We start from the raw sequence: 72,089 nt of genomic DNA, 5'->3' as shown, positions 1-72,089 counted from the left end.
CCATACTCTGCCTACAAGCAATTGGGACTTAGTGAATTGAAGCCAACATCAATCACTCTATCTTTAGCTGATAGATCAGTGAAAGTTCCAAGGGGGATAATTGAAGATGTCTTAGTTCTAGTTGATGATTTCTACTATCCAGTAGATTTTGTTGTTCTTGATACTGATCCCTTTGTTAAAGAAGCTAATTATGTTCCTATCATCCTTGGAAGGCCATTTCTTGCTACCTCAAATGCAATCATCAAATGTAGGAATGGACTTATGCAACTCACTTTTGGCAACATGACACTTGAGCTTAATATCTTTTATATGTCTAAGAAGCTAATCACTCCAGAAGAAGAAGAAGGTCCAGAAGAGGTATGCATTATTGACACTCCAGTGGAGGAGCATTGTAATTAGAATATGTAAGACAAGTTGAATGAAAGTCTTGAGGATCTTGAAGAAGGGTTGTCTGAACCCGCTGATGTGCTTACTACTCTACAAGGTTGGAGGAGGAAAGAAGAGATTCTACTTTTATTCAATAAAGAGGAGGCACAAGAAGCTGTTAAGGAAGAGATCCCAAAGCTCAATTTGAAACCTCTGCCCATGGAGTTGAAATACATGTACATTGGTCATTTTCTTCCAGGTACGTATATTTTAACTCCATGGGCAGAGGTCTCAAATTGAGCTTCGGGAAATCTTCTTTTACATCATCTTGTCCCTCCTCTTTATCGAATAAAGTTAGGATCTCTTCTTTCCTCCTCCAACCTTGTAGAGTAGTAAGGATATCAGGGGGTTCAGACAACCCTTCTTTAAGATCCTCAAGACTTTCATTCAACTTGTCTTGCATATTCTGATCACAATGCTCCTCCACTAGAGTGTCAATAATGCATACCTCTTCTGGACCTTCTTCTTCTTCTTCCGGAGTAATTAGCTTCTTTGACATATGAAAGATATTAAGCTCAAGTGTCATGTTGCCAAAAGTGAGTTGCATAAGTCCATTCATACAAATGCATTTGAAGTAGCAAGAAATGGCCTTCCAAGGATGATAGGAACATAATTAGCTTTCTGAACTAAAGGATCAGTATCAAGAACAACAAAATCTACTGGATAGTAGAAATTATCAACTTGAACTAAAACATCCTCAATTATCCCCCTTGGAATTTTCACTGACCTATCAGCTAAAGATAGAGTGATTGATGTTGGCTTTAATTCACCAAGTCCCAATTGCTTATAAATAGAGTATGGTAACAAATTCACACTTGCTCCCAAATCTAACAAAACTTTTTCCACTACCTTTCCTCCAATCATAACTGAAATGGTAGGACATCCCGGATCTTTGTACTTCAAAGGAGATTTACATTGTATGATGGCACTCACTTGCTCAATCAAGAAGGCTTTCTTATTCACATTCAACCCTCTTTTGATAGTGCACAGGTCCTTTAGGAACTTTGCATATGTTGGAACTTGCTTAATCATGTCCAGCAATGGAATGTTGACCTTCACTTGCCTCAATACTTCAAGGATTTCTAATGTATTTCTGATCCCCTTTTTCCCATGCAAAGCTTGAGGAAAAGGTGGAGATGTGCGTTTCTTCGTCAATTATTCCTTAATAAGCTCTTTCTCCAGATTTGCATTCACTGTTGAATCACGGTCCTCATTCCCTTCACTGATATCTTTCTTCTTTCCTTTCATTTCCTCCCTCTTCTTTGTCTCTTCTTCTTCCTTCTCTTCAACATATAGCTTGGGTGTTGGTGACTCAACCTTTTTATCACTCCTTAGAGTGATCAAGGCTTTAACATCTCTCACCTGTGAAGATTCTCCCTCATGAGTTCCACTTCGTGGATACCCTTGGGGTTTTGGTGAGGTTGAGAAGGAAATCTACCCTTCTCTTGCACTGTGTTCAAATTAGTGAGCCTTGAGATTGAGTATTGGAGATTATCTATCTTCTGAGATAAGTCTTTTTGCATCCCATCCATCATTTTATTCAAAGTATTCTCTACACTGTCAATTCTTTGACTAAGTTGAGAGTTGATGGATTTTTGGTTTCCAACAAAATCTCCCATAACCTTGCTGAGATTCACTATTGCTTGTTCAAGACTTGAAGCTTGTTGGGATGGTTGAGATGTTGAGCCGGTTGTTGGTACTGAGGTGCTCTTGGCTTCCATGAAAAATTTGGATGATTCCTCCAACTTGAGTTGTAAGTATTGCCATACGAAGCATTGCTATTGGGCTTGAATTGTCCAATAACATTTTCTTGTTCTCCAAACATTTCTCTAGCAACTGGAATTGTAGGGCACTCCTCCACCAAGTGTTCATAAGATTGACAAATAGAACATGGCTTTACTTGCACTGGTGTTTCAACAACAGCTTGCACTTCATGCATCTTTTTCAGTTCTAGCTCCTCCACTCTTCTTGTCATAGCTACAAATTTTGCTTTCATATCAACATCTTCATTCAAGGTGTACATCCTAGCCTTAGCATGAAGAGCATTTGGTTGAGACTTCATCTTTCCCACTTCTCCTCTATGCGGTTCATCCCATCCCCTTGAGACTTCAGCTACATAACTTAAGAAATCCATAGCTTCCCCAGGATTCTTACTCATGAAATCCCCTCCACACATTGTTTCGAGGAGTTGCTTCATTAAGGAAGACATCCCATCATAGAAATAACTCACCAACAGCCTTGTATCAAAGCCATGGTGAGGACAAGCATTAATGGCTTCCATGTATCTTTCCCAACACTCATAGAATTTCTCATTCTCTTTAGCTGAGAAGTTTGAAATTTGCCTTTTCAAGCCATTTTTTCTATGAGTAGGAAAGAACTTCTTGAGGAATTCAGCTTGTAAATTAGTCTAAGTACGGATACTCCTTGGCCTTAAAGAATTAAGCCAAATCTTGGCCTTATCCTTTAAAGTAAAAGGAAATAGTTTAAGCCTCATCAGATTGATAGAAGCTCCTCCCTCTCGGAAAGTATTACAAACATCTTCAAATTCCTTGATATAGGCATAGGGATTCTCACTTTCCATTCCACGGAAAGTTGGTAGAAGTGGCACAATATGGGGTCTGATCACTAGCTGCTCTGTAGGAGGCACTATACATGATGGTGCACTCATACGAGGTGGATGCATGCGATCCCTCATTGATCTGAATTCATTGGGATTGTCCTGATGACCATGGTGACTATGCTGATCCTCAGGTGTAGTTTCCATGATGTTCAAGCCCAATTCCAACTCCTTGTTATGAGGTGTTTCAAGTTTAACAAGCCTTCCTCCACTATCTCATATCCACTTCGGCATACACAACTAGTATCAACTGTAACAAAAAAACAAAAATAGAGGAAAACAAAAACAAAGCTACCAAGAAGAGTTTGATTAACTAAAACTAAATTAATAGCTATGCTAGAATATAAACGAGTAAAAGAAGCAACTAAAAGAGTTAGTATAATAACGGAAAACTCACCAAACTTGTGATGAAAACCACAAGTATACTGAAATAATATCACTATGAAGTTGGCACCTTCCCCGGGAGCGGCGCCATTTGATTCGTTCCCAATTGGTGTCTCAGTTGATTCATGTCCAACTGGTGCTCTTTGATTGAGAGAGTAATCAACAAAATTTATAACCTATATCACCATGCATTAGGATAGCTTTAGCTAATATAGCATAGTGGCTCTAGGATCGTTCTCTGCGAAGGGTTTTCAACTCACAACTGATACCAATTCAAAGTTAAATTGGTGCTTTTTCATTTCAAGGTTAGCTTAAGAAATAAAACACAAACTTTAGTTATATGAGGTTTTGTTTCAAGCTAACTAAAAACAAAGTAATGGAAATTACTTATGAAGAAAAACATTCCTTGGAGGTTTGGGTTCACAGGGGAGGTTCCTTATGCAAAAATAGAGCTCCAGTCATTTGGTTCATTTCCTCGCATTAGAGAATTAACATATAGTCATTTCTCTAACCGGTGTTGTACAGATGTATCCTTTAAATGGATTTCAGCTCTAATTCCCTCTCACTGATGCAACTTGCAATGGCTCGTGCCTCTCACCTAGCATTTGCCATTCAAGGTGATCTTTAACTTTGGACTTCCCTTCTCAAGCTCGCAAGAGATAACTAATGGATGTCTCCTTGGAGTCCAAAAGCTTAATAAGTGTTGGCAATTCTAGAAAATCCTACCTTCACGTCACTTCCCAAAAGCTCGCAAGAGGTAAACTAGTGCATCTCCATGGACGGAGATCACTTGCCTTACCAAGTGTTGGCTCAAGTGAATTGAAGGTGTTTTAAGTTCACTAAAAACATAGAAATCATTAAAGGATCACACTTTATCTTCATTAATGGCTGAAACCACAAAGCTACCAATTCTTGTACTTGGAACCTTTCCCGGCAACCTTAGCTCCAAGGAACTAAAAGTCTAGCCACTCATTCTCTGAGGAAACTTCCTTAGAGCTTGTTTGGCTAGTAAGAAAAATTAAATGAATATAAACAATCAAAACAAGTAGGTAAGGTAGAGCAAAGGCTCTGTATTTTACTTCCTTGCAAAACTGTACAAAGCGTCTGAAAACAAGCTTCCCCGTGCCACCTCCTTTTTTAAAGAAAATTACAACTATCTATATGGGGTTATTCACCCTTTGTTCTTACTTAAAGACCAAGGAATCCTATGATAGGTGGGTTACAAGGAGATTTTGGGGATTTAGACATCAAATATCTAAAGAAAAATATCTCAAACTGTCGGTCGCACATATCGGGAAGCTTCAGGAGAACACCGCGGCACTGTACAAAATGGCTATGAAATGGATCCGGCGAATCACGAGTGTCTAAAGAGCCAAGCTATCCGAGGAATCTGAATTGCCGGTTGCGGATGCTCTCTGGGTAAGCACTATCAAAGGATCCGAACATGTCTGATCGGGGAAGTTGAAACGCCCTCCTCTCCCATCCGGCGTCAAGCGTCGGATGTGAAATATCCGAAGAAGGTGGAACATTGGCTGGACAGAATTCTTCCCCGGGTGGAATGAGCTATGTCACACGTCGCAAGGGGGACTGTATGCGTGTCCAAGGTGTAGGGACCCCTTCCCCTGATGACGTGGAGCGCACATCGCTATCCGAAGCAACTCCATCCGGATTCCCCAAGAGGACACATGGCGCGCTCCCCTATCCGGACTCCCTCAGGGAGAAAGGATCCCACTCTCCTTGCATTCCGGATTTGCTTATGGCAAAGGACTTCAAAGCTTCGATTCTTCATGTTTCTGAGCTTTCCAAAGAACTTTTCTCAATTTTGGATTGCTTTGGTGATCAAAAAGCTATCAAAACACCAAAACTTAACACAATTTGATTATAATTGATTGCAAGGGTCCTTAATATGTTAATTAGGTTAAAAGGTGATAACTACTACTCAAAAGTGTTTAAAAGAGTTAATTACAAGCTATGAAATAGCACTTTTTGAGTAGTAATCACAGGTATTGGCCATTCAAGGTGATCCTAACCTTGGATTACCCTTCAAAGGCTTGTAAGAGATAACTAATGGATCTCCATGGAGTCCGAAAAGCTTACCAAGTATTGGCTATTCTAGGTAATCCTACCTTTAAAACACCTCCCAGAGGCTCATAAGAGATAACTAATGGATCTCTAGGGAGTCCGAAAAACTTACCAAGTATTGGCCCAGGTGATTTTAAGGGATTTTAAGTTAAACCTTAAAATAAAAATCATTAACAGTTAACAACTCTCGTCATTTAAAGCAAGGAAAACTCCCACCTTTGTATCCAAATCCCTTACCTAGCTTCCTTCAGTTCAAGAAACGAAAAACCTAGCCACTCATCCTCTGAGAAAACATCCTCAGAGGTTATTTGGCTAGAAAGAAAAATAAAAACTAAATTAGTATGTAAGGCAAAGCAAAAGCTCTGTGTATTTCTTACTAGAAAAAATTACAAGTGTTCTCTGGAATTTCTTTCGAGATATTACAAAAGAGATATTTTAAGACATATATAGAGAGATATTTGTAACCCCTCATTTTGATATCCTAAATATCTAAAAATATCTTTAGCTTATTATAAGTAGAAAATAGGTAATTACACAAAATGTCTCGAGATAAAAATCTAACGGAGTCGGTGCAAAAATATCTGAAAATTACACAGGAGGATTTTCGCAAGGCTTGCGAAATTTCGCACAAGGTGCGAACTTCATTTTCCTTAGCTTTGGTTTCACAAGGCTTGTGAAATTTTGCAAGGTGAGTAATTCATTTTTTCACAGTCTTGCTCTCTGTTTTGCAGCTTGTGTCCATTTTTCGAGAGTGAATTGATTCATCCCCAATTGGTGTCTTAGTTGATTCATGTCCTCTCAATGGTCCCTAACAATGGTGCCATTTGATTCGTGTCCAGTTGGTGTTCCTTGATTGTGGTCCTCATAAGGGAGTAATCAATAAAATTTATAACTTATATCACCATGCATTAGGATAGCTTTAGCTAATATAGCATAGTTGCTCTAGGATCGTTCACTGGGAAGAGTTTTCAACTTACAACTGATACCAATTCAAAGTTGAATTGGTGCTTTTTCATTTCAAGGTTAGCTTAAGAAGAAAACATAAACTTTGGTTGAAAAAGGATTTGTTTTAAGCTAACTAAAAAGAAAGTAATGGAAATTACTTATGAAGAAAAGCATTCCTTGGAGTTTTAGGTTCACAGGGGAGGCTCCTCATGCAAAAACAGGGCTCCGGTCAGTTGAATCTTTTCCTCGCATTAGAGAATTAACATATAGTTAATTCTCTAACCGGTGTTGTACGGATGCTTCCCTTTAATGGATTTCAACACTAATTTCCTCTCACTGATGTAACTTGCAATGGATCGTGCCTCTCACCTAGCATTTGCCATTCAAGTTGATCATTAACCTCGGACTTCCCGTCTGAAGCTCGTAAGAGATAACTAATGGATGTCTCCTTAGAGTCCAAAAGCTTACCAAGTGTTGGCAATTCTAGAAAATCCTATTCAAGTCACCTCCCAAAAGCTCACAAGAGATAAACTAGTGCATCTCCATGGTCGGAGATCACTTGCCTTACCAAGTGTTTGCTTAGGTGAATTGAAGGTGTTTTAAGTTAACTAAAAACATATAAATCATTAATGGGTCACACTTTCTCTTCATTAATGGCTGAAACAACAAAACTACCAATTCTTGCATTTGGGGCCTTACCCGACAACCTTAGCTCCAAGGAACTAAAAGCCTAGCCACTCATTCTCTGAGGAAACATCCTCAAAGTTTGTTTGGCTAGTGAGAAAAAAATATAAATACAGTACAATCAAATTGAGTAGGTAAAGTAGAGCAAAAGCTCTGTATTTTACTTCCTTCAAAAACTATACAAAGGATGTCTATGAGAACAAGCTCCTCGACTCCTATCTATAATAGAAATTACAAACATTCAATAAGAGGCTATTTACCCTTTGTTCTTGCTTAAAGACTAAGGAATCCTATGATAGATGGATTACAAGGAGAGTTTGGGGATTTAGACATCAAATATCTAAAGCAAAAAAATCTTAAAATGTCGATCACAAATATCAGGAAGCTTCAGGAGAATTTCGCAGCCGTGCAAGAAGGCTGCAAAATTTCGCAGCATGAAGGACACCATTTCGCAGCCATCCTCTTGTGATTTCGCAGCCCGCGAAATTGGCCTTCAACTTAGTGTGATCAACTTCCAATGGCTGTAACTCCTTCATTTCAACTCTGAATCATGCACCATTTGAAGCTTTGGATTTCTGACTTCCCGAGCTTCGAAACGACATATAGTATACATAAATTGAGCTCCAGGAAGTGCTCCGAAAGTGGTTGACAATGGCTGTCCTCTAGAATGCTTCATGGTAGGTTTCTCTTTGCTTCCCCTCCTTGCATTCCAGATTTGCTTATGACAAAGGGCTATAAAGCTTCAAAGCTTTGGTTCTTCATGTTTTTGAGCTTTTCATTGCTTTGACATGGATTCCAAAGAACTCTCCTCAATCTTGGATTGCTTTGGTGATCAAATTACTAACAAAAACACCAAAACTTACACAATTTGATTAGAAATGATTGCAAAGGTTCTTAATATGTTAATTGAGTTAAAAGGTAATAACTACTACTCAAAAGTGTTTAAAAGAGTTGATTACAAGTTATCAAATAGTACTTTTTGAGTAGTAATCATGAATTGCTCTCGACAATGGTGGCGGCACTCAGGGTGGGGCTTTGTAGGATAACCCATATGCTCCAATATGTAACAGAGCAGCCATAAACAGTAGGGAAATAGTATCGGCTCTCTCTAGCTTCTTCCTGTGAACCTTCTCCTCAAAGTGGAAGAGAGAGGTCATAATCAAGTGATATAGCTTGAAATAAAAGCCCTTAGATATCATGAATAAAGCGTCCAGGATAGCTCATCGCCTCTGTCATAGATGCTGAAGAGGAAAAAGGTTGGACCACAGCAACACATCTACTAGGAGTATCCTAGGTGGAAGCTCCTTATGTAGAAGGACCGAATCTCCAGAGGTCCCACTTGATAGGATGTGGACCATGTCTCGCTGAGATACAGGGGACCACTCTCGAAAATGTGCTGGATACACTAGCTCGTATGGAATATGTAGAGCATCTGCCACGTGTCTAGCCTCAAGGATACCCTGGCGCCCATCAATACTGAAATGAATGGCAATAGGACTCCGGGCACCCTAAGTAGTCATAGACTGATAGAAGTCCATTGCCACTATAGGGTAAGAGAACTCCCTAGGCGTCATAAGATGCTCGAGATGGTAGCTCTAGAGCAGTTCAAATGAATCTCGAGGTCAAAATATAGCTCGGAATGAAATGGTCTAGCTCTACAATCTAAATTGCCCTCAACGGGTGGCATAGTGACCACAGGCCTCTTGATAATGGCTTCCGGTGATATGCCGGAAGGACACTGAGAATCGGCAGAGGCTTGAGGATCAGGCTGTGAATGTCTAGGGAACTCTCTAAGGCCTGAAGTCCTGGCCCTCTTAGCTGGAGCACGGTGTACTGATGGTTCAGGGGGTGGAGAAGTCGATGGTCTTCGCGTCTCATATCAGCACTTAGGAGGATTAGAGGGCACTCCACCCTTAGAAGTTGGAATGGTCGGGGCCTTGAGGGCTTGAGAGGTTGAATCCAGTGGAGAAGAAGCTCTCGAACTCAGCTCGTGAGATAATGAAGGGTCGGTATGGCCTCCTTTAAAGCGCACCATGTTAGAAATGGAGTAAGCGGTGTAGGTCGCCTCTTCAAATGGTTGGTCGCAGGCCATCCAATGGAGAGAAAACTGATGGAAGCTTGGGCGTCGTAAGGTGATGGAAGGTTTTGTAATGTGGAATGGGGTGTGTGAAATGAAAACAGGGCTTGGAGGCCTTTAAATAGGGTTTTAAGTGACTATTGGAATTCGCAAAGGCTTTTGGACTTCGCATGGGCTTGTGAAATGGATTTTAGGGTTGCAAAATGGGTTCGCACACTCTTTTTAATCTTGCACAAGTTTTCGTAAAGCAAAATTGGGTTTGCGAATTTTTCACATGCCCTGCGAAAGTTTCACAGGGTGTGTGAATTTTTCGCATCCCTTGCGAAATGAGATTTTGGGTTTTCACAAGGTGTGTGAAATTTTCGCAGGGTGTGTGAAATACTCAACTTACCTAGAAGTTTAAGGGTGGTAAGGTGTAGCTACCTTATGCTTCACCTCGTACTTGGCTAAGAGAGTTTCGAACAACTTGTTACAAAAATGAGTACCCGCATCACTGATTATGGCCTTAGGTACTCCAAATCTAGAGAAAATGTTCTCTTTGAGAAATTTGAGAACAACTCTTTGATCATTTCGTTTGAATGAGGTTGCTTCAACCTATTTAGAAACATAATCTACTCCCACCAAGATGTAGGAGTAACCATAGGACATAGAAAAGGGTCCCATGAAGTCAATGCCCCAGACATAAAAAAAATCAACTATTCAAATGGGGTTCAAAGGCATCATGTTCCTATGTTTAACTTACCAAGCCTCTGGCATCTATCACAGCTTCTACACATGGTGTGGGCATCTTTGAAAAGTGATGGCAAGTAGAAACCCGATTGCAATACCTTCATAGTTGTCTTCTGAGAAACAAAGTGGCCTCCATATGCGCTTTCATGGCAATGACTGAGGATCCCCTGTTTCTCTTATTCAGGGACGCACTTCCGTATTATTTGATCCACACAATATTTGAATAGAAATAGTTCTTCCCAATAGTAGGCATGAATTTTTGCAAAGAAGTTCTTCTTATCTTATGCTTTCCACTCACTTGGAACTTATCCGGTAACTAGATAGTTAGCAATATGAGCATACCAAGGAGTGGTCTTTATCAACATGAGTGACTCCTCTGGAAAATCCTTATTAATGGGCAAACTATGGGAATTATATGCAATGGCTAGCCATGACAGATGGTCGGCTACCACATTCTCCACTCCTTTTTTTGTCTTTGATTTGAATATTGAACTCTTGAAGAAAGAGAATCCATCTAATCATCCTCGCTTTTGCATCTTACTTAGTTAGCAGATATTTCAAGGTCGAGTGATCAATGAAAACCACGATGAAAGACCCCACCAAGTAAGCGCGAAATTTGTCTAAGGCAAAAACTACAGCCAACAATTCTTTCTCTGTGGTTGTGTAGTTTCTTTGTGCTTCATTCAACGTTTCGCTCACATAGTAGATCACATAGGGCTTTCCATCTTCTCTTTGCCCAAGAACAGCTCCTATAGCAAAGTCATTGGCATTGCACATCACTTCAAAGGGTAATTGCCAGTTGAGAGCTCTCACTATTGGAGCAGTCGTCAGAAATAGCTTCAGTTCTTCAAAGCTCCATTGACATCGATCATCCCATACGAATTTAGCATCCTTTACCAATAGTTCACAAAGAGGTCTTGCAAGTTTAGAGAAGTCTTTGGTAAACCTCCTATAGAACCCAACATGGCCAATGAATTGCCTTACTCCTTTGACAGTTGTTGGCGATGACAACTTGACAATAAGTTCAACCTTTGCTTTGTCCACTTCAATGCCTTGCTTTCAGAAAATATGCCCAAGGAAAATCCCTTGGTGTACCATGAAATGGCATTTCTCCAAGTTAAGCACCAAGTCTTTCTCAATGCATCGGTTCAGAACAGCTTCTAAGTTGACTAAGAATTCATCAAACGTACTTCCATATATGGTGATATCGTTCATAAAGACTTCCATAATACGCTCCACCATATCACTGAGAATGCTTAACATGCATCTTTGGAATGTTGCGGGTGCATTGCATAAGCCGAAAGGCATTCTTTTGTATGCATAGGTTTCGAATGGACATGTGAAAGTGGTCTTCTCTTCGTCTTCAACATCAATTTCTATTTGAAAATACCTGGAGTAGCCATCCAAGAAATAGTATAATGGATGGCTAGAGACCCTCTAAAGCACTTGATCAATAAACGACAACAGGAAGTAGTCCTTCCTTATTACAACATTTAACTTTCTATAATCAATACACACCCTCCAACCTGAAGTGGGGCATCTAGAAACTTCTTCTCCCTTATGATTTTGCACCACCGTGATCCCTGATTTCTTTGGCATGACTTGCGTAGGACTCACCCATGGGCTATCTGATATAACGTAGATAATACCAGCCTGAAGTAGCTTAAGCACTTCAGCTTACACCACCTCTTGCACATGAGGGTTCAACCTTCTCTGAGGTTGACGAACTGACTTAGCTTCTTCTTCCATGTATATATGATGGGTATAGACTAAAGGGTTGATCCCTTTCAGATTAGAAATTTACCACCCTATCACCTTTCTACATCTCCTGAGGACTTTAAGTAGACAATCCTCCTGAGTAGTGGTAAGAGATGAAGAAATAACAATAGGGCTCTGCTTGTTTTCTTCCAAGTATGCATACTTCAATTCCGTGGGTAATGGCTTCAGAATAAGCTTTGGGGGCTCCTTCTTAACAACTTTTTCTGTCTCTTCCCTATTGAATAAAGGTAGAATTTTCTCCCTCCTCTTCCAAGGGGGCATAGTAGTAAGCAAATTTGAGGGTTCAGGTAACCCTTCATCCAGATCCCCAAAACTCTTGTTCAAATCTTCGAGCATTTTTTTATCACAATGCTCCTCCACTAAGTTGTCAATCATGCACGCCTCTTCTGGTCCTTTTTCTTCTTCCGAATGGAATTGTTTCTTGCACAAATAGAAGATGTTAAGCTCTAACGTCATGTTGCTAAACATTAGTTGCATGACTCCATTTCTACAATTGATGATAGCATTTGATGTAGTTAGGAATGGTCTTCCAAGTATGATAGGAACATAGTTAGTTCCTTTGGAAATTGGGTCCGTATCAAGAACAACAAAATCCACTGGGTAGTAGAATTTGTCAACTTAAACTAGGACATCTTCAATCATGCCTCTTGGAATTTTCACAGATCTATTTGCTAGAGATAGAGTGATTGATGTTGGCTTCAACTCTCTTGGTCCCAATTGCTTGTAGACAAAGTAGGGTAGCAAATTCACACTTGCTCCTAAGTCTAACAAAGCTTTCTCCACACACGTCTCTCCAATCATCATTGAGATGGTAGGACAACCGGGATCTTTGTATTTCACTGGAGACTTACATTGTATAATGGCAGTTACTTGCTCAATCAAGAAGGCTTTCTTATTCACATTCAACCTTTTTTATAGTGCGTAAGTCCTTTAGGAATTTTGCATAAGTCGGAACTTGTTTGATCATGTCTAGCAAAGGGATGTTAACTTTCACTTGCCTTAACACTTCAAGAATTTTTGATGCATTATTGATTCCCTTTTTGCCACGAAAATCTTGGGGGAAAGGTGGAGGCATGTGTTTCTTCATCATATCTTCCTGGTTGATGGTCCTCTCTAGTTCTTCATTCGTAGTAGATTCAAGGTCCTCATTCTTTACACTATTCCCTTTTCTCTTTCCTTTGATTTTCTACCCTTCTCTTTCTCTATTTCATTCTCTGGCTTGGATGTAGGTAGATCAACGTCTTTACCACTCCTTAGAGTGATCACTGCTTTGACTTCCCTCACCAGTGAAGATTCTCCCTCCTTAGCCTCCACTTCATGGATACCTTTGGGATTCTGATGAGGTTGAGAAGGAAACTTTCCTTTCTCTTGCACTGTGTTGAGGTTGGTGAGCCTTGAGATTAAGTATTGGAGACTATCTATCTATTGAGATAGATCATTTTGCATTCCATCCATCCTTTTGTCTACACTGTCAATTCATTGACTGAGCTAAGCATTGATGGATTTCTGGTCTCCAACAAAGTATCCCACGACCTTGCTAAAATTCACAATGGCTTGTTCAAGATTCGAGGCTTGCGGAGGTGCTTGGCTGGGTTGCGTGTACAAAGGTGCCCTTGGTTTCCATGAGAAATTCGGGTGGTTCATCCAATTTGAATTGTAAGTGTTGCCATATGAAGCATTGTTATTGGGCTTAAATTGTCTAATAACATTTGCTTGATCCCCAAACATTTCTCTCACACCTGGAATTGTAGGACACTCCTCCACCAAGTGCTCAAAAGATTGACCAATGGAACACGACATAGCTTGCACTGGTGTTTCAAAAATGGCCTACACTTCTCGTATCTTCTTCATTTCTAGCTTCTCCAATATTCTTGCCATAGTTGCAACTTTTGCTTTCATATCGATGTCTTCGTTCAAAGTATACATCCCAGCCTTAGCATTAAGAGCATTAGGTTGAGACTTCATTCTTCCCACTTCTCTGGCATTCGGCTCATCTCATCCTCTTGAAACTTTAGCTACATAACTCAAGAAATCCATGGCTTCCTCTGGATTCTTACTCATAAAGTCTCCTCCGCACATAGTTTCTAAGAGTTGCTTCATTGAGAAAGATATACCATCGTAAAAATAGCTCACCAATAGCCATGTATCAAAGCCATGGTGAGGACAAGCATTGATAGCTTCCATGTATCTCTCCCAACACTCATAAAATTTCTCATTCTCTCTAGTTGAGAAGTTTGAAATTTGTCTTTTCAAGCCATTGGTCCTATCAGTTGGGAAAATTTTCTTAAGAAATTCAGCTTGCAAATCTGTCCAAGTTTAGATACTCCTTGGCCTTAAAGAATTAAGTCAGGCCTTGGCCTTATCCTTCAAAGTGAAGGGAAATAGCTTGAGCCTCATCAAGTTGATTGAAGCTCCTCCTTCTTGGAAAGTGTTACAAACCTCCTCAAATTCCTTGATATACATGTAGGGATTATCACTTTCCATCCCATGGAAAGTAGGTAGAAGTGGCACAATACGTGGTCGGATCACTAGTTGCTCTATAGGTGGCATTATACATGACGGTGCACTCATACGAGGTGGATGCATGTGGTCCCTCATGGATCGGTAGGCATTGAAATTCTCCTCCTGAGCATGTTAACTATGATGGTCTTTAGGTGTAGCTCCCATGATGTTCACGCCCAATTCCAACTTTGTTTCATGAGGAGTTTCGATTTTCACAAGTCTTCCCTCATTGTCTCGTATCCAATAAGGCATGCACAACTAGCAATAACTGAAACAAAAACAACGAAAACAAAAACAAAAGAAAAACAATTCTAGAAAAGAGAAAAAAAATTAAGGTTAACTAAAAACTAAATAAAAGATGAACTAAAAACAGAAACAAATAAAAAGAAACAAATAAAAATAGTTAGTAAAAGATAAGAAAAATCACCAAACTTGTGATGAATATCACAAGTGTTATGAAAATATCATATCACTATAAGGTGGCATCATCCCTAGCAGCAACACCATTTGCTTTAGTCCTCAATTGGTCTACTATAATCCTTAAATGGGAGTTGTCAACCAAATTTTTTAAACCTAATTCACCATACACTAGGGTGGTATAGCTAGCATGGTATAGTGGTTCTAGGATCGTCCACAGGGATAGGTTTTCATATCACACGTGATATTAGTTAAAGTATTAAAATGGTGCTTTTTCTTTTATGAGTTAGCTTTAAAAGAAAACATAATTTTGGTTGAAAGAAGTTGGTTTTAAGTTAACCAAAAATATTAACTTAGATTAATTACAAAGAAAAGGTTTCTTGGAGTTTCAGGTCACTAAGTTTAGGTTCCTTAGACAAAAGGGGAAGATTCTAGATCTTTTCCTTGCATTAGGGATAATAACATAAAGAATGGTTATCTCCCAAACTGGTGTGTATTTAGAAATCAAGATTTGATCCCACTAGTCCATGAAAGACTATAGTTGCTTCCCATTAATGGTTTCAAACACTAAAGACCTCTCATTGTGAATCATCTTTCAATGGCTCGTAATAGATAACTAATAGACATCCATGGATTCCATGGAGGCCGAAATGCTTACCAAGTATTGGCCATTCAAGGTGATCCTAACCTTGGATTACCCTTCAAAGGCTCGTAAGAGATAACTAATGGATCTCCAGGGAGTCTGAAAAGTTTACCAAGTATTGGCCTAGGTGATTTTAAGGGATTTTAAGTTAAACATTAAAAATAAAAACCATTAATGGGTAACAACTTTTCTCATTTAAATCAAGGAAAACTCCCACTTTTGTATCTGGATCCCTTACCTAGCTTTCTTTAGTCCAAGAAATGAAAAACCTAGCCACTCATCCTATGAGAAAACATCCTCAGAGGTTGTTTGGATAGAAAGAAAATAAAAATAAAATGAATAGGTAAGGTAGAGCAACGCTCTGTGAATTTCTTAATACAATAATTTACAAGTGTTCTCTGGAATTTCTTTCGAGATTCCGAGATATTACAAAAGAGATATTTTAAGACATATATAGAGAGATATTTTTAACCCCTCATTTAGATATCCTAAATATCTAAAAATATCTTTAGTTGATTACAAGGAGAAAATAGATAATTACACAAAATATCTCAAGATAAAAATCTAATGGAGTTGGTGCAAAAATATCTGAAAATTACACAAGAGAAAATTTGCAAGGCTTGCAAAATTTTACTCATGGTGCAAAATTTCATTTTCCTCAGTTTTGTAAAGTTTACGAAATTTAGCACAAGGTGCAAAATTAATTTTTCACAGTCTTGCTCTCTATCCTACAACTTGTACTCCTTTTGGGCATTTTGTATGCTATGCGAAAATTTCGCATAGCCATGCGAAATTTCTGGATGTTAGATTTCTTCTCTGGTTCTCTTCCTTGCATACTTGATTGATTTGGCAAAGGCTAAGAAGCTCTGCAAAACTTGGATTCTTCATGTGTTTTAGCTTCAACTTGCTTTGCCATGGACTATACACAATTCTCCCTCATTCTTGGCTCGTTTCTGATGATAAAAAAGCTATCAAAAACACCAAAACTTGCCAAAAACTTATTAGAAACATTAACAAGGGTCTTTTAATGTGCAAATTGAGTTAAAAGGTAATAAATACTACTTAAAAGTGCTTAAAAGAGTTTATAACAAACTATAAAAGAGCACTTTTTGAGTAGTAATCACTCTATCTTTTGAGTAGTAACCAAGGCTTGGTGAATTGAAGCCAACATCAATCACTCTATCTTTAGCTGATAGATCAATGAAAATTCCAAGGGGGATAATTGAAGATGTCTTAGTTCAAGTTGATAATTTCTACTATCCAATAGATTTTGTTGTTCTTGATACTGATCCCTTTGTTAAGGAAGCTAATTATGTTCCTATCATCCTTGGAAGGTCATTTCTTGCTACCTCAAATGCAATCATCAATTGTAGGAATGGACTTATGCAACTCACTTTTGGCAACATGACACTTGAGTTTAATATCTTTTATATGTCTAAGAAGCTAATCACTCCGAAAGAAGAAGAAGGTCCAGAAGAGGTATGCATTATTGACACTTTTGTGGAGGAGCATTGTAATCAAAATATGCAAGACAAGTTGAATGAAAGTCTTGAGGATCTTGAAGAAGGGTTGTCTGAACCAACTGATGTGCTTGCTACTCTACAAGGTTGGAGGAGGAAAGAAGAGATTCTACCTTTATTCAATAAAGAGGAGACACAAGAAGCTAATAAGGAAGAGATCCCAAAGCTTAATTTGAAATATACGTACCTGGAAGAAAATAAGCAATGCCCTGTTGTTATATCTTCATCTCTTACTACTCATAAGGAGATTTCTCTACTTGAAGTTCTCAAGAGGTGTAAGAAAGCAATAGATGGAAAATATCTGACTTAAAAGGAATCAGTCATTTGGTTTGTACACATCACATGTATATGGAGGAAGAAGCTAAACCAATTCATCAACCTCAAAGAAGATTGAATCCTCATTTACAAGAAGTGGTGTGAGTTGAGGTGCTGAAGCTACTTCAAGTGGGTATTATTTATCCCATATCTGACAACCCTTGGGTGAGTCCTACTCAAGTGGTACCAAAGAATTCATGGATTACTGTGGTTCAAAATGAAAAAGGAGAAAAAATTGCTACACGCCTCACTTCAGGTTGGAGGGTGTGTATTGACTATAGGAAATTGAATGTTGTGACAAGGAAAGATCATTTTCCACTCCCATTTATTGATCAAGTGCTGGAGAGAGTCTCAAGCCATCCTTTCTATTTTTTCTTGGACGGGTACTTAGGGTATTTCCAAATTGAAATTGATATTGAAGATTAGGAGAAGACACTTTCACATGTCCATTTGGAACATAAGCCTACAGAAGAATGCCTTTTGGTTTATGCAATGCACCTACAACATTCCAAAGATGTATGCTTAGTATCTTCAGTGATATGGTGGAGCGAATTATGGAGGTTTTCATGGATGATATCACCATATATGGAAGTACATTTGAAGAATGCTTAGTCAATTTGGAAGCGGTTCTTAACAAATGCATTGAAAAAGACTTGGTGCTCAACTGGGAGAAATGCCACTTTATGGTACATCAAGGAATTGTCCTTGGCCATATCATCTTCGAGAAAAGCATTGAAGTTGATAAAGCAAAGGTGGAACTTATTTTCAAATTGCCATCCCCAACCACTGTAAAAGGAGTAAGGCAATTCCTTGGCCATGTAGGGTTCTACAAGAGATTTATAAAAGACTTCTCTAAGCTTTCAAAGCCTCTTTGTGAACTTTTAGCTAAGGATGCTAAGTTTATATGGGATGAAAGATGTTAAAAGAGTTTTGATCAATTGAAGCAATTTTTGACAACCGCTCCAATAGTGAGGGCCCCTAACTGGCAACTACCCTTTAAAGTAATGTGTGATGCCAGTGACTTTGCTATAGGAGCTGTACTTGGCCAAATAGAAGATGGGAAGCCCTATGTGATCTACTATGCAAACAAAACATTGAACAAAGCTTAAAGGAACTACACAACTATAGAGAAAGAATTGTTAGCTGTGGTGTTTGCCTTAGACAAGTTTCGTGCTTATTTGGTAGGGTCTTTCATCATTGTTTTCACTGACCAATCAGCCTTGAAGTATTTATTGACAAAGCAAGATGCAAAAGCAAGGTTGATTAGATGGATTCTTTTATTACAAGAGTTTGATCTCCAAATCAGAGAGAAGAAAGGAGTGGAGAATGTGGTAGCTGACCACCTTTCAAGGTTAGCTATAACACATAATTCCCATGTCTTACCTATTAATGATGACTTTCCTGAGGAATCACTCATGTTGTTGGAGAAAACTCCTTGGTATGCTCATATTGCTAACTATTTGGTTACTGGTGAAGTTCCAAGTGAGTGGAAATCACAAGACAGGAAGCAATTCTTTGCAAAGATTCATGCTTATTATTGGGAAGAGCCTTTTCTTTTCAAGTGTTGTGCAGATCAGATTATAAGGAAGTGTGTCCCTGAAGAAGAGCAACAAGGAATCCTCAGCCATTGCTATGAGAATGCATGTGAAGGCCACTTTGCCTCATACAAAACAACCATGAAGGTGTTGCAATCAGGGTTTACTTGGCCATCACTTTTCAAAGATGCCCACATCATGTGTAAGAGTTGTGATAGATGCCAAAGGCTCGGGAAGCTTACAAAAAGAAATCAAATGCCCATGAACCCCATCCTAATAATTGATCTCTTTGATGTTTGGGGTATTGACTTCATGGGACCTTTCCCAATATCTTTTGGTAACTCTTATATCTTGGTGGGGGTGGACTATGTTTCTAAATGGGTTGAGGTGCAATAGCTGTAAATCTACATTCTCATTTACTATAGGTGAAGCAAGGATACAAAAATAAATCACTCAGTTAGCCCTCAATGAATCACTTAGGAAAGCTAGCCCATCTAATTAGATTTCTAGGTCTTCTTCGAGCCAAGCCCAGTTATCCCCTGTAAATACAATGATCATAGGGTGGTTCTCAAATTTCTTAAGGAGAACATCTTCTCAAGATTTGGGGTGCCTAAGGCTATAATCAGTGATGGAAGTACTCATTTTTGTAACAAACCTTTTGAAACCCTATTAGCCAAGTATGGAGTGAAGCATAAGGTAGCTACACCTTATCACCCTCAAACTTTCGGGCAAGTGGAGCTGGCAAACAGGGAAATGAAGAACATATTGATGAAGGTGGTGATCACGAGCATAAAAGATTGGTCTATTAAGCTTCATGATTCATTATGGGCATATAGAACAGCTTATAAGACTATTCTTGGCATGTCTCCCTATCGCTTAGTCTATGGAAAAGCATGTCATCTCCTTGTGGAAGTTGAATATAAGGCTTGGTGGGCAATCAAGAGGTTAAACATGGACTTGATAAGAGCCGGGGCAAAGAGGTGCTTAGACCTTAATGAGATGGAGGAATTAAGAAATGATGCTTACATCAATTCCAAAGTTACAAAACAGAGGATGAAGAGGTGGCATGATCAATTAATCTCCAACAAAGAATTCCGGAAAGGACAAAGAGTCTTACTCCATATCTTTCCAAGGAAACTCAAGTCAAGGTGGATAGGTCCTTTCATTATTCACCAAGTGCATCTCAATGGAGTGGTGGAATTACTGAATTCCAATGGCACAAACATCTTTAAATCAATGGTCATCGTCTCAAGCCATTCATTGACCCATTCAAGCAAGAAAAGGAGGAAATCAACCTCCTTGAACCACAAAAACTTGATCAAAGAAGGGTTAGATGGACTTGGTTTTACCAAAGTTCATGTTTTTGTTTAATTATGGTATTTTATAAGCTTTGTAAATTGTTTTGATTTTAATTTTGGTCTTAAATTGTATTATTTATATGTAACTTAATCTTTTTGAATGATCAAAATCAGGAGGAATTGCAAGGAAATTGAAAGAAGGAAGCTAGGAATCAAGAGGAGCTCAAAAACAAGGAGGAAGCATGGTTTGCAAAATTTCGTAGCCTAAAAAGGGCCGCTGCGAAAATCACCTCCTGCTGCGAAATAATTTCGCAGCCCCCAAGAGCCACTGCGAAAATCACCTCCCTCATTGTGAAAATCGCCTTCTACTGCAAAATGGTTTCGCAACCTCCTAGTGCCCCCTACAAAAAATTTTGCAGCTGCGAAGTGACCCTTTGGCACACGAGTGCCATTTCGCAGCCCCATACACCCATTTCGTAGCTACGAAATGGTTGCGAAACCTCCATGCCTTGAAGTCCTCCATTTCGCAGCCGAGACGCCATTTTGAAGGGTGTTTTGCAGTTGCGAAACCACCCTTTTGCACACGAGTACCACTTCACAGCACCGTACGCCCGTTTTGCAGCTGCGAAAATGTTGCCAAACTGTCTCCTTCTGCGAAAACGGCCTCCCGCTAAGAAATCCACATCCCCCCACTGCGAAAAGTCATGTCTGCTGCGAAAAGGAATAGTTACCCTTGGCATCCTTTTAAACGGTATAAATTCCATTTTTCCTATTCTAAACGGTCATTTGAACTTCAAAAAGGTACCAAAAGGAGCCAAGCCAAAGCACCCTCCCGTCTACCTCCTCCGCCTGAGCAAGTCGCGCGCATCTCCGGGTGTTTTCACTAACACCACCATGGATAGAACTCGAGGAGCTAAGTCTTCATCCCCATCGACTCGCCTGAGAATCCCAAGAGACACACCTGTCCAAGATTCCACCTTCGAGCCACCGCGGCCTCTAGTCGTCCCACCTCCGATCGAGGACACACCTATCAGTCCTCCGCCCAGGCGTTATAACACAAGGAGATCACTTACCATCGCCGGTGCGAGCTCTTTCAGAGGCTAGAAATCAGGTACCGGTCCTCCAAAGAAGAAAGCCAAAGTCTCTGAGCCAATTGATCTAACAGATTCGTCTTTAGAGCTTGAATCAGAGCCTACGCCATCTCCATCGCATGCCAAAAAGTCTCCACCACCTGCCAAGAAGCCTCAGCCATCTCAGACACTAGCAAAAGAATCTCAAATTCCCTTAGGCATGACTCCTGAGGTAGCTATCAAACGCCTCATGGTCACACAGCCACCAATCGAAGGAAATTTGGATTGCAAAGCAAGGTCATTCCACTCCAAGCTTTGTTTCGACATAGCCACCTTTAGACTTTAGCCTGAGCTTAGGGAGTCCTTTCATCTGCTACAGAGATATCATATGGAGCACTTGCTGACTCCCAGGGGTTTTTTCTATCCCCGTGTGGCATTGGACTTCTATCAGTCCATGACCACAAACCAGATCCGAGATCCTACAGTCATCCATTTTACCATAAACGGACGCCATGGTATTTTGGGATCTCAACATATAGCAGAGGCACTCCATATCCCCTATGAGCCAGCACGTCTAGAGGATTTTCGAGCTTGGACTCATCCTTCACAGAGTGACATCATTCATACTCTGTCCAGAGGGCCATCCTCATGCCATTATATCCTGAGGAAGCAGCCAGAGGAGCCAGTTAACATACCTGCTGACACTCAGCCACCTGCCCCTATAGTGGCCCCTACAGAGCATATACCAGAGATTCCACCCCTTGCTCCTTAGGCCACACCACAACCTCCCCATGTTATTCCACCCATATCAGAGCCATCTCCTTCAGTTGAGCCAAGGATAGCTATACCCATTATTGAGTATAGAGGCCTATGCCACACTTTCCAGGCATTGGCCACTTCTCAGAGCATCCTCACTCAGCAGATGACAACCCTTTATGCTAATCAGGAGCAGATTATTGCCACTCAGGCCCAGCACACTGCCATCCTGAGGCAGATTCATCATCATCTGGATCTTATATCAGCTCCTGAGCATGCCACTCCTAGCCCATTAGAGCCAGGACAGACCCCTCATTTCATACATGAGACTATGCCTCCTGAGGAGCCTACTACAGGAGAAGTAGAGGCAGTTGAGCCATCATCTCCACAGCATCCTTCACCCACCAACTGATCATTTTGATAGTTTCTTTTATATATATTTTGTTTATGTTTGTCATTTCTGAAATCCCATGCTTTTGATATTATATATTGGGATTACTTGTATTGCTTGTTTTTCATTTTGTACTTACATGAATTAAAGTAATACAAATCTATCACTTTTTGATCACTCTTAGCATTATTTTATTCTTATTTCCTCGACTCATATCTTTTATTGTTTTTGAAACATATGGTTTCTCCAATCAATATTCGAAATTGATATCACTCAGGAGGTACCACTTCCTCCCTATAATCTCAATCGCTCATGCCACATTGAGGACAATGTTCAGCTTGGTTAGGGGGAGAGTTGAGGAAGGAAGTTTTTTTGTTATTTATGCTAAGTTATTTTGGTAATTTAGTTGATTTTTGTTTAATTTAATTTTTTTTATTTAAGTTTTTATTCTACTCTCTATGGTTACTAAGGAAAAATTTTCAAATTGAAATGGGAGAAATTGAATTTTTGTTTTTCACTTGACTTAGAGTTTGTTTTATGCTTACTAAAGTTGATGAATTGTTGAAACTTCTATTGAATTCAAGCTTAGTTCTTCCATTTTAAGCTATTCACACACTGTGCACAGTAGATTTCGATTATAAGATGAAAAACTATTTCCCTATTGACTTAGGAAAATTTTAGACTTGGTACCTTTGACCTTATTTTAATAGTGTTAGGACACCTTATAAAAGGCCAATGAGCCTTTGAAAAAGAAAAGAAAAGAAAGAAAAAAATGTTTGCTTGCCTTGAAACCCGAGCAAGGTCTGAGGGGTATATGGTGAAAATCTTTAAAGCCTAGTGCCCTAAGCCTTCATTGGTTGGGAGTCACCGACCTCAATGCTCATTACAAGGGTGAATAGGTGGAGTTTAACATACTGTAGGTGCTTGGGATTAAAATTCATTCTCAAAAGCCCAGGGTAAAATCCGAGGAGTTAGTGGTTGAAAGATCCTTAAAGCTTGATACCCTAAACCTTAATTGGTTGGGAGTCATTGATGGACCCCCGTTACATGGACAAGTTAGAAAAGAATACCCTTAAGCCTTGTACTCCTACAATGAAAAAAAATGGTGAAACAAAAGCGTGCGTTCTTAGCCTATTGAATTTGGTCAGCTTGCTAAGTGTTGAAAAAGAACTAGGTTGGGGGGAGAGCTTAGTTTAGCATACTATATTCAGAAACTATCAACTAACACTTAGATTTTTGTGGAAGAGTAAGGTTTGGTCCTTTGGAAGTGGAAATGATTTTAAAGCTTCAATTTGCATAATGCCTTCTCTTTATGAATTGTGTTTAGCAAAGTACTTGATAACTCTTGTTGAAATTTGAGTTTGTATTTCTTTAATGTTCCATGTGAGAGTTTGATCATCATGCCACTTAAAATTTTTTGAAAGTGATAAGCATGATCTTGTAAAGTAAATTACTTTTTAGTACTTTTTCTCTCCTTTATTGCTAAGGGACTAGCAATATGTCGGTTGAGGGGAGTGATTACTACTCAAAAAGTGCTACTTGATAGCTTGTAATTAACTCTTTTAAACACTTTTGAGTAGTAGTTATTACCTTTTAACTCAATTAACATATTAAGGACCTTTGCAATCATTTCTAATCAAATTGTGTAAGTTTTGGTGTTTTTGTTAGTAAGTTGATCACCAAAGCAATCCGAGATTGAGGAGAGTTCTTTGGAATCCATGGAAAAGCAGTGGAAAGCTTAGAAACATGAAGAACCAAATATTTGAAGCTTTAAAGTCCTTTGCCATAAGCAAATCCGGAATACAGGGAAGGGAAGCAAAGAGAAATCTACCATGAAGCATTCTAGAGGACAGTCACTGTCAGCCACTTTTGGAGCACTTCCTAGAGTTCAATTCATACATACTATATGTCGTTTTGAAGCTCGGGAAGTTATCAATCCAATGCTTTAAACGGTGTATGATTCGGAGTTGAAATAAAGGAGTTACAGCTATTAGAAGCCGATCACTCCAAGCTAAAGGCAAATTTCACAGGGCTGCGAAATCAGCCTTTGGCTGCGAAATGGTGTCCTTCATGCTGCGAAATTTCGCAGCCTAAAGCTTCCCGATATTTGCGACCGACATTTGAGATTTTTTTGCTTTAGATATTTGATGTCTAAATCCCCAAACTCTCCTTGTAACCCACCTATCATAGGATTCCTTAATCTTTAAGTAAGAACAAAGGGTAAATAACCTTATATATAATGCTTGTAAATTTCCATTATAGATGACGGGAAGCTTGTTTTCAGAACTTTGTATAGTTTTGCAAGGAAGTAAAATACAGGGCCTTTGCTCTACCTTACCTTCTAGTTTTGATTGTTCATATTTATTTAATTTTTCTTACTAGCCAAACAAGCTCTGAGGATGATTCCTTAGAGAATGAGTGGCTAGGCTTTTAGTTCCTTGGAGCTAAGGTTGCCGGGAAAGACCCCAAATGCAAGAATTGGTAGTTATGTTGTTTCAGCCATTAATGAAAAGAAAGTGTGACCCATTAATGATTTCTATGTTTTTAGTTAACTTAAAACACCTTCAATTCACTTGAGCCAACACTTGGTAAGGCAAGTGATCTCCGTCCATGGAGATGCACTAGTTTACCTCTTGTGAGCTTTTGGGAGGTGACTTGAAGGTAGGATTTTCTAGAATTGCTAACACTTGGTAAGCTTTTGGACTCGAAGGAGACATCCATTAGTTATCTCTTACGAGCTTGAGAAGGGAAGTCCAAGGTTAATGATCACCTTCAATGGCGAATGCTAGGTGAGAGGCATGAGCCATTGCAAGTTGCATCAGTGAGAGGGAATTAGTGTTGAAATCCATTAAAGGGAAGCATCTGTACAACACCGATTAGAGAATTAACTATATGTTAATTCTCTAATGCAAAGAAAAGAACCAAGTGACCAGAGCTCTGTTTTTGCATGAGGAGCCTCCTCTGTGAACCTAAACCTCCAAGGAATGCTTTTCTTCATAAGTAATTTTCATTACTTTCTTTTTAGTTAGCTTGAAAAAAAACCTTTTTCAACCAAAGTTTATGTTTTTTCTTAAGCTAACCTTGAAATGAAAAAACACCAATTTAACTTTGAATTGGTATCAATTATGAGTTGAAAACCCTTCCCAGTGAACGATCCTAGAGCCACTATGTTATATTAGCTAAAGCTATCATAATGCATGATCATATAGGTTATAAATTTTGTTGATTACTCCATCAATCAAGGAACACCAGCTGGACATGAATCAGCTGAGACACCAATTGGGATCCACGAATCAGAAAGTGTGACCCGTTAATGATTTCTATGTTTTTAGTTAACTTAAACCTCCTTCAATTCACCTAAGCCAACACTTGGTAAGGCAAGTGATCTCCGTCCATGGAAATGCACTAGTTTATCTCTTGCGAGCTTTTAGGAGGTGACTTGAAGGTAGGATTTTCTAGAATTGCCAACACTTGGTAAGCTTTTGGACTCGAATGAGACATCCATTAGTCATCTCTTGTGAGCTTGAGAAGGGAAGTCTAAGGTTAATGATCACCTTGAATGGCGAATGCTAGGTGAGAGGCACGAGTCGTTGCAAGTTGCATCAGTGAGAGGGAATTAGTGTTGAAATCCATTAAAGGGAAGCATTTGTACAACACCGGTTATAGAATTAACTATATGTGAATTCTCTAATGCGAGGAAAATATTTAAGTCACCTAAAACTCTAAGGAATGCTTTTCTTCATAAGTAATTTCCATTACTTTCTTTGTAGTTAGCTTAAAACAAATCCTTTTTCAACCAAAGTTTATGTTTTCTTCTTAAGCTAACCTTGAAATGAAAAAGCACCAATTTAACTTTGTATTGGTATCAGTTGTAAGTTGAAAACCCTTCCCAATGAACGATCCTAGAGCCATTATGCTATATTAGCTAAGGCTATCCTAGTGCATGGTGATATAGATTATAAATTTTGTGGATTACTCTTGTTTGAGGACCAAACTCAAGGTACACCAGCTAGGCAAGCGATCAAACTACTAAGGGTTGTGGATGATATGCATGATTCTATGTCGTGAGCTAAAAACTCTAGATGTTTTGAACAACTTAGGGTTGTGGATGATATGAATTATTCTTGGTTGTGAACTCAAGGCTTTAGATGTTATGAGTAGCTCATAGTTGTGGATGACATAAACGGTTTTAGGTGGTGAGCTCAAACCTCTAGATGCTATAAATAGCTCAAGGCATTCGATGATATGAACAATCCTACGTCATGAGCTCGGGTCGCTAGATACTATGAATAGTTTAGGGTTGTGGATAACATGAATGACTTTGGGTGGTGAGTATAGGGCTCTAGGTGCTTTGAAGAGCTTAGGTCTGTGGTTGACATGAATGATTATGGGTCGTGAGCTTAGGGCTTTAGATCCTATGAACAACTCAGGCCATTGGATGGCATGAGCTACTCCGGGTCATTAGCTCATGGCTTTAGATGTTATGAATAGGTCAAGGTTATGGATGATATGAACGAATCAAGATCCTACGAGTTTAGACCTCTAGATCATACGAACAGCTCAAGGCTATGAATCATATGAACGATTCTTGGTCCTGAGGCCAAAGCTCAAAATGTTATGAATAGCTCAGGGTTGTCGCTGACATGAATGACTCAATTTCATGAGCTTAGGGCTCTAGAAGCAATGAACAACTTAGTGTTGTGGTTGATATTAACGACTATGGGTAGTGGGTTCAGGGCTCTAGATGTCATGAACAACTGAGAGTTGTGGATGATATGAACAAATTCGGGTCATGATCATATAGCTCTAAATACTATGAATAGCTTAGGGTTGAGGTTCACATAAACATCTCTGGGTTGTGAGCTTGGGACTGTAGATGTTATGAACAACTTAAGGCTATCGATGACATGAACTTCGCTAGGTCATGAACTCAGATCTCTAGATATTATGTATAGCTCAGGACAGTGGATAATATGCACTATTCTAGGTCGTGAGCTCAAGGATATAGATAATATGAAGAACTTAGGCTTGTGGATGATATGGACAATTTTAGGTCGTGAACTCAAGGCTCTAGATTTTATGAATAGTTCAGGGTTGTTCTTTACATCAACGACTTTGGGTCATGAGCTCAAGGCTCTAGATGCTAGGAACAACTCAAGGTTGCGGATGACATGAACGACTCTAGGTTATGAACTAAGAACTCTAAAAGCTATGAATAGATCATGGTTATGGTTGACATGAACGATACCGGGTTATGAGATTAGGGTTTGAGATGCTATGAATAGCTCAAGGCTGTGTATGATATTATCAACTTGGGGTATTTAGCTCAAGGCTCTAAATGCTATGAACAACTCAAGGTTATGGTTGACATGAAAGACTTGGGGTCATGATCTTAGGGCTCTAAGATCTATGAACAGATCAAGGCTGTGGCTAAGAGGAACTTCTCCGGTTCATGAGCTTAAGGCTCTATATGCTATGAATAGCCCATGAGTCTAGGTGACATGAGCTACTCTCATTGTTAACATAAGGCTCTAGGTGTTATGAAAAGCTAAGTCTTTTGGATGATTAGAACGACTCGAGATCCTATCAACTTAGGCCTTTAGATGCTATGAACAACTAGTGGTAGTGGATGATAAGAATGATTCGTGGTCATGAGCCCGTGGCTCTAACTTCTATGAACATTTGAGGGATGTGGATGACATGAACGACTCTAGGTCATGAATGACATGAACAACTCTAGTCGTGAGCTTAGGGCTTCAGATGCTATGAACAACTCAGGGTAGTGGTTGACATGATCGACTCTGGGTTATGAGCTCAAGGGTCTAAATGCTATGAACAACATAGGGCTATGGATAACATGAATGACTTCGACTTATGACCTTAGAGCTTTAGATTCTATGAATAGTTGAGGGTCATGGATGACATGAATGACTCTAAGTCATGTGTTGAGGGATCTAAATCCTATGAACAACTCAAGGCTATGGTGGACATAAATGACTCCATGTTGTGAGCTTAGGACACTAGATGCTATGAAAAGCTCATGGCAATGGATGACATGAAGGACTCCGGGATGTGAGCTCAGGGTTATGGCTACCATGAATAACTTTGGGTCTTGAGCTTAAGGCTCTATATGCTATGAACAACTCACAATTATTGATGATATGAATGACTCAGTGTCCCATGATCTCAGGCCTCTAGATGCTATGAATAGTTTAGGGCTGAGGATCATATCAGTGATTCTTGGTCGTGAGCCTATGAGTCAAAATTTTATGAACAACTCAAGGTTATAGATGAAATTAAAGACTCCGAGTCATGAGGTCAAGGCTCTAGAAGCTATTAAAAGCTCAGAGTTGTGAATAACATGAACGACTCTAGGTCGCGGGCTTAGGGTTTTAGATATTATGAATAGCTCAGAGTTGTGGTTTACATGAATTACTCCTAGTCATGAACTCAAGGCTCTCGATACTATGAATAGCATAGGGTTATCGCAGATATGTGCTACTCCAGCTCGTGAGTTTAGGGCTATGGATTTTATCAACAACTCAACATTATAGATGATACAAACAACTTGAGATCCCTTAAGCTCAATCCTCTAGATGTTATGTATAGCTCAAGGTTGTGGACGAGATGAACGATTTTGCATCATAAGTTAAGTGCTATGGATGTCATGAACGACTCTGGGTCATGGACTCAAGGCTTTAAATGCTATGAACAACACAGGGTTATGGTTTACATGAATGACTCTAGGTCGTGAGCTCAAGGCTTTAAATGCAATGAAAAGCTCCAGGCTATGAAAGACATAAATGACTCCAAGTCGTGAGCTCAAGGCTCTACATACTATGAATAACTTAAGGTTATGATTAACATGAATGACTCCTGTTCATAAGTTTAGGGCTCAAGATACTATGCACAACTCAGAGTTATGGATCAAATGAATGACTAGGGATCTCATGAGCTTAGGCCTCTAGATGCCATGAACAGCTCAAGGCTGAGGATGATACGAATGATTCATGGTCATGAGCATATGAGTCTAAATGATATGAATAGCTTAGGGCTATGGATGACATGAATAACTCCAACTTGTTAGCTTAGGCCACTATATGCTATGCATAGCTCAGGGTTGTCATTGACATGAATGATTCCGAGTCGTGAGCTTAAGACTCTAGATGCAATGAAAAGCTCTTGGGTGTGAAAGACATGAACGACTCAAGGTCATCAGCTCAAGGCTTTAGATGGTATGAACAACTCATGGTTGTGGTAAACATGAAGAACTTTGGGTCATGATCTTAGGGCTCCAGATACTATGAAAAGGTCATGGTGGTGGTTGACATGAATGACTCCTAGTCAAAAGCTTAGGGTGTTGTGGATGATATTAATGACTCAAAATCTTATAAGCTTAGGCCTTTACATGCTATGAACAATTAAGGGCTGAGATTGATATGAATGATTCTTGGTCATGAGCCAATGAGTCTAAATGCTATGAACAACTCAGAGCTCTAGCTGACATGAATTAATCCAGATCGCTAGCTTAGGGAACTAGATGCCATGAAAAGGTCAGAGTTGTGGATGGCATGAATGACTGTAGGTAATGAGCTCAAGGCTCTAAGTTTTATGAGCAACTCATGGTTTTGGTTAACATCAATGACTTCGGGTTATGAGCACATGGCTCTAGATACTATAAAAAGCTCCAAGTTGTCAGGCATATGAATGACTCCCGGTCATGAGCTTAAGGATCCAGATGTTATGAACAGCTCAGGCTAGTGATTGGCATGAATGACTCTAGGTCCTGAGTTTAAGCTCTAGATGCTATGACCAACTCAGGGTTATGGCTTAGTTGAAAGAATCTGGGTTATGAGCTTAGTGCTCTAAATGCTATGAATTGCTCAACATTGTGGATGATATGAACGACTTGAGATCCTATTAGCTAGGGCCTCTAGATGCTATGAACAACTTAGGGTTAAGGATGATACGAACAATTCTTGGTCGTGAGCCTATGTGTCTAAATGTTATGAATAACTTAGGGTTGTGGATGACATGAACAACTTTGGGTCCTAAGCACAAGGCTCTAGATGTTATGAATAGCTTAGGGTTGTGGTTGACATGAATGACTTCGAGTTCTGAGCTCAGAACTCTAGAATTAATGAATAGCTCAAGGTTGTGGATGACATGAATGATTCAAGGTCATGAGCTTAGCGTTCTAGATGCTATAAATGCTCAGGGTTGTGGTTTACATGAACGACTCTTAGTTGTGAGTTGAGGGCTCTAAATGCTATGAATAGCTCAAGGCTATGGACGACATGAACAACTTCGGGTCAGGAACTCAAAGCTTTAGATACTATGAGTAGCTCAAAGCTATGGTTGACCTAAATGACTATGGGTCATAAGCTCAAATCTCTAGATGCTACCTATAGCTTAACATTGTGGATGATGTGAATGACTCAGGATCCCATGAGCTCAGGCCTCTAGATACTATGAATAACTCAAGGTTATGGATAATATGAACGATTCTATGTGATAGGCTCAGGGTTGTGGATGACATGAATGACTCCGAGTCATGAGCTTCGTGCTTTAAATATTCTGAACTACTCGAGTTTGTGGTTGACATGAACAACTTCGAGTTGTGAGCTAAGTACTTTGGATGCTATGAAAAGCTACAGGTCATGGTGGACATAACTGACTTCAAGTCATGAGCTCAGGACTATAGATGCTATGAACACCTAAGGGTATGGGTTGACATGAACAACTCTAGGTCGTGAGATCAAGTTTTTAGATACTATCAACAACTTAGGTTATGGTTGACATGAATGACTCCGGGTCGTGAGCTTAGGGCTCTAGATTTTATGAACAACTCTGAGTTGTGGATGATATGAACAACACTGAGTTGTGGATGATATGAACAACTCGAGATCCTGTGAGCTAAGGCCTCTAGATGTTATGGAGATTTTAGTGATAAGAATGATATGAACGATTCTTGGTCATGAGCCTATGAGTTTAATAGATATGAACAACTCATAGTTATGGATGATATGAATGACTCTAGGTCATGAGCTGAGGGCACTAGATGCTATGAACAACTTAGGGTTATAGTTAACATGAAGGACTTTGAGTTATGTGCTTAGGTCATGAGCTTAGGTCTTAGCTTGCATTGGTGTGTCTAAAATGACCTGCACTCCAAGTTCCTCCATTCTTCTTCTTGCCAAAGTTGCATAATTTGCTTTTGTATCAATTCCTTCATTCAAAGTATACATCCTAGCCTTAGCATTTGAAGCATTTAGTTGAGAATTCATTCTTCCCACTTCTCTGGTATTGGGCTCATCCCATCCTCTTGCAACTTCAGCTACGTAACTCAAGAAATCCATGGCTTCCTCCGGATTCTTACTCATGAAGTCTCCTCCGCACATTGTTTCTAAGAGTTGCTTCATTGAGGAAGACATACCGTCATAAAAGTAACTCACCAATAGCCATGTATCAAAGCCATGGTGAGGACAAGCATTGATAGCTTCCATGTATCTTTCCCAACATTCATATAATTTCTCATTCTCCTTAGCTGAGAAGTTTGAGATTTGTCTTTTCAAGCCGTTGGTCCTGTGAGTCGGGAAAAATTTCTTGAGAAATTCAGCTTGCAAATCAGTCCAATATCGGATACTCCTTGGCCTTAAAGAATTAAGCTAAACTTTGGCCTTGTCCTTTAAAGTGAAAGGAAATAGCTTAAGCCTCATTAAGTCGATTGAAGCTCCTCTCTCTTGGAAAGTGTTGCAAACTTCCTCAAATTCCTTGATATGCTGGCAGGGATTCTCATGGCCCATCCCATGAAAAATGGGTAGAAGTGGCACAATATGTGGTCGGATCACTAGCTGCTCTATAGGTGGCACTATGCATGATGGTGCACTCATACGAGGCAGATGCATGCAGTCCCTCATGGATTGGTATGCGTTGAGATTTTCAGCTGGAGCATGTTGACTATGCTGATCTTTAGGTATAGCTTCCATGACTTCCACTTCCAATTCCAACTCTATTTCATGAGCATTTTTTATTTTCACAAGTCTTCCCTCACTGTCTCGTATCCAATATGGCATACACAACTTGTAATATTGATTACTACCCAAAAGTGCCATTTTACACCTTTAAGTCATTATGTTTTAAGCACTTTTGTGTAGTAATTCTTCACCTTTATTCCAATTGGCATGTTAAGGACCTAGCAATGACTTCTAATCATATTTGTGGCTAGTTTTAGTGTTTTGACATCTTTTTGGATCATTAAGACAAGCCAACCAAAGAAGAAAAGCAAAGAGAAGCAAAGAAAATCAAAAGAGAAGCAAGGAGGAAATCAGAGGACAGCATCTGCAGTCTTCTTAGGCCCTTTTGGAGCACTTTCCGAAGTCCATTTTTTACATACTATATACCGTTTCAAAGCTCAAGAAGTCAAGAATCCAACGCTTCAAACCGTGCACGATTTGGAGCTGAAACGAGGAAGTTATGACCTTCGGAAGAAAACTGCTTCAGGTGTGCGACAATTTCGCACACCTCCTGAATGGTGTGCGAATTTCGCACCCCTGTGCGAAATCTCCTCTGTTTTTTGCCGACTCCACTTTAGATATTTTCTTAAGTTTATTTTGATGTAATTTCCTTTCTTCTCCTTGTATCAAGCCAATGAAAAGCTTTGCTTTTGTAAAAACTATATAAGGGGTGGAAATCACCTCTTGAAGACATGTAACCCGAGTGTTAAGCTTAACACTTAGCAATATACAGAGCACTCTTTTTTTCTATTTTCTCGTTACTATTTTCTCTTTCTTGGAAGCCAAACAACCTCTGAGGATGTTTTCTCAGAGGATGAGAGGCTAAACTCTTGGTTTCTTGGAGTGAAGGAAGCTAGGTGAAAAGTCCAGATGAAAAGTTGGAAAATGCTCGTGCATTAAATTCAGGTAGTTGAAGTTCATAAATGGCTTTTTAATCCAAAGTTTTGCTTTAAATCCCTTAGAATCACTTTGAATGGCCAATACATGGTAAGCTTCAGGTCTTTATGGATGCTTATTGCTAGATCCATATTAGTCCATTAGTTATCATGTACGAGCCATTGGAAAGTGGTTCAAGGTGAAGACCTATATAGTGTCTAAAGCCATTAATGGACCTTGACTACCATTTCTATTGCTTTTTATGGATTAAATCTNAGTCAAGAATCCAACGCTTTAAACCGTGCACGATTTGGAGCTGAAACGAGGAAGTTATGACCTTCGGAAGAAAACTGCTTCAGGTGTGCGAAAATTTCGCACACCTCCTGAATGGTGTGCAAATTTCGCACACCTGTGCGAATTTCGCACCCCTATGCGAAATCTCCTCTGTTTTTTGCCGACTCCACTTTAGATATTTTCTTAAGTTTCTTTTGATGTAATTTCCTTTCTTCTCCTTGTATCAAGCCAATGAAAAGCTTTGCTTTTGTAAAAACTATATAAGGGGTGGAAATCACCTCTTGAAGACATGTAACCCGAGTGTTAAGCTTAACACTTAGCAATATACAGAGCACTCTTTTTTTCTATTTTCTCATTACTATTTTCTCTTTCTTGGAAGCCAAACAACCTCTGAGGATGTTTTCTCAGAGGATGAGAGGCTAAACTCTTGGTTTCTTGGAATGAAGGAAGCTAGGTGAAAAGTCTAGATGAAAAGTTGGAAAATGCTCGTGCATTAAATTCAGGTAGTTGAAGTTCATAAATGGCTTTTTAATCCAAAGTTTTGCTTTAAATCCCTTAGAATCACTTTGAATGGCCAATACATGGTAAGCTTTAGGTCTTTATGGATGCTTATTGCTAGATCCATATTAGTCCATTAGTTATCATGTACGAGCCATTGGAAAGTGGTTCAAGGTGAAGACCTATATAGTGTCTAAAGCCATTAATGGACCTTGACTACCATTTCTATTGATTTTTATGGATTAAATCTTCATTGTTAAACCTACACCGGTTCGGGAAATAACTATAGGTTAAATCCCCAATGCGAGGAGAAAAATCCGGAATTTTCCACTTTGCATTCTAAACTTGATCCTAGCAATCCTTAGCTCCGAGAAACTTTCTTTCTTCCATTTTTAATTAGTTTATGTTAATTTAGGTTCAAATACTTTCAAAACAAATTTTATTTTCTTTTTAAGCTTTAAGTTTTTTATAAAGGAAATCATTAAATTTAATTTCTAATCATGAGTATATCACTGGTAGAATGAAAACCCATCCCAGAGTTCGACCCTAGAGCCACTATACTATAGTAGCTTTGCTACACTAGTATGAGGTCATAGGTTTTATAAATGTGTTTGATTAAATGACCCGACTAGGTTTTCCGCGAATCAAATATCTTAAACAAAAATAAAAACACAAGAAAAACAATTCTAAAAAGAAAGAAAATTACGTTTAAACAAAAACTAAAAAAAACAGAGATAAATAGAAGGAATTAAAATGAAAAGTTAGTAAAGGAAAAGAAAATTCACCAAACTTGTGATGAAGATCACAACTATTCTAAAAAGATAACATCACTGTGAAGCGGCACCATCCCCGGCAACGGCGCCATTTGATTCCGTGCCCAGCTGGTGTCTTCTAATTCAGTCCGCAGACGGGAGTAATCATTAAAATTTATAACCTATTTCACCATGTGCTAGGATAGCCTTAGCTAGCATAGCATAGTGGCTCTAGTATCGTTCACTGGGATGGGTTTTCATTTCACACATGATATTACTTTAAAGAATTGATTTGGTGTTTTTTCTTTTCCAAGTTAGCTTTAAAAGGAAACATAAAATTGATTTGGAAAGGGTTGTTTTAAACTAACCAAAAATAGTAACTGAGTTTAATTACAAAGAAAATGGTCTCTTAGATTTTCAAGTTACTAAGTTCAGGCCCCTTATACAAAAATGGAGATTTTCGGATCTTTTCTCACATTGGGGATTTAACCTATAGTTATCCTCCCAATCAGTGTATTACAGTTGCTTCCCATTAATGGTTTCAATGCTAATTCCCTCTCACTGATGCATCTTGCAATGGCTCGTGCCTCTCACCTAGCATTTGTCATTCAAGGTGATCCTTAACCTTGGATTACCCTTCACAAGCTCGCAAGAGATATGATTCATGTCCAATTGGTGTCTCAGCTGATTCATGTCCAGCTGGTGCTCCTTGATTGAGGGAGTAATCAACAAAATTTATAACCTATATCACCATGCATTAGGATAGCTTTAGCTAGTATAGCATAGTGGCTTTAGGATCGTTCACTAGGAAGGGTTTTCAACTCACAATTGATATCAATTCAAAGTTAAATTAGTGCTTTTTCATTTCAAGGTTGGCTTAAGAAATAAAACACAAACTTTGGTTGAAAATGGTTTTGTTTCAAGCTAACTAAAAAGAAAGTAATGGAAATTACTTATGAAGAAAAACACTCCTTGGAGGTTTAGGTTCACAGGGGAGGCTCCTCATGCAAAAATAGAGCTTCGGTCACTTGGTTCATTTCCTCGCATTAGAGAATTAACATATAGTCAATTCTCTAACCGGTGTTGTACAGATGCATCCCTTAAATGGATTTCAGCTCTAATTCTCTCTCACTGATGCAACTTGCAATGGCTTGTGCCTCTCACCTAGCATTTGCCATTCAAGGTGATCATTAACTTTGGACTTCCCTTCTCAAGCTCGCAAGAGATAACTAATGGATGTCTCCTTGGAGTCCAAAAGCTTACCAAGTGTTGGCAATTCTAGAAAATCCTACATTCAAGTCACTTCCTAAAAGCTTGCAAGAGGTAAACTAGTGCATCTCCATGGACGGAGATCACTTGCCTTACCAAGCGTTGGCTCAAGTGAATTGAAGGTGTTTTAAGTTAACTAAAAACATAGAAATCATTAATGGGTCACACTTTCTCTTCATTCATGGCTGAAACAACAAAGCTACTAATTCTTGCATTTGGAACCTTTCCCAGCAACCTTAGCTGCAAGTAACTAAAAGCTTAGCCACCCATTCTTTGAGGAAACTTCCTCAGAGCTTGTTTGGCTAGTAAGAAAAATTAAATGAATATATACAATCAAAACAAGTAGGTAAGGTAGAGCAAAAACTCTCAATTTTACCTCCTTCCAAAAACTATACAAAGCATCTATGTACCAGCCTTTTTTCCGTCGTCTGGTTCTCTAAGGAAACTTACAACCATTAAATATGGGTTTATTTACCCTTTGTTCTTGCTTAAAGACTAAGGAATCTTATGATAGGTGGGTTACAAAGAGAGTTTGGGGATTTAGACTTCAAATATCTAAAGCAAAAAATCTCAAAATGTCGGTCACAAATATCGGGAAGCTTCAGGAGCAATTCCGTTGCACTGTGCAAAATGGCTGCGAAATTTTCGCAGTAAAAGGACAACATTTTCGCAGCCCAAGGCTGATTTCACAACCGTGCAAAATTTTCCTTCAGCTTGGAGTGATCTAATTGCAATGGCTGTAACTCTTTCATTTCAACTCTGAATCATGCACTATTTGAAGCATTGGGTTGTTGACTTCCTGAGCTTCGAAACGACATATAGCATGCAGAAATTGAACTCCAGGAAGTGCTCCAAAAGTGGCTGACATGACTGTCATCAAGAATGCTTCATGTTAGATTTCTCTTTGCTTCCCCTCCTTGCATTCCGGATTTGCCTATGGCAAAGGACTTCAAAGCTTGGGTTCTTCATGTTTCTGAGCTTTCCATTGCTTTGCAATGGATTCCAAAGAACTCTCCTCAATCTTGGATTGCTTTGGTGATCAAATTACTAACAAAAACACCAAAACTTACACAATTTGATTAGAAATGATTGCAAAGGTCCTTAATATGTTAATTGGGTTAAAAGGTGATAACTACTACTCAAAAGTGTTTAAAAGAGTTAATTACAGGCTATAAAATAGCACTTTTTGAGTAGTAATCAAGATAACTAATGGACATCTCCTTAGAGTCCAAAAGCTTACCAAGTGTTGGCTATTCTAGAAAATCCTACCTTTAAACCACCTACCAGAGGCTTGCAAGAGATAAACTAGTGTAACTCAACAGATGGAGTCCACTTGCCTTACCAAGTGTTGACCCAGGTGATTTTAAGGCATTTTAAGTTAACTAAAAATATAAAAACCATTACCGGGTCACAACTTCCTCTTCATTAAAAATTGAAACGAGGAAAACTCTCACCTTTGTAGTCGGGTCCCTTACCAAGCTCCCCTCCGTCCAAGAGACAAAAAGTCTAGCCACTCATCCTCTAAGAAAACATCTTCAGAGGTTGTTTGGCTACAATGAAAAATACAATCAAAATGAGAAGGTAAGGCATAGCTACACTCTGTATATTTCTTACTAAAACATGTACAAGTGATCCCCTCTTCACAGAGACGAAAGATATCAGAGATGGTTTTGAGATATGGAAAAATTGTATCGGGGATTGTCTCAGGGGATTTTTTTTACAAGGAGATATCTTAGGATATATAAAGAGAGATATTTTTAATCTCTTAATTAGATATCCTAAATATCCTAGAAGACGTTCAACTGATTACAAGGAGAGAACTAATAATTTACACCAAATATCTTAAAGTAAAAAGATCTAAAAGAGGCGGTCTAAAATATCTAGCTATTACATTCTCGCATTGGAGACAGGTGGTGCGGAGAATTTCGCATCGGAGAAAGTCAGTGCGGAAATTTTGGCATTGGGAAAGTGTGCTACGAAAATTTTCGCATTGAGAAATGTCAGTGCGAAGTCAATGCAGAAATTTTCGCATCACGAAATGTCAATGCGAAATTCCTCCTCAACTTTGCATAGTTGCCTTCAAATGGCCATAACTTCCTCATTTCAGCTCCAAATTGCACACTGTTTAAAGCGTTGGACTCCTGACTTCTTGAGCTTCGAAATGATAAATATCATGTAAGAATTGAACTCCAGGAAGTGCTCGAAATTTGCTTTGTAACTTCTGTCCTTTGAATTTTGCATAGCATGTGAAGATTTCGCATCAGCATGCAAAATTGCTTCATGATGGATTTCTCTCTCTGATCCTCTTCCTTACATCTCTTGATTGGCTTGGAAACTCATTCCCAAGGTTTGCACAAATTTGTCCCTCATTCTTGGATTTCTTCAATGATAAAAGCTATCAAAAACACCAAAACTAGCCAAAAATTGATTAACAACAAATGCAAAGGTCCTTAACGTGCCAATTGAGTTAAAAGGTATTAATTACTACTCAAAAGTGTTTAAAAGAGTTTATAACAAGCTATAAAAGAGAACTTTTTGAGTAGTAATCGGTTGTGGATGATATGAACGATTCTTAGTCATAAGCCCAAGGCTCTAAATCTTATGAACAACTCAAGATTGTAGATGACATGAACAACTAAAGGTCATGAGCTTAGGGTGCTAAATTCTATGAGCAGATCATGTTTATGGTCGATATGAATGACTCTGAATCTTAAGCTCAGGGCTCTAGATGCTATCAACACCTTAGGCCTGTGGATAATATGAGTTGCTCTACGTCTTGAGCTCATGGCTTTAAAATCTATGAATAGCTTAAGGTTGTGGACAATATGAATGACTCAAAATCATGTGAGCTTAAGCCTTTAGGAGCTATGAATAGCTTAGGATTTTGGATGATATGAATGATTTTTGGTCATAAGCCCAAGGCTCTAAATTTTATGAGCTAGTGAGGGTTATGAATGACATGAATGACTCAAGGTCGTCACCTCAGGGCTCTTCATGCTATGAACAACTTAGGGTTGTGATTGACATGAATGACTCTATGTTGTCATCTTAGGGCTCTAGATGCTATGAACAACTTAAAGTTATGGATGATATGAATAACTTGGGATCCTGTGAGCTACGGTCTCTAAAAGCTTTGAGAAGCTCAAGGCTGAGGATGATATGAACTATGTTTGGTCATCAGCCTACGACATTAAATGTTATGATCAACTCGGGGTTGTGGATGACATGAATGACTCAAGGATGTGAGATTAGGGCTCTAGATGTTATGAACAACTCATGATTATGGATGATAGGAACGACTCTAGGTCATGAGCTTAGGGCTAAAGATGCTATGAATAACTCAGAGTTATGGTTAATATGCATGTCGTGATCTCATGGTTTTGGATGCTATGAACTGCTCAAGGTTGTGTATGATATGAGTGACTTGAGATTTGTTAAACTCAAGCCTCTAGGTTCTATGAATAACAGATGGTTGTTGATGATATGAATGATTCTTGGTCATGAGCCCAAGGCTCTAAATGTTATGAACAAGTAAGGGTTGTAGATGACATGAATGACTGAAGGTCATGAGCTTAGGGTTCTGGTTGCTATGAACAACTCAAGGCTCTCAATGCTATGAATAGCTCAGAGTTGTGGATGATATGAATGACTCCAGTTCCCATGAGCTTATGCCTCTAGATGCTATGAATAGCTTAGGGCTATGTAAACATGAAGGACTCCAAGTCATGAGCTCTATCAAAAAATTAAGATCGTGGATAAGATGAATGACTCGAGATTATGAGCTCTAGGATCTAGATGTTAAGAACAAATCAGGGCTCTAGATGACATGAACAACTTTGGGTCATGAGGTTAACACTCTAGATATTATGAATAGTTGAGGGCTATAGTTGACATGAACGACTCTAGCTCGTGACTTAAGGCCTCTAGATGCTATGATATTAGTTTTTATTTCCATTGGACAACTTCCAATGGCCAATACTTGATAAGCTTTTGGATTTCTATCCATTAGTTATCTCCTACGAGCTATTGAAAGGTGAGGTTTTCAATTCCAAGTTTTGCATTAATCCATTAGAACCAATTTCAATGGCCATTGAAAGGTGAGTTTATCACATGGAATGACTTTGAGTTGCCAATATTTGTTAAACTTTTAGCTTTAGACTATTAGTTATCTCTTACGAGCCATTCAAAGGAAGTATAAGGTGAATAACCATTGATGAAATTCACTACCATCTGTTTTGCCATTTTAAAGGATTAAAACTTGATTTGCTAAATCCATACCGGTTCGGGAAGCAAGCATCACCATAGTTGCAACCCCAACGCGAGGAGCCTATCCTGAGATTTCCAATTTGCATAAGAGCCAGAGCATAGCTATCCTATCTTTGAGAAACTTGTTTTTACACCCTTTCATTTTAGTCTTTAATGTTAGCTTAAATTAGTTTAAATCTTTTTAAAACATTTACATCTTCTTTTAAAGCTAACATCCATAAGAAAATCACCTATTTTCCTAATTTGAATATCACTTGTGTTTGCGAAAACCCTTCCCAGTGAACGATCCTAGAACCACTATGCTATAGTAGCTTGACTACTTTAGTAATAGTATCTAAGGTATAAATTTTGTTCATACGCCTTTAAAGCTAAGCTACCATGAGTCGAATCAAATGGCGCCGTTGCCGGGGAAGGTGCCACAAGCACAGTGAAGCAACCATTAAGGGTAACTTGTGATCTTCATCACAAGTTTGGTGAGTTTTCTTATAATTTTTTTTTTAGTTTAGTTTTTGTTTAGTTAAATTTTTTTTATTCTCTTTTCTTTTATTTTTGTTTTAATTTCAATTTGTTTCATTCCTTGTTGGATTCGAGACCAAGAGGGAACCCTGGTACAAGTTGAAGAAAAGAGCCTTAGTTGAATATCATTTTTTTTTTAGAAATGGAAATTCCACATGAAGATCAAAGCTCTCAACATCAACCGAAGGACAAATTCGCATACCTGTCCATGAGGGATCGGATTGAATTAGGGAAAAGGCAAGTTCAATAAAGCCAATAGGGTAGTGATCAAAGCTCTCAACATCAACCGAAGGACAAATTCGCATACCTATCCATGAGGGATCGGATTGAATTAGGGAAAAGGCAAGTTCAACAAAGTCAATGGGGTAGTAAGTATGCTTTGAATAGAGATGATTCATATGAGCATACGGTATGGGAGTGCCCTACCATTCCAACTGTGAGAGACATGTGCGGTTACCAAAGCTCCTACACCTCAAGTTGGAATAACCATCCCAACCTTACAACCCAACCTCAACCTCAACCATCAATGAGTACATCTTCATTGGAGCAAGCCATTTTGAAGATAAGCAAAGTCATGGAGGACGTTGTAGGTGAGCAACAAAAGATCAACTCTCATCTTAATGAAAAGATTGATAATTTGGAGAGTTCAATAAATGTAAGAATGGGGGAGGTTTATAATGATCTATCACTAAGGATAGAAAAAGTTCAAGACTCCATTGAGAAGCTCACCAATCTCGACATAGCAAGGGAGAAAAGGACGCTTCCTCCTCAACCCCACCATAACCTTCAAGGAACCAATACAAAAAGATCAAGGAAAGTTTTGAAGATCGACACTTTGGTGGGGGATTGCTATGACAACTCTATGGACCAACCTTCCATTGAAAATCATAAGGTTCAAGATGATAAAGGGTTACTTGAACCCTTTAAAGCATCCACTTCTCTAGGGAAGAGAAGAGAAACGAATTCCCTTGGACCAAATGGGAAGGATGCCAATTTTGTTTGGGATCCAGGGGGATTTCACCATGAAGTGGGTGTGTGAGTGAGGATGAGCTAAATAGTTCATCTTCTTTTTGGGGTACATGCTATCAGCTTCATTTAAATTCTATGCTTTCTTTAAATTTATGCATGTTTTAGTTTGAATTCTTAGCTTTAATTTAGTTTTAATATGTTTTTAAGATGAGTTTTGAAGTTTTCATGTAGGTATGATGCTTGCAAAAATCGAAATGGAGGTGAAACAGAGGAAACAAGGGAAGCCAAAAACAGAGGAAAACAGAGCAATTCGCACCACTCCATTTTAGAAACTGTTGGGCACATTTCGATCACTTCCCGAAGTTTATTTCATGCGTACTATATCTTGTTTCAAAGCTTGGGAATTCAGGAGTCCATAGCTTCAAACGGTGCTCGATTTGGAGTTGAAACGAAGAAGTTATGGCCGTTTGAAGATGACTGTGCAAAGCTTAAACGGAAATGTTGTAGCCGCACCCATTTTTGCTACTGTTGGACACGTTTTTGGAGCACTTTATGGAGCTCAAATTATGCATGACATATGTTGTTTTGAAGCTTAGGAAGTCAGGAGTCCAGTGCTTCAAACGGTGATCAATTTGGATTTGAAATGAAGAAGTTATGGCCATTTGAAAGAATCTAATTTCGCATTTGCACGAGTGAATAGTGCCCTGTGCGAAATTTCCGCACACCCCCTTCAGGTGTGCGAAAATTTCGCACACCACCCCCCTTGTGCGAATTTTTCAGCTTCTTCATCCCTACCCTCCCTAATCCCAAGCCTCTGAGCCTCATTTCATCACTTCATCATGCCTAAGACCCGAGGAGGATATACCTCAGCTCCCCAGAGCAGTCAGAGAGCCGCCCCTATACGGGCCCCACTAGATGCACCCTCACATTTACCTGATTCTGCCCCTCAGAGCAGATACCATACGAGGAGATCCCAAGCCTCTATGCCTCATTTCTTTGCTCCACTATGCCTAAGACCCGAGGAGGCTATGCCACAGCTCCCCAGAGTAGTCAAAGAACCCCACGCACCCTGGGATCACACACATGAAGCCTCTCACTCCATTTCTGACCTCCTTAAACCATCAAAGTCCATAGCTCCAACTGAGAGCTCCAGTTGAGGAGACTATGCCATCCAAGGAGAAAGTCCTGATCCAACCTAATCAGGAGGCTACCACAGATGCATCAACTCCACAGGACCCTTCCATTACTTGATCATCTCTTTAATTTTTGTATTTACATATTAGTATAGATAATTCCATATTTTGATGTCTTATATTTTGGAATTGGATGTATTACTGATGATACATCATATATAGACATCATCTCTTGTTTAAAACTTGGCATTTTTCTATTTCCTCTACTCACTAACTCTTATGTTTTCTTTGAAACATGTGGTTTCTCCTACATGACTCATACTTCATATTACTCAAGAGGTACCACTTCCTCCCTATTTTTTAATCGCTTTGTTACATTGAGGACAATGTTCAGCTTGGTTGGGGGGAGAGTTAAGGAAGGAAGTATTGTTATTAATGCTAAGTTATTTTGGTAATTTAGTTGCTTTTTGCTTAATTTTAAAAAATTTTTAAGTTTTTATTCTACTCTCCATGGTTATTAAGGAAAAATTCTCAAAAGTAAATGAGAGAAATTAAATTCTTATCTTATTGCCATAGTCTTAGAGTTTTTATTATGCTTACTAAAGTTGATGAATTGTTGAAACTTCTATTGAAATCAAGCTTAGTTCTTCCACTTTAAGCTATCCACACACCGTGCACAATAGGTTCCGATTATAAGATGAAGAACTATTTTCCCCCTTAACTTAGGAAAATTTTAGACTTGGTACCTTTGACCTCATTTTAATAGTGTTGAGACACCTTGTAAAAGGCCAATGAGTCTTTGAAGAAAATAAAGAAAGAAAGAAAAATGTTTGCTTGCCTTGAAACCCGAGTAAGGTCTAAGGGGTATATGGTGAAAATCTTTAAAACTTGGTGCCCTAAGCCTTAATTGGTTGGGAATCACCGACCTCAATGCTCGTTACATGGGTGAATAGGTGGAGTTTAACATACTGTAGGTGCTTGGGTATTAAAAATTTATTCTCAAAAGTCCGGGGTGAAATCCGAGGAGTTAGTGGTTGAAAAATCCTTAAAGCTTGATGCCCTAAACCTTGATTGGTTGGGAGTCATCGATGGACCCTCGTTACATGGACAATTTAGAAAAGAATGCCTTTAAGCTTTGCACTCCTACAAGAAAAAAATTGTGAAAAGAAAAGAGGTGCGTTCTTAGCCTATTGGAGGTTGATTAGTTTGCTAAGCTTTTGAAAAAAAAAAAAAAAAAACTAGGTTGAGGGGAGAGATTAGTTTGACATACTATATCCGGAAACTAATAAATAACACATAGATTTTTGTGGAAGATTAAGAGTTGGTCCTTTGGGAGTGGAAATTATTTTGATACTCAAATTTGCATAATGCCCGCTCTTTGCATATTGTGATAGGTAAGTTATTTGATGACTCTTGTTGATGATTGAGTTTTATATCCTTGACTTGCCATGTGAGAGTTTGATCCAATCATGCCACTCATATCATTTTTTGGAGTGATTTGCATGATCCCTTTTATGTATATTATAGTTTACTTAGTTTTTATCTCCTCCATTGCTAAGGAACTAGCAATGAGTCGGTTGGGGGGTGTGATTACTACCAAAAAGTGCTATTTTGTAGACCTAATTATAATGGTTTTAAGCACCTTTGAGTAGTAATCATATTCATTTAACCCAATTAATTCATTAAGGTCCTTAGTAATTGGTTTTAACCATTTTGTGGCAAGTTTACATGTTTATATCAGCTTATGAATCAATTCAAGCATGCCAAATTATGGAGGAGCTACTTAGACAAGCCAACAAAAGGAGAGAAGCAAAGAGAAGCAAAGAAAAGCAAAAGAGAAGCAAAGAGAAGCAAGGAGGAAAACAGAGGACAGCAGATGCAGTCTTCTTTGGCACTTTTGGAGCACTTCCCGAAGTCCATTTTTTATATGCTATATATCATTTCAAAGCTCAAGAAGTCAAGAATCTAACGCTTCAAACCGTGTACGATTTGGAGCTGAAACAAGGAAGTTATGGCCTTTGGAAGACAACTGCTCCAGGTGTGCGAAAATTTCGCACACCCCCTTTAGGTGTGCGAATGGTGTGCGAGTTTCGCACACCCCCTTCAGGTGTGCGAAAATTTCGCACACCCCTCCCCTGTTTTGCCGACTCCACACGAGATCTTTTCTTTTAGATATTTTTGTATAAATTTCCATTCTTCTCCTTGTAATCCACCAATCATAAGATTTCTTAGCTAGGAAGGTTGGAAAAACTTCTCTATATATACTCCTTTGCATCCGTTGTAACACAGGATAGAATTATAGGGAAGATATGTAAGATATATATAGAAATATATAAAGCTTGGTTTTTCTCTCTTCTCCGGTTCTTCCCCATTTCTATTTTCTTAGTAGCCAAACATCCTTGGTGGATGAAATCCCCAAGGATGAGAGGCTAAAACCTTTTAAGTTTCTCACTACCATCTGTTTTGCCATTTTAAAGGATTAAAACTTGATTTGCTAAATCCATACCGGTTCGGGAAGCAAGCATCACCATAGTTGCAACCCCAACGCGAGGAGCCTATCCTGAGATTTCCAATTTGCATAAGAGCCAGAGCATAGCTATCCTATCTTTGAGAAACTTGTTTTTACACCCTTTCATTTTAGTCTTTAATGTTAGCTTAAATTAGTTTAAATCTTTCTAAAACATTTACATCTTCTTTTAAAGCTAACATCCATAAGAAAATCACCTATTTTCCTAATTTGAATATCACTTGTGTTTGCGAAAATCCTTCCCAGTGAACGATCCTAGAACCACTATGCTATAGTAGCTTGGCTACTTTAGTAATAGTATCTAAGGTATAAATTTTGTTCATACGCCTTTAAAGCTAAGCTACCAAGAGTCGCATCAACAGTTCACACAGCTTGGGATGCCACTGAGCCGAGCTTTTCAAAGATTGGTTGAGAGAGGACTAATTGCCCCACTACTGCCTAGACCACCATTACAGCCTACCCCCCCCCCCCCTCCCCCTTAGGATTCAGGACAGATCTTCACTATGCCTACCATCAGAGAGCAGGCCATGATACAAACAGCTGTTCAACATTGAGACATGCCATTCAGGATTTGATTGATCAAGGCTTGATTGATTTAAGGAGCCTGGGTGTAGCTACAGACCCGCTACCTACTCATGACACTAGAGCAATAGCTCCACCCCTAGAAGGGGTACATTTGATTGAGTCTGCAGGGGATGAGATATTTATGATGGGTTATGATGGAGAGTCTCCTCAGCCGATCAGTCTATATGAGGAGTCAGATTTTGTTGGATATATACCTAGACAGCAGATCCCCAAGCCATTCGGTTTGACTCCGGACAAGATTTATGGGCCGTGTCCAGTATCACCAGTATACTTAAAGCATGTGCCACCTATGACACCCTTCATTCTGTTCCCAGAGGAATATAGGTCCCCTCACAGAGATGTTCAGATAGTTATACGGAGTGGAAGGGTAGAACAACCTCCACCCGTTGACAGGCCATTTTCTGGTATGGCTGCCAGAGAGGAGGTTCAGAGGGAAGATGATGAGATATTACGCCAGCTGCGCACTACTCAAGCTCGCATATCTATTTGGAGCCTTTTGGCCTCACATAGTACACACAAAGATGCATTGGTCAGAGCCCTTGACCAGATTAGGGTTGACACTGCTACTACCCTAGAGGGGCTTATTCACATGTTGACAACTGATAGAGCTACATGCATAGTGTTTTCTGATGATGACCTGCCACCAGAGGGATCAAATCATGTTCGACCCTTATTCATTGATGTTGTTTGCTCAAACCGTTGGGTGCCGTCTATTCAGCTGGACAATGGTTCTGCCCTGAACATCTGTCCATTGGTTACTGCTATTGCACTTGGGTTTTCGCCAGCCGATTTTAGGGCTTCTACACAGACTATTAGAGCTTATGATGGGACTCAAAGGATAGTTATGGGTACACTCAGTACACATGTCATGATTGGGCCAGTTAGTTACTCCATAGTATTTCAGGTTTTAAGGATTCAGTCATCCTTTAACCTGCTTCTTGGTCACCCATGGATTCATGAGGCTGGTGCTATATCATCTTCCCTGCATCAGAAGGTGAAGTTCATACACGAGGGGCGCATTATCACGATACAGTTTGATAGAGATATTATCACTTTGTCTGAGCTAGTGTTACATATCAGTCACAGTGAGGATGACTTACATCTTAGTAGCCATTGACTATTTCACCAAGTGGGTGGAAGCCGCTTCCTATGCTAGATTGACAGCGGCCAGGGTGGCCAAATTCATCAGATCGCACATTATCTGCCGATACGGGGTCCCTCACGAGCTGATTTCTGATAGAGGGGTGCATTTCAGGGGCGAGGTGGACATGTTGATTCAAGAGTATGGCATTCAGCATCACAGATCGTCTGCGTACAGGCCACAAACTAACGGGGCAGTTGAGGCCGCAAATAAGAATATCAAGAGGATTTTGAGAAAGATGGTTGATACTTCTCAGGATTGGTAAGAAAAGCTCCCTTTCGCATTGTGGACTTATCGTACATCTTTTCGTACCTCTACTGGAGCTACCCCATATTCTTTGGTGTATGGTATGGAGGCAGTGTTACATGTTGAGATTGAGATGAGATCTTTAAGAGTAGCATGAGAGTAACATGTATCCAAGGCCGAGTGGGTCCAGTCTCGTTACGATCAGCTTAGCCTATTGGATGAGAAAAGATTGAGGGCAGCAGATCATGCTCAGGCCTATCAGAGAAAGATGACCAGTGCATTCAGAAAGAGGGTTAGGCCTAGAAAATTCCAAAGAGGTGACCTAGTCTTGAAAGTCCTTAGGGGATTGATCAGCGACCCTAGAGGCAAGTTTAGACCGAGTTGGAGCGGGCCTTATGTCATCCGAGATCTGACTCGAGAGGGAGCTGCCTGGTTGACAGACCTAGACAGAAATCAGTTCACAGAGCCAGTCAATGTGGATCAGCTGAAGAAGTTTTATGCGTGAGATCATGGTTAGAGGATGGGTGGCCGTCACTTCGAGTAACCATATTCCCTATTGCAAACCCATACATCGATATACCCTATTGCTAGCCCTTTGAACCTCACGCGGTTTATTATGGCCTTTTCTTTCATTCAGCCTTGCATACCTTTTTCTTGACCCGGGTTGAGGGCCTGCCCCTGTGCGCTTTGTATTTATTGATTAGATCTGTGAGCATTGGGAGCATTGTGTTATTCTTTGTTGGTTTTTTTTTTGCATCATTGCTTGTTTCTTTTCTTCTCCGTTTTGCATCTTCACACCGTATTCATTTTGCTTCTGTTTTCCCTCGTGTGATGGTGACGTGCTCTCATCTCAAGGCTTCAAGTCAGGCTTGTCGCATCTTTCGTTCCACCCTTAGGTTTTGATCCAGGAGTTTTAGTTTAAGGAGACCATTTGGGTTGAGATTTGAGGTTCTTTTGGTTGGACTATGCTAGTGGGATATTCGGCCTACGTTGAAAAAAAAAATGAATGAAAAAAAAAATTAAAAAAGGAAAACATAAAAGAAAAAATGAAAAAAGAAAAAAATTGTGCTTGTTTGATATTCGTTGATATACTTGGGATCATCGGAGGTGGTTTTGGGTTTGAGGGATTTCTTTTTCCTTTAAGAGTCGGGTGAGAGCATTGAACGATCCTTCTCACCATGGATCTGGGTGACACATTGGGAGTGAGGTTTGGGTTTCCTTTGCACTAGGTTTCCTGGATCATTATCTACATCACCATTCCCATCATATAGTGACTTGCTTTGATTTTCCGTTCTTAAGATGAGTTTGTTCGTCATTGGTCACACATTGCTACACTTGTTTCCCAGCTTGTTTCTCCATTTCCTATACCTCCACTCATTGTTTGTCTCATCCCTCTTCATCTTCAGCTACCCTCGCCGATCGTCGTCTCGCTTCATGAACGATGAGTTCTTTGGTGCATATCACCTATTGTTTGATCTTTTTTATTTATTTAGATACATGGTTGAGTCACCTCACTCACATGGTTCTGCGATATTTGACATTACGCACAAGGGTTTGGCACTATCTATTTGGAGATTTGGGCCTTTGTTTCCCATCGTTTCATTCATATTTTACCCCTGGCCTACATTACGGTCCGAGTCGTAAGACCACCCTGAGGCCATGAGGTCTCGTGTTTGCTTCGATGCAGTTCATTCGGACAGGCTTCGTCTACTGATTGAGTATGGGATGTTGACAGGCCTCCATTACTTCGGGGGATATCGAGGGTCACATATTGTCTTTCCAATCAGTTTACTTGCCTCGAGCCCGTGATCAGAGACAGATGATACAGATAGTTGGGACCATTGAGGGCACCTTTACTCGATGTTTTGACATGTTCATACTGGGGCATGCCCCCATCATTGCAGGCTGGCTGTGGTTTTTGTACATGTACGCAGGCATTCCCTTTCACCTAGCGATGTTATGGGCATCAGAGTTTGAGTAAGCCCCGCATTCAGCTCAGTTTCTTCATACAATAGAGTGCTTCTAGAATCTAACTCGAGATCAGATTCACGGTATTCATCGACCCAGTAGGCGTGCATACCCCATTCATTGTCTTGTTTGTTAGTTCAAACGAGTGGGTCTTTAGTGATGTGTTCTAGAGTTTTCATTGAGATATTTGAGTTTCAGATGTACACACTGGGGCATACCCCCTATCAGTTTTTGTGGATATTGAATGTTATGGGCTAGAATTGAGGGTTTTTTTCTTCAAGGATGGATGTTTGTGATTTTTTTAGCTCTTTGACTTTAACCATATGTGTGGTTATGGGATTCTGACATGATATTGATACCTTAGATTGGGGCATAACTCCTTGTCACCCTTGGTCACATTCGTGAGTTTGTCCTGCCGAGGCATACCCTTTGTTTTCCATCTGTTAATGGTGATTGTTTGTTTTTTTTTGTCATTTGTCGTCATTTTCTGGTGTTACACCGGGGCATACCCCTTTTTTTGTCATGATGGAGGTGTTTGATTTCTGGCCTCTTCGAGTCATTTGTTGGCAATCCCGAGAGTCATATTGGGGCATACCCCTTTGTCATCAAGGTTAGTACATCAGCGGTTGCATCTTGAGTCTCCCCATTATTGCTCTGAGTTTTGTTTTAAGGCATTTCATGTCTGTTTAGGCGTCTAGAGCTTTAATCTTTGCATCCCTACCCCGTTTAGTTCGACGGTTCCTCGGCATCGCGCCCGAGTTCGATACCCTTCTCCGGTACTTGCCCAAATCCTTTTTCGGTACTTGCCCGAACCCTTCTCCAATACTCGCCCGAAGCTTTTTGGGTACTTGCCCGAACCCTTTTCTGGTACTCGCCCGGACCCTCTCCGACTTGCCCGGATCCTTTTTCGGTACTTGCCCGGAGCTTTTTCGGTACTTACCCGAACCCTTTTCCGGTACTCGCCCGGAGCTTTTTTGGCACTCACCCAGACCCTTCTCCGGTACTCGCCCAGAGCCTTTTTCGGTACTCACCCAAACCCTTCTCCTGTACTCGCCCGGAGCTTTTTCGGTACTTGCCCAAACCCTTTTTCGGTACTCGCCCAGAGCTTTTTCGGCACTTGCCCGAACCCTTTTTCGGTACTCGCCAGGACCCTTCTCCGGTACTTGCCCAGATCCTTTTTCGGTACTTGCCCGAACCCTTTTTCGGTACTCGCTCAAAGATTTTTCTGTAATTTCCCAGATCCTTTCTCGGTACTTGCCTGAACCCTTTTCCGGTACTTGCCTGGAGCTTTTTCGGTACTTGCCCGAACCCTTCTCCGGCACTCACCCGGACCCTTCTCCGGTACTCGCCCGGAGCCTTTTTCGGTACTTGCCCGAACCATTCTCCGGTACTTGCCTGAATCGGATCCCTAATCTTTCTCGACATTGTGATCAGGTCTCCTTGTATCTTTCTCCGGCATCATCCCTGTATCCTATAGTCCATTCGGTCAGCATGACTTATTTCCCTTAGCCTCCTTTATTATTGGGTGGGGACAAAATTGTTGGTCATTTGGGTTCTTCACTAGTGTTCATTTCACTCTTGCATTGCTTGCACATCTCACTCACAATTCACTCATTCATTCACTCTACTGAAGAGGGGCATACTTGTGGACCCTCAATTTTGTCCTTCGACACTGGCATTGGTCCTTTAGGCGTCACCTGCACCCATCGTTCTCATATGGCACCACTAGGGCCCCTTTTGGGCTTAGTCGGTGTCCGAGCCTTGTGTGGGCTTGTCTGTGGTCCATTGTGGTGCGTATGAGGTTCATTTTGGAGGGTCATCGTGGCCATTTTCCTAGTCGTTCACATCACCCTATAGGAAGGAAGTGGGGTCATCCCGATGTTTTAGCTTAGTTGAAGTTTATAGGGGCATGTTGAGATTCGGAGCACTCGGGCTTGTTTTGATCATGGCTTCCTCATTCAAACTCGGAATTGTGTATTGCTTTTTTTCATGGATTCCTCACTCTTCCAGGAACATTCTATCAAATTTTCAAGATTTTTTTGCAACCGGTTCGACCGGTTGGCATCCGGTTCAGCCGGTTCACCGAGTCAGCCGGTGTAGAACACTGATTTTTGGTAATTATTTTGATCATATCTCCCTTTTCTGAACTCAGAATTGTGTACTGCTTTTTTTCATGGATTCCTCACTCTTCCAAGAACATTCTATCAAATTTTCAAGATTTTTTGCAACCGATTCAGTCAATTCATTGAGTCAGCCAGTGTATAACACATATTATTGGTAATTATTTTGATCATATCTCCCTTTTTCGAACTCGGAATTGCATACCGCTTTTTTTCATATATTCCTCACTCTTCCAGGAACATTCTATCAAAATTTCAAGATTTTTTGCAACCGGTTCGACCGGTTGACACTTGGTTCAGCCGGTTCAGCTGGTTCATCGAGTCAGCTGGTGTAAAACACTGATTTTGGTAATTTTGGGACCCAAATCCTACATGGATCAGGCCCATAAGCTCCAGATCTGTTTTGAGCAATGTTGTGGGCCCATTTTGGGCCTTGGTGTAGGTTCCTTGCAGCCCACCACGAATCCATATGGATTCTTGGTGGTGAAGCAAGCTGAAAACTGAAGGGAGTGAGCTGGCCTCGTAAGTGCAAAAGAAATAATGGGGGTGTGGTTCCCATGCTGATGGAGGGGATTTCGGTGCTGAAGGGAAACCAAGAGGCTCAAATGCTGAGAGGGGTATGAGTATAAAAGGTGAGAGGATAGGAGAGCAAGGGACCTTTTGGCATTTTTGAGAGAGAGGATATTTTGTTGGTGAGAAAAACAGAGGGTGAGGAGCATCTTCTAAGTTGAAAGCGTGGGGGAAAGCTACAACATCTCGGCTTCTGGAAGTCATCATCAGCGTACATGGATCATATTTGGCGGAGATTCTGAGGTAAGTATGTTGAATTTTTTTTACCTACAAGTCATCTTCATCGTCTTCGTATGCTTTTTCTTCTTTCTCATATTTTTTTATCTCCATTGATGTGAAGATTGTATTGCTTGGGTGTGGATAATAAAGGCCACACATGTTTGTTGTTGATTGGTTATGAAAGGTTGAGGATTATAGTTGAGGATGATTGTTTTCCTAATGTGTTAGAATCATGTTTACGCTCAAGTTTAATTCATTCATCGTTTTCAATTTTGCACCATAGTTGGCTGACTCTGTAAGTCACGAGAAACACCTGACCTTGCTTTATTTGGTTCTCACTCATCCGGGCTCTGAATTGAGAACCGTTTCTTTTGTTTGATTCATTATTCATTTAGGAACTTTCTGACCAAATTTAGGATTTTTCATCAACCGGTTTTCATCCGATTCAACCGGTTCAGCACCATAGTTGGCTGACTCTGTAAGTCATGAGGAACACCTGACCTTGCTTTGTTTGGTTCTCATTCATCCGGGCTCGGAATTGAGAACCATTTATTTTGTTTGCTTCCTTATTCATTTAGGAACTTTCTTACCGAATCTGGGATTTTTCATCAACCGGTTGGCATCTGGTTCAACCTGTTCAGTACCATAGTTGGTTGACTGTGTAAGTCATGAGGAACACCTGACCTTGCTTTGTTTGGTTCTCATTCATCCGAGCTCGGAATTGAGATCCGTTTCTTTTTTTGATTCCTTATTCATTTAGGAACTTTCTGATAAAATTTGGGATTTTTTATCAACCGGTTGAACTGGTTGAGAACCGGTTCAACCGGTTTAGCACCATAGTTGGCTGACTCTATCAGTCATGAGGAACACTTGTCCTTGCTTTGTTTAGTTCTCACTCATCTGGGCTTGGAATTGAGAACCGCTACTTTTGTTTGCTCCCTTATTCATTTAGGAACTTTCTTACCAAATCTAGGATTTTTTATCAACCGGATGAACTAGTTGGGAATCGGTTCAACCGGTTCAGCACCATAGTTGGCTGACTCTGTCAGTCATGAGGAGCACTTGATCGGGCTTTGTTTGGTTCTCACTCGTCTGGGCTTGGGATTGAGTGTCGTTGCTTTTGTTTCATTTCTTATTCATTTAGGAACTTTCTGACCAAATTTGGGATTTTTTATCAACCGGATGGACCAGTTGAGAATTGGTTCAACCTATTCTGCAAGAGGACTTTGGGCAGCCCTCAATTTTGGACTTTTTCAAGCCCGTATCCATTGGGGCTCAAACCCATTTGCTATGGGGCACTTGTGAGCCATCTTGAAGGTTTAAGTCAGTGTGTGATTTCAATTAGTGTGGGCTCATTTTGAGGTTATGGGCGGTGTAGTCTAGGTAAGTCTAGTTTGATTTGTATGACATTTGGGGAGTCCATTACCTAATTTCAACCAGCTTTCTTCCTTTTTGGCACAAAATTTGATGCTTGATTCTGAATACATGTTGCATGGCTGACTCACCCTCTGCTGTAGCACATGGCTAGGGACCACAGGTATGCATCGTTGGTTTTGATTGTTGAATCATATGCATGCATGGTGCTTAATCCTGAATGTTTGTTACATGTTTATCTGTGTTTGGCTGACCTTTTATGCAGCACATGGCTGGGGACCACAGGTACGCACCCATTGTTTTGGTTGGTTGAATTCATATGCATGCCAAATACCAATTAAGATTGTGTGATTCATGACATCTATTTAGCCTAGGGTTTCATCTTTGACCCATATGCTCCCACATACCCAATTCATTAGTAGAGACCGAATTCCGGGCCTAGAGGGGTGCTACCTCGCATGAGGTACCTTCCCAATGGGTAACCTGGTCCCCGGACCCAGAATCTAGTTTTCACGGACTGCTTTTTCCATACTGGGGTCATTAGGGGTTTTTGTTCTTACTTAATTTTCCCCATTTTAAAAATAAAAATAAAAATTAAGTGGCGAGTCCACACGACACCGTTCCTCACCGGGGGTGGGTTTTTCAAAACTGGAAAACTCAACTTTTTCATTCCTTATTTTCTTTTAAAAGCAAGGCGCACCAGTCCGACGAATCGGGTGAGGGTCCACACCAACTTGGGGCTTCGAGTGATATGAATGATTCCTGGTGGTGAGAAGAAGGCTCCAAATGTTATGAACAATAAGGGTTGTGGATGACATGAATGACTCAAGGTCATCAGCTTAGGGCTCTAGATGATATGAACAACTCTCAATTATGGATGACATGAACATGAATGACTCTGGGTTATGAATGACTCTGGGTTATGAGCTCAAGGCTCTAAATGTTATGAATAGCTTAGGATACTAGATGTTATTAACAACTTAGGGTTGTGGATGACATGAACAACTTTGGGTTGTGAGCTCATGGTTATAGATGCCATTCACAATTGAAGATTATGATTGACATGAATGACTCTGGTTCGTGAGCTCCAAGCTCTAGATGCTATGAATAACTCAAGGTTGTGGATCATATGTGCTACTATAGATCGTGAAATCAAGCTATGGATGCTATGTATAAGTTAACTTTGTGGATGATATGAACAACTTAGAATCCTGTGAGCTCAGGCCTCTAAATGTTATAAACCGCTCAGGATTATGGATGATATGAATGATTCTTGGTGATGAGCCTATGGCTCTAAATGATATGAACATCTCAGGTATGTGGATAACATGAATGACTTCAAGTTGTGAGCTTAAGGCTTTAGATACAATGAATAGCTCAAGGTTGTCATTCACATCAATGACTTTGGGTCATGACCTCACTACTCTAGATGTTATGCACAACTCAAGGTTGTGGATGATATAAACAACTTGAGACCCCGTGAGCTTAAGCCTCTAGATGATATGAATAACTCAGGGGTGTGGATGATATGAATGATTGTTGGTTATGAGACCATGGATCTAAAGTGCTATGAACAACATAGGCCAATTATTGATATGAATGACTCTGGGTCATGAGCTCAAGGCTCTAGATGCTATGAACAACTCAAGGTTGTGGATGACATGAATGACTTCAGGTCATGAGCTTAAGGCTCGAGATGCTATGAATAGATCATATGGGGGCACCCTATCCCTGTGTACCTCTCAATGTCCGGCATGCGGGACTTAATTGGCAAAGCTGCCATTGGAAGGTCATCATATCCGTCCCAACCTATAACTCCATTAGAAACATGCAGGGACCTGATCCTCTACTCAATCCTATCAATACGGGCCTGAGTGCCATCAATAATTGATGCAGGGGCCACAACAGAATGTGGCATAGTCTTAGTCTAACCATGAAGTACAAAAGCTCTAACCCGTGGGGCTGACTGAACAGGTGGTGGTGGTGGTGGTGGTGGAACTGTATAGTCCTGCTCTATAGTAGGTATAGATAGCGGTGGCAGAGGTGGAGGTGCAGTGGAATCATGCGGGGTGCTCCTCGAAATCTGTGCTAGTGGGGCTGGTGCCCGTCTTTCCTCTGACCTAGTCCTAAGATAGCATCCCGGAGCGATGTCATGGTATCGGTAATCTCAGCCAACTGGTCAATAATAGCATACTATGGGTCCATATCTCGGTAATCTGATATCCACTCTAACTAACTATGTGGATTTGATCCTCTAACCAATCTACCCCTGATCCGGATCCAAGCTCGAGAACCTAGGTCGGTCTCAATTAACAATCCTACAAAAGAAAAAGGGTACGTCAATCCCCATGGCTATCAATTCTAAAATCAATCCAGTAATGTAATCTCAGAACAAAATCCTCTAAAGGAGTGTGATGTCAATAGCTAATCCGATGTATGGCTCCATAGGCAGGAGCGGGAATCTAACATGGTGGTATCCTATGGGTAAAGTGGCTCAAGGCTAATGACTGAAGAAGGCAAGTCCTAAAAGACTATATGACCGTACCCACAGGGGGATACCCAAACTAAGATCCTAACCAACAAACCAAAGTGACACACTGGCCACGTAAGTATCCATGAAATCCAGCTCAGGGCTATACAGGTCTTCATTGCTCGGATATCCATCATCTCCATAGTGCTCCCAAACATCGATAGAGCCCTTATACTAGACCTTACTCCAAACCCCTAGCTTGGTCGAAGGCAATCAATTGGGAATGACTCCCAAGCAATTCAAGCAACCAATGTGAAATAGTCGACCAAGACTAGTGGTCGGAAATAAAGGGATACACACGAGTCCCACAAACACAAGCAATCCAACAGCCATGCACAAGAAAGGGTAGTCATGCAACAAGCAGTCATGTACACATAGCAATCCTACCACAAAATCTACCCACAATTTAATCATCTATTCCAATAAGAATCATATAGCCAATAACCAACAATAGCGAGTAAGCATGCTAGAATCCAACAAGTGAACACACAAGCAATCATCACATCATAAGTGCAAACTAGATACCAATCAAGTAAGTGATCATCAGTCATCTAAATAGCCTAAGAGTCTACTGATTAATGAACCATGTGCTCCCATATGCCCAACTCAAATTCAAGCTTGATCCTCTTATGAAACCAAAGATTATGGGTTCGATCCCCAGTGGAGTCGCCAATTTGTGGACCCTCACCCGATCCACTCGGATGGCACGACTCGCTATCTTTTTTTTAAAAAAAAGTAATGTGGAATGGAATGGAAAAGTGGTTTTCGAGTTTTAAAAATTCCATCCCCGATGAGGAACGATTTTGTTTGGAGTCACCACTTATTTCTTATTTTTATTTTTTAAAGGGGAAAAATTAAGTAAGAACAAAAACCCATGATGACTCTAGTATGGAAAAAGCAGTCTACGAAACTTGAGTCTGGGTCTGGGGATCAGGTTACCTATCAGGAAGGTACCTCATGTGAGGTAGCGCCCCTCTAGGCTTGGAACTCGGTCTTTACCATTGAATTAGGCATGTGGGAGTATATGGGTCAAGGATCAAAGAGCCTCTTAGGCTAATCATAGACAACATAAATCACACAAAGCTACTCAATATCTAGCATGCATAGGCACTCAATAAATCAACAAATGGCATACCTGAGGTCCCTAGCCATGCGCTGCAGAAAAGATCAACCAATAGGAATAAATACTCAATAAGCATGCATGGCAATCACATGTCAAAACATCAATCACTAGATACCAAGACTCATAAATGAGCTCAAACCATGGGTCAAAGTACGTAACTTGGGTCCCTAGCCAAGCACTACAATGAGGGGTTAGTCAACACGTGGCAAGCATTTTTTTAAACATCAAAATGTGCCCAAGCCAAACATTCACAATAACCCCCCCCCCCCCCCCCAACCTTCCTAGCCAATAACACCCTTAACTCATAGGTGGGCCCACATTATTTCAAACCAAATCTGGATTCAGACCCTAAAGGTGGCCTACAAGTGCCTTGGAGCTTAAGTGCCCAAACCATAACAAATGGGGGTCAAAACATGTTAAAACTGGAATTACCTAGTAGAACCAGTTGAACCGATTCCCAACTGGCTCAACTAGTTGATAAAATATCTGAAACTTTACCAGAATATTCCTCAGAGAATAGGAAATCCAAAAAAACAAATGGCACTCAATTCTGAGCCCGGATGAGGGAGAACCAGCTAAAACAATGCAAAGCATTTATAAAATAGGGCTGCCACCAAGCCACCTATTGAACCGGTTCCCAACTGGTTCATCCGATTGAGAAAAAATTTGAAACTTTACCAAAATATTTCTTAGAGAATAAGGAATCCAAAATAACAAATGGCACTTAATTCCAAGCTCGGATGAGGGAGAACCAACCGAAACAATGCGATGTGTTCCATAAAAGGCCAAACCCGAGCCACCCAAAATGCATTGTTTTCTTTAAAATTCGCCACTTAAGCCAATGCTTTAGTAGATGCAATTTTTCCATAAGCCACAAATGAAAGAGCCTACTTCCCAAACAAATTAACGATATTTCCTACAATCAAAGGAAATGAACACCATGTCCCGTCCCTTGCCAAATCTAGGACCAACGAGGCCTTATTAAGGAAGTAAAACAAACCTAAATTGAGGGCTAAGGAACCCTCATTCCAAACCTGAATCTAAGAACCAGAGACCTTTGCTTACTCAAAGAAAATCAAAACTGGTTGCTAATGAGAGAAATACTTACTTTGTTCACAAAATAAATCACACCATACATGGGAGCTTAGGCATGCAATAACGAAAATACAAGGACCCCAGCTTTATCTTTCATATACCTCCAATGACCATTTCGAATGCTAAAAAAATAACAGACTCACTCTTAGTTGAATCAGACATGCATAGTCTTAAACAACTTAGAAACTTGACCCAAAGACTAATCAGTAAAGGCCCTCATTTTCTTGTCTAAACAGATTATTCCAACAAACCTAAAAAAGAATGAGAATATAAAATAGCAAAAAGCAGGATCAAAGAGTTACCTATGCATGCGTTGAAGATGTCGAGGTAGAAATGAAGTCATTGGGGTAGCAAATGTCCAAGTTCCACTTCCAAAAATCAAGGCCTTCCCCTTCAATAGCACGAACACAAAACTACTCCCTCTATAACTAGAAAATCTCTCAAAACCTCCGTGTCCTTCACTCTTTCCTTTGTTTCTTTTTATTTATTTATTTTTGCCTCTCTTCTTTATTTTCCTTTCTCTCCCAACACACAGAACTTTCTCAGGTCTAGAACTCTTCCCCCACTCTCTCTCTCTCTTTTAAGCTCTCACCCTCTTTTCCTTTGGCTTTCACCATTTTGACAGAGTTTTCTCCTAGAATCCATAGAGAAGTCCCTCTCTTCTTCTCCTTTTTTGGCTTTTATATCAGACCCCTTTGTTCCTCCAGCTTCCATTCATTTTCCCATGCATTCAGCTCTAGAAAACAGCCCTTCAACCTTGAAACCACACTCCCCAATAACTCTTCTCACCAATTCTCCATGCAAGCTGACTCCTTTAAGTTTTCAGCTTGCTTCACCACCAAGGATCCATATGGATTCATGGTGGGCCACAACGAACCCAAACCAAGGCCCAAAAGGGACCCATAATATAGCCTAAGATCGATCTGGAGCTTATGGGCCCAAGCCATGTAGGAATTGGGCTTCAAAATCATCAAAACCAGTGCTCCATACAAGCTAGCTCGATGAACTGATTGAACTGGACGATAACCAATCGAACTGATTGAGAAAATTATGAAATTTTGAATAAGGTTCCCCAAAGAATAATGAGTCCATGAAAAAAAATGGTACAGGATTCCGAGGTCGGATAAGGGAGATATGGCTAAAACAAGCCTAAGTGCTCCAAATTCGGACTTGTTTCCATGCATTCTACCTAAACTGAAACTTTGGGGACCGGTCGAGATGGTTGAGAAAAATTATGAAATTTTGAAAGAATTTTCCCTGAAGAATAAGGAGTGCATGAAAAAAAATGGTGTGCAATTCCAGGTTTAGATGAGGGAGATATGGCCAAAATAGGCCCAAGTGCTCCGAGCTCAGACACACTCCGATAAACTCCAACTGAGATAAAACTTCGGGATGGCCCCACTTCCTTCCTATGGCATGATGCCAACAACTAGGAAAATGGTCATGATGGAACTCCAAAATGAACCATACTCGCACCACAATGAACCACATACGAACCTAAACAAGGCTAAAAAAAACCGACTAGGCCCAAAAGGAGGCCCTAGTGGTGCCATATGAAAACATGGGTGCATGTGACACTCATATGATAAATGCAAGTGTCAAGGGAAAAAATTGAGGGTCTATATGATGCTATGAAAAGCTCAGGGGTACAGATGATATGAATGATTCTTGGTCATGTGCCCATGGCTTTAAATGCGATGAACAACTCAGGGTTGTAGATGACATGAATGACTCCGAGTCGTGAGCTCAGGGGGCTCTGAATACTGTGAACAACTCAGGGTTGTTATTGATGTGAACAACTTCAGGTCATGAGCTTAGGGTTCTAGATGCTTTAGACAACTCAGGGTTGTGGATGATATGAAAGACTCTAGGTCGTGAGCTTAGGTCTTTAGATACTATGAACAACTCAAGGTTATGGTTGACATGAATGACTCCAAGTCATGAGCTCAAGGCTCTAGATGCTATGAACAGCTTCGGACTATGGATGACATAAGCTACTCCAGGTTGTGAGCTTAGGGTTATTGATACTACAAACAACTTTGTGTTGTTTATGATATAAACGAGTTGGAATCCCATGAGCTCAAACCTTTAGATGCTAAGAACATTTTAGGACTAGGGATGATATGACCGATTTTCTGTCATGAGCTTAGGGTCGTGGATGGCATGAATGACTCTACATCATGAGCTTAGGGCTTTGGATACTATGAACAACTCAAGGTTATGATTGACATCAATGACTTTGAGTTGTGAGACCAAGGCTCTAAATGCTATGAACAAGTCAGGGTTATGGATGATATGAGCTATGCAAGGTCGTGAGCTCAGGGCTATTGATGGTATGAACAACTCAATGTTATGTATGGTGTCAATGACTCGGGATCCTATGAGCACACACCTCTAAATGCTATGAACAACTCAAAGTTGAGGTTGGCATTAATGATTCTTAGTCATAAGCCAATGACTCTAAATGCTATGAATAGCTCAGAGCTATAGCTGACATGAATGACTCTGGATCATGAGCTAAACCTCAGGGTTGTGGTTGACATAAAGATTTTGGTTTGTGAGCCTAAGACTCATGATGCTATGAAGAGCTCAGGATTGTGGATGACTTGAAATAACATAGGGTTGTGGATGATATGAAAGATTTTGGATCGTGTGAGCTTAGGCTTCTAGATGATGTGAACAACTTAGTGGTGTGGATGATATTAACGATTCTTGGTCGTGTATCCATGGCTCTAAATGCTATGAACAACTCAAGACTGTAGATGACATGAATGAATTTAGGTCGTGAGTTCAAGGATTTGGATGTTATGAGCAACTTAGGGCTTTGGTTGACATGAATGACTCTAGGTCATGAGCTTAGGGTTCTAGATACCATGTATAGCTCAAGGTTATGGATAACATGAATGAATCTGGGTCACGATCTCAAGGCTCTACAAACTATGAACAACTCAAGGTTGTGGTTGACATAAACAACTCCAGGTCATGAGCTCAAGCCTCTACATGCTATGAAAAGCTCGGGGTTGTAAATGATATGAACAATTTTGCACCATGAGCTTAGAGTTATGGATGACATCAACGACTCAGATTCGTGAGCTTAGTGTTCTAGATATTATAAACAGCTTAGAGTTGTGGTTGACATGAACAACTCTGGGTTGTGATATCAAGGCTCAACATGCTATGAATAAATCAAGGCACTGGATTAAATGAGCTACTTCGAGTTGTGAGCTCAAGGTACTGCCTACTATGAACAACTCAACTTTGTGTATGGTATGAACAACTCGGGATCCCTTGAGATGAGGGCTCTAGATGCTATGAACAGTTAAGGGTTGTGGGTGACATGAACAACTCCAGGTCTTGAGTTCTAGGCTATAGGTTATATGAACAACTCAAGGTTGTGGATGATATGAACAATTCCTAGTTGTGAGCCCAATGCTCTAGATGTTATGAATAGCTTAGGGTTGTGGATGACATGAACAACTTCGAGTCATGAGCTTAGGGCTTTAAATGCTATGAATAACTCAGGATAGTGGTTGACATGAATGACTTCAGGTTATGAGCTCAGTTCTTTAGATGCTATGAACAACTCAGGGTTATGAATGACATGAACAACTCCAGGTCGTGAGCTTACAACTCTAGATGCTACGAACAACTCAGGCTTGTGGATGACATGAGCTACTCTAGGTTGTGAGCTAAGGGCTTTGGATGCTATGAACAAGTTAGGGTTATGGATGATATGAGCTATTTTTGGTCATGAGCCTAAGGCTCTAAATCTTATGAACAACATAGGACTATAGATGACATGAACGACTCAATGTCGTGAGCTCAAGGCACTAAATGCTATGAACAACTCATGTTTATTGTCGATATGAATGACTCTGAATCTTGAGCTTAGGGCTCTAGATGCTATCAACTTCTTAGATTTGTGGATGATATGAGTTACTCCATGTCTTAAGCTTATGGCTTTAAAATCTATGAATAACATAAGGTTGTGGATAGTATGAATGACTTAGAATCCTGTGAGCTCAAGCCTCTAGGAGCTATGAATAGCTTAGGGTAGTGGATGATATGAACAATTCTTGGTTGTGAGCCCAAGACTCTAAATATTATGAACTGGTCAGGGTTATGAATGACATGAATGACTCAAGGTCGTTAGCTTAGGGTTCTTCATGCTATGAACAACTTAGGCTTATGATTGACATGAATGACTCTATGTTGTCAACTCGGGGCTCTAGATGCTATGAACAACTTAAAGTTATGGATGATAAAAATGACTTGGAATTCTGTGATCTACGGCCTCTAGATGCTTTAAACAGCTCAAGGCTGAGAATGATATGAATGATTTTTGGTCATGACCCTATGACATTAAAAGTTATAAACAACTTGGGGTTGTGGATGACATGAATGACTCAAGGACGTGAGCTCATGGCTTTAGCTAGTATGAACAAATCAGGTTTGTGGATGATAGGTATGACTCCAGGTCATGAGCTTAGAGCTCTAAATGCTGTGAATAGCTCAAGGTTGTGGTTAATGTGCATGTTGTGAGCTTATGGTTTTGGATGCTATGAACTGCTCGGGTTATGGATGATATGAATGACTTGAGATCCTTTAAGCTTAAGCCTCTAGGTGCTATGAATAGCTCATGGTTGTGGTTCTTAGTCATGAGCCCAAGGCTCTAAATATTATGAACAACTAAGGGTAGTAGATGACATGAACGATTGAAAGTTGTGAGCTTAGGGCTCTGGATGCTATGATTAACTCAAGGCGTTAAATGATATGAATAACTCAGAGTATTGGATGATATGAACGACTCAGGATCCCGTGAGCTTAAGCCTCTAGATGCTATGAATAGCTCACAATTGTGCAAACATGAATCACTCAAGGTCATTAGCTTTATGAACAACTTAAGGTTGTGGATGACATAAATGACTCAAGATTATGAGCTCTAAACTCTGGATGACATGAACAACTCTAGGTTGTTAGCTCAATGCTCTAGATATTACGAATAGCTCGAGGCTATGGTTGACATGAACGACTTTAGGTTGTGAGTTAAGGGTTCCAGATGGTATGAACAGTTCAGGGATGTGGATGACATGAATGACTCTGCATGGTGAGCTCAAGGCTCTAGATGCTATTAACAACTCAAAGTTTTGGATGATATGAATGATTTGGGATCCTGTGAGCTCAAGCCTTTAGATGCTATGAATAACTTAGGGTTTCGGGTGATATGAATGATTCTTGGTCATAAGGAAAAGACTCCAAATGTTATGAACAAGTCAGGGTTGTGGATGGCATAAAGGACTCAAGGTCATGAGCTTAGGACTCTAGATGCTATGAACAACTCTCAACTATGGACGATATGAACGTCTCAAGGTCATGAGCTCAAAGCTTTAAATGTTAAGAACCACTCAAGCTATGGATGACCTAAATGACTCCAAATCATAAGTTCAAGGCTCTAGATGCTATGAATAGTTCAAGGATGTGGATGACATAAACGACGTAATGTTGTGAGCTCAGGGCTCTAGATGCTATGAATAAGTCAAAGTTGTGGATGATATGAACAATTTGGGATCCAGTGAGCTCAGGCCTCCAGGTGCTATAAACAAGTCAAGACTTTGGATGATATGAACAATTCTTAGTTTTGAACACAAGGCACTAAATGTTGTGAACAACTCAAGGTTGTGATCTTAGGGCTCTAGATGATATAAATAGATCAAATATATGGTTGACATAAAAAAAACTCTGGGTTGTGAGCTTAGGTTTTTAGATGCTATGAATAGCATATGCCTATGGATTACATGAGTTGCTCCACGTCGTGAGCTCATGGCTTTGGATGCTATGAACTACTTGAGGTTATGAATGATATGAACAACTTGGGATCTTGTGAGTTCAAACCTCTAGGTGCTATCAATCTCTCAAGGATGTGGATGATATGAACGATTCTTGGTCATGAGCAACTCAGGGCTCTGAATGACATGAATGACTAAAGGTCATGAGCTTAGGGCTCGGGATGCTATGAATAGCTCAGAACTCTAGATTTTTTGAATAACTTAGAATTATGGATGATATAAACGACTCGACATCCTATGAGCTTAGGCCTCTAGATGTTATGAATAGCTAAGGGTTGTGGATGACATGAACGACTATAGGTTATGAGCTTATGGCTTTAGATGTTATGAACTGCTTTAGACTGAACGTCATAATCTCAGAGCTCTGTATATTAGGAACAGTTTAGGGCTGTGGATGACATGAACAACTTTAGGTCGTGAGCTCAAGGTTTTAGTTGCTATGAACAACTCAGGGTTATGGCTAGCATGAACTATTTTGAGTCGTGAGCTAAGGACTCTAGATGCTATAAATAGTTTAGGGATGTGGATGACATGAATGGCTCTATGTCATGAGCTCAAGGCTCTAGATGCTATGAACAACTCATGATCCCGTGAGCTCAGGGCTCTGGATTCTATGAACGACTCAGGGCTTTAGAAGATATGAATGATTCTTGGTCATGAACACCAACCTCTAAATGTTATGAACACCTCAAGGCTATGAGTGATAGGAACGACTCATGGTCGTGAGCTCAAGGCTCTAGATGATATGAACAACTTAGGTCTGTGGTTGACATGAACTACTCTGGGTCATAAGTTAAAGGCTCCACTGTTAGAATAAAGCCCTTAAAAGCATGACATGATATAATAAATTTAGAATTCATTATTTATTTAATGATGTTCCAGTTTCACTGTTATCCATCCTTATTCCATGTATTATACTCTATGAGCATTCTTACCTCAACCCTTTACATTGTACATGAGTTAGGTGCATTTATACCAAGCTTCTTCATTGTATTGTCTCTCAACTTTGAGAGAATATTGATCTTATGCTGAAGTTAGTAGTGGCTTTGACCTATAGGTTAGATCGTAAGTTGATTATATATTACATATGGATTGGGTCACTATTAATGGAAGCTGGTAGCAATATGTATTCTTGATAAAGGCACTATGATATCTCTTAGGATTGAGATAGAGTGTTACATTGAGTGATCCTAAGGAGGTGTATTCATGGAAACTATGGGCATAGTAATTCCTTCAGTGGAACTTGATATAGGCTCTTTTAAAGGTAAGATATGTTAATTAAACATATAACAGGACGATCTATAACTCAAGGATGGAAGAGGTAGTCTTGAAAGACTATTAGCTTTCACCTCGTTAAACTACAGACACTAGTTCATAGGGAGACTAAACACAATGGATACTAGGTCACAAACCCGAGCACTTAGTGTCTTGTTGTTATTTACATAGGATACTAGAGTTTAGTTGTATCTCTATAGTGAGATGTTGAATACACTTTAGAATTAGATTCTAAGGGAGCCAATATCTGTATAGGTCCCAATGGTCCCCGCTTTGAGCTCATATACCTTGTTTACATGGGTTATGAGGGAAGAATTGGCTCTAAGTTCAATTTTGTGCATAAGGGTGTTTTGGTAATTAGGTAAGGTTGCATAAGGGTAAGTGAGCAAGGTCTCTGGATTGGATTAAGTGATGAGGCCCTATTAAGTTAATTAATCAATTATAACCCATTTTGGGTTAGATTAAGTGACCCAAATCCATGTGTCCTTAAGTCACTTAAGCCCATTTAGGAACCTTATAAATACCACCTAAGGTTTAGAGCTTCCATAGCTTTTGTCTTCCACCATCCAGAGGGGTAGAGAGCCATAGCCTCCACCTTCTTTCTCTTTCCAATGAAAGTGTGCCAAGATCAAGGTTCGAGTGATTGAGTAGAAGACTTTGGGCTTACGAGACTTCTATGATTTCGATCTTCATCTTCACCATGTGGATTTGATTTGAAAACATCTAAATTCGAGGAATGGTTTTTGTTAGAACTTTTTGAATTCTTTTAAAGTATAAAAAAGTTATTTTTTCACCATGCATAGAATTTAGAAAAAGCCTAGGATAGTTATGCATATTCCTAACCTGATCCAGACTTTGGAAACTGAGAGATCTAGGTTTTTCCCATTAGTTAACTCAAGGCTCTAGATGTTATGAATAGCTTAGGGTTGTGGATGATATGAACGACTTGGGATCTTGTAAGCACAAGCTTCCAGATGACATGAATAGCTTATGGTTGTGGATGATATGAACGATTCTTGGTCGTGAGCCTAGTGCTTTAAATATTATAAATAACTCAGGGTTATAGGTTACATGAACAACTCAAGGTTGTGAGCTCAGGGCTCTAAATGTTATGAACAACTCAGGGTTTTGGTTGGCATGAAAGACTCTGGGTTGTGATGTTAGGGCTCTAGATGTTATGAACAGCTCAAGGTTGTGGATGATATGTGCTACTTTGGGTTGTGAGCTTAAGGCTATGAATGCTTTGAATAGCTCAACATTATGGGTGACATGAATGACTAAGGATCCCATGAGCTTAGGCTTTTAGATGATATGAACAACTTAGGAATGTAGATGATATGAATGATTTTGCATCATGAACTTAAGGTTGTGCATGACATGAACGACTCCAAGTCGTGAGCTCATAACTCTAGATACTATGAACAACTCAAGGTTGTGGATGACATGAAGCACTTCGAGTCGTGAACTTAGGGATTTAGATGCTAGAAAAATCTCAGAGCTGTGGATGATATGAATGACTTGAAATCCCATGAGGTCAAGCCCTAAGTTGCTATGAACACCTCAGGGTTAAGGATGATATGAATAACTCAAGGCTATTATGAACATGAACGACTCTAGGTCATGTGCTCAAGGCTTTAGATGTTATGAACAACTTAAGACTCTAGATGTTATTAACAACTCAAGGTTGTGGATGACATGAACAACTTTAGGTCATAAGCTTAGGGCTATGGATGCCACACACAGCTCAAGGCTATGGTTGACATGAATGACTCTGGTTCATGACCTCCAGGCTATAGATGCTATGAACAACTCAAGTTTGTTGATCATATGAGCTACTCTAGATCATGAGCTCAGGCTATGGATGCTATGAACAACTCAACTTTGTGGATGAAATGAATGACTTGGAATCCTATGAGCTCAAGCCTTTAGATGCTATAAATAGCTCAGGGTTGTGGATAATATGAATGATTCTTGGTCATGAGCCTATGAATCTAAATGCTATGAATAGCTCAGGTATGTGGATAACATGAACGACTTCAAGTCGGGAGTTTAGGGCTTTAAATGCAATGAATAGCTCAGGGTTGTTATTGACATGAATGACTTTAGGTCGTGACCTCAGCACTCTAGATGTTATGAATAGCTCAAGGCTGTGGATGACATGAGCTACTACGAGTCGTTAGCTCAGCGCTCCTTAGATGCTATGAACAACTCAAGGTTGTGGATGATGTGAATGACTCAGGATCCCGTGAGCTCAGGCTTCTAGATGGTACAAATAACTTAAGGGTGTGGATGATATGAATGATTCTTGGTCATGAGACCATGGCTCTAAAATGCTATGAACAACACAGGCTTATTGTTAACATGAATGACTTTGAGTTGTGAGCTCAAGGCTCTAGATGCTATGAACAACTCAGGGTTGTGGATGACTTCAACGACTTCAAGTCATGAGTTTAGAGCATGAGATGCTATGAGCAACTCATGGTTGTGGATGACATGAACAACTTTAGGTCATGTGCTTAGGAATCTAGATACTATGAACAACTTAAGGCTATGGTGGACATGAATGTCTCCGAGTTATGAGCTTAGGGCTCGAGAAGCTATGAATAGCTCACGACTTTGGATGACATGAATGACTCTATGTTGTGAGCTTAGGGCTCTAGATCTATGAATAGAACAAGACTATGGATGCCATGAATGGCTCTTCGTCGTGAGCTTAGGGCTCTAGATACTACGAATAGCTAAGGGTTGTGGTCGAAATGAATGACTCTAGGTCGTGAGCTTAGGGCTCTAGATGTTATGAACAAGGCAAGGGTTTAGATGATATGTGCTACTCTAAGTCGTGAGCTCAAGGTTGTGGATACTTTGAACAACTTAACATTATGGATGATATGAACAACTTGGGATCCCATGAGCTTAAGCCTTTAGAAGCTATGAGCAGCTTAGGGTTTTGGATGATATGAAAGATTTTGCATCATGAGTTAACGGTTATGGATGACATGAAAGACTCTGGGTCATGAGGTCACGGTTCCAAATACTATGAACATCTCAAGGTTGTGGTTGACATGAACGACTCAGCGTTGTGAGCTCAAGGCTCTAGATGCTATGAGTAGCTCAAAGTTGTGGATGATATAAACAACTAGGGATGTTGTGAGCTCAAGCCTCAAGATGCTATGGACAACTCATGGCTAAGGATGATATTAATGATTCTTGGTCGTGAGCTTATGACTCTAATTGCTATAAATAGCTTAGAGCTATGGATGACATGAATGACTCCAAGTCGTGAGTGCAAGGCTGAAGATGCTATGAACAGCTCAGGCTAGTTGATGACATGAATGACTCAAGATCATTAGCTCAGGTCTCAAAATGCTATGAACAAATTAAGGTTGTGGTGGACATCAGCGACTTTGGGTCATGAGCTCAAGGCTCTAGGTGCTATGAACAACTCAAGGTTATGGATTACATAAATGACTTCGAGTTGTGAGCTTAGGGCACTAGATGCTATGAACAACTCAGGGTTGTGGATGACATGAACTACTTCAGGTTGAGAGTTTAGGGCTCTAGATGATATGAATAACTCAGGGATATGGATGACATGAACAACTCTTAGTGGTGTGCTTTGGGCTCTAGATGCTATAACAACTGAATGTTGTGGTTGACATGAATGAGTCCGGGTCATGATCTCAAGCCTTCAAATGTTATGAAACGTTACGGATAGGGATGACATGAACGACTCCATGTTGTAATCTCAAGGCTCTAAATTTTATGAAAAGCTTAGGGCTATACATGACATGAAAGATTTCAGGTTGTGGACTTAGGGGTCTAAATGCTATGAATAGCTTAGGGTTGTTAATGACATGAACGACTCTAGGTCATGTGCTTAGGTCTCTAGATGCTGTGAACAACTTAATGCTATGGATGATATGTGCCACTCCAGGTCATGAGCTTAAGGCTATGGATGCTTTGAACAACTAATAATTGTGAATGACATGAATGACTTTATATCCAATGAGCTAAGGCCTCTAGATGCTATAAGCAATGTAGGAATGTGGATGATATGAATGATTCTATGTCACTAGCTAAGGGTGGTGGATGACATGAATGACTCTAAGTTATGAGCTCACAACTCAAAATACTATGAACAACTTAAGGTCATGGTTGACATGAACGACTTTAGGTTGTGAGCTCAAGGCTCTAGATGCAATGAGTAGCTTAGAGTTGTAGATAATATGAACGACTTGGGGTCCCATGAGCTCAGGCCATAATAGACTATGAACAACTTAGAGCTATGGATAATATGAATGATTCTTAGTCATGAGCTTATGGCTCTAATTTCTATGAATACCTTAGGGTTGTGGATAACATAACAATTTCGGGTCGTGATCTCACAACTCTAGATGCTATGAATAGCCCAAGGCTTATGATGAGATGAACGAATTCAAGTCGTGGGCTTAGGGTTCTAAATTCTATGAATAGCTAAGGGTTGTTGATGACATGAGGAACTCTAAGTCGTGTGCTTAGGGCTCCAAATGCTATGAACAGATCAAGCTTGTGGATGATATGTGCCACTCCAGGTTGTGAGCTCAAGGGTATGGATGTTTTGAACAACTCAACATTGTGGATGATATGAACAACTAAGGATCTGGTGAACTAAATCCTCTAGATGTTATGAGTAGCTCAGGGCTATGGATGATATGAATGACTCTGTGTCATGACCTTAGGGCTGTGGATAGCATGAACAACTCTGGGTTATGAGTTCATGACTCAAGATACTATGAAAACCTCTAGGTTGTAGTTGACATGAACGGCTATGAGTCATGAGCTTAAGGCTCTATATGCTATGAGCAACTTTAAGTTGTGGATGAAATGAATGACTAAGGATCCTATGAGCTCAAGGTTTAAGATAAAATGAATAGCTCAGGGCTATGGATGACAGGAGCAACTCTGGGTCATGAGCTTAGGGCTCATGATACTATGAATAGCTTAGAGCTATGGTTCACATGAATGACTCCAGGTTGAGAGCTCAGGGTTCTAGATAATATGAGCATATCAAGGCCATGGATTACTTAAGGTACTTTGGGTCGTGAGCTCAGGTTGTAGATGCTATGAAAAACTATTTACTATGGTTGACATGAACGAATCTAGGTTGTGATTACCAGGCTTTAAATTCTATGAATAGCTCAGGGTTGTAGATGACATGAGCTACTCTAGATTATGAGCTTAAGGCTCTAGATGCAATGAACAACCCTAGTCTATGGTGGACATGAATGACTTCAGGTCATAAGCTTAGGGCTCTAGATTCTATGTACAACTCAGGGTTATTGAAGACACCAAAGACTAGGTCATGAGCTAAGGGTTCTAGATGCTATGAGTAACTAAAGGTTGTGGATGGCATGAATGACTCATAGTCGTGAGCTTAGGGCTCTAGATACTATGAACAACTCAGGGCCATGGTTGACATGAATGACTTCGGGTCGTGAGCTCAGGGATTTAGATGTTATGAATAGCTCAGGGTCATAAATGACATGAGCTACTTTGGGTCATGAGCTCAAGGCTCTAGGTGCTATGAACAACTCTGGGTCATGAGGTCAGGGCTCTAGGTACTATGCATAGCTCAGGGTTGTAGTTCACATGAATGACTCCGAGTCATGAGCTGAGAGCCTTAGATGCTATGAACAACTAAGGATTCTCGATGCCATGAAAGACTTCGGGTCATGAGCTTAGAGGTTTAGATGATACGTGATTCGTCCCCAATTGGTGTACTCTTGATTCAGTCCTCAGATGGGAGTTATCAATAAAATTTATAAACCTAATTCACCATATACTAGGGTAGTATAGCTAGCATAGCATAGTGGTTCTAGGATCGTCCGCGGGAATGGGTTTTCATATCACACATGATATTAGTTACAGAACAGAATTGGTGTTTTTTCTTTTATGAGTTAGCTTTAAAAGAAAACATAATCTTTGGTTGAAGAAGAGTGGTTGGTTTTAAGCTAACCAAAAATAGTAACTAAGTTAATTACAAAGAAAAGGTTCGGTAGAGTTTCAAGTCACTAGGTTCAGGTTCCTTATACAAAAGGGGAGATTCCGGATCTTTTCCTCGCATTGGGGATTTAACCTATAGTTATCTCCCGAACCGGTGTGTTACACTTCTTCCCATTAATGGTTTCAAACACTAAAGTCCTCTCACTGGTGCATCTTGCAATGGTTCATACCTCTCACCTATTATTTGCCATTCAAGGTGATCCTTAAACTTGGATTACCCTTCAAAAACTCGTAAGAGATGACTAATGGATGTCTCCAAGGAATCCGAAAAGCTTACCAAGTGTTGGCTATTCTAGGTAATCCTACCTTTAAACCACCTCCCAAAGGCTCGCAAGAGGTAACAAATGGATCTTTATGGATGGAGTCCGAAAAGCTTACCAAGTGTTGTCCCAGGTGATTTTAAGGGATTTTAAGTTAACTATAAAAATAAAACCATTAATGAGTCACAACTTCTCTTCATTTAAAATTGAAACAAGGAAAACTCCCACTTTTGTATCTGGGTTTGTTACCTAGCTTCCTTCAGTCCAAGAAACAAAAGAGCATAGCCACTCATCCTCTAAGAAAACATCCTCAGAGGTTGTTTGGCTAGAAATTAAAAAAAAAAAAATCAAAATGAGTAGGTAAGGTAGAGCAAAGCTCTGTATATTTCTTACTAAAAATGTACAAGTG

This window comes from Vitis riparia, unplaced genomic scaffold, assembly GCF_004353265.1.
Source record: "Vitis riparia cultivar Riparia Gloire de Montpellier isolate 1030 unplaced genomic scaffold, EGFV_Vit.rip_1.0 scaffold393_pilon_pilon, whole genome shotgun sequence".
Lineage (NCBI taxonomy): Eukaryota > Viridiplantae > Streptophyta > Magnoliopsida > Vitales > Vitaceae > Vitis > Vitis riparia.
This window is presented reverse-complemented; position numbering follows the sequence as displayed.